Consider the following 72,089-nt stretch of genomic DNA (forward strand, 5'->3'; position numbering starts at 1 on the left):
CATTGCTCCTTATCCAGTTTATTTGCCCCTGCGGCTTTCATATATAGTACAAATTTCAGTTTGAACTTTTTTCAGAACCAACAATTTCCCTGATTCTCAGGGCTGGTGTGGGAGTTACTTGCAGTTACACAGGCTCTATAGCAGCCATTTTAGTGTTGCCTCTCTTACTGGGTCTTCCAGCTGTGGAACCAGGTATTATCTTTAGGAAGAGCAGACTGGTATAAAGATAAACCTTTTATTATGGACAAAACTATGGACAGAATAAGGTAACAAACTTTGTACTCCTCTATATAGAGCTTCAGCCTGAGACTGTCCTGTCCTGGGCTTCTTTGTTTCTGGTTCCAGCAGCAAGTGTGTCACAGGAAACTCAGGTTTCAAATACTATATAAGAGCACAGGAAGTGTGGCATCTCTACACTTCCTAGAGGACTTACTCTATAGCATATTAGAGAGATAAGGTGGGCAAGGGAACATCTTTTATTTAACCAATTTCTGTTGGTGAAAAAGACAAGCTTTTGAGCTTACACAGAACTCTTCTTCAAGTTTGGGAAAGGTACTCAGTGTCAAGGCTAAATACAAGGTGGAACAACTTGTTAAGCATAAGGAGTTAACACTGCAAGAAACCATTCAAAATTAAGCAGGCAGTTAACACTTCTTCAGGCATATGACAAAGGAGAGTTAGCAGTTACAGATTGTTGTCATGAGACATAAAACCAGCGTCTCTAGTCAGTCCATGATTTTTGGTGTCTAGCAGAGTTATGAATTTATGCTCCCAGGCTCATCTTTTGACGGTTTTGTGCAAGTTGCCTTGGAGAATGAGGACTGAGAGGTCAGATATGGAGTGATCATTCTGTAAAAAGTCTTCAACCCATGGATGATACAGTATTTTTGTCCTTTATAATTTGTCTGTGTGAGTTCATTCGAGAGTGTAGTGATTGTCTTGTTTGAATGTCAATAGGGCATTTGATGCACTGGATGAGGAATGCCACATATTGTGATAGGCCTGTGTAGGACCCAGGGATCTTGGAAGGTGTATTGTTTGTGGGGGGTGAGGTACTGATAATCATTAAAGATCCATGGGTCCTATACAGGCCTATCACAGCATGTGGTGTACCTCATCCGTGCACTAAAAGCCCCAGTAACGATTTATTTTTTATCAAAAACATTTTTTTGAAAATTAATTGAAAAGCATGAATATTGGCATGAATTTTTTTGGTGTGAAAAAACAATAGCAATTTTTTTTCTTCAAAAATAAGTCTCTTTTGTTATGAGGCCTGCAGGACAAACTCAGATATAATGAGTCAGGCTCCTGAGGTGAGAGAGGGGTGGGTAGGGTAAGAGATTGTACCATGTGAACTTTGATTGTATTTGATATGCTCTACTTTTTCAAGAAAATACTCTGGCCTGTGTTATGCAGGACTAGACGATCACAATGGTTCTTTCTGGCCTTATAATGTATGAATATATAAGATCTACCATCCATTTCCTCTTCATTTATATACTTTTAAATGCTTTGGGGTTTTTTGTAACTGTCACCTTTCTTGGTATATCATACACCGTAGCTATTTTAATGTAACATTAACGTCTTTTGTCTAATGTATAATTTCTATTATCTTTTGAAAATTAGCAAATAGATCATAGGTAAAATGATGAAATCTTAATTCAGCTTTACACTTAGAAAAACTCTCTAAATTGCCTTTCCTTTAATTAAAAAGGTTTTTTTTCCAGGCCATGAGCTTTGTTTTTTTTTTTTTTTTTAAATACTTTAATGGAGTCTAGCAGAGGATCTTGAACTTTTACTTAGGGTCAGACTAAAAGGGGTTTGATTTAAATAATAACAGAAGTTTCAGTGCATCTGTCAGGGAGATCTATATTTCTGGCAGTTATAGGCCACCTTTATTCTGTGTAATGATGAAGATTTGACTTTGTTTGATTTTTCTTTTTCAGCAAAATGAATGGTGCATCTTTTTTTAATTGTGATCCTCATCAACCATTTGGCTCAGTAATAGTATGCAAATTGAACTCTTTAAAAATTAATGCTAACATTTATTAAATAATGCATCATACAATAAGTTAATTTGAAATTCTAAATTGAACTCCCTGTCTGCTCATGACAGGTTCTCTCCCCCATCTTCATAAAACATCTTTATAGTCTTTCAGAATACCTTGAATGTGTTTCCAGGTTTTAGCAAATTGATCTCTGTTGAGCCTGTTGATAAGAAGAGTTTTCTGTGTTCTGCAGTTTTGAGTTGTGAGCTTCTGTTTCTGAATAACTTGTTTACATTTTTTTAATCTGAAAACTGAAAACATCAGAGGAAGTGTTAAAAGAAACTCTGCCACTTAGTGGTGTTAACTTAATCTGTTGAGAGACACACATCACATACAATGACATCTTGTGTACTATGAACCTGATCCTGGACCACTACAATTAATGTGGGAGGTTTGCCATTAGTTTTAGTGGACATAAGATCAACCCACATGAGTTCAGGCCTCATTTCTGCATGTAAAGAGATGAAAAGTTGGAAGACTTAGGTGCAGAGATGCAAAGCTGGGTGAATTTTTTTGGACTAATAGTCTATTACCCGAAAAATGCAATTTCAGTTGACCCAAAACTAGTCATGATTTTGACACAAATTCACCTAATAGTTACTGCCAGGAAAAAAATTATAGGGCTATATTCACAAAATGGAGGCATGGGGGTGGTACATGATTTGAACATGGGTCTCTCACATCCTAGGTGAGTGCATTCATTATATGGCTAAAAGCGATGGTGGGGGGACACTTTCTCCTCCTATCTGTTTTGTGAATCTAGCCCTTTAAAAATGCCTGGAAACAAAATGTTTTAGGTCAAACAACACATTTTGTTTGACACAAAATGGACTTTTTTGGTTTGCAGAATTTTTTTGACATTTTTTAATTCAGTTTAAGCTACTCAGATTTTTTTTCTGATATATAAACCAAAAAATCATTTATTTGCCTAGATACTTAGGTATGTCTATGAAAGCCTGAGTCATCTCAAAGCAGTGTACCGCCAATGGAGTTAATTGTTCTTTAAACTAGTGTGAGATCAGTATCAGGCCATAAAAGTAGACTACAATTTACACTGTTTACGGCACTGTTCATTTTGACAGAGCTGAGATGTGGTTGGGGTTTTCATAACTGTACATATACAAATGCAGTAGTAAATGTTAAACTTATCAATATACCTGTCTGACCTTCTACCTATGAGGGTTTTTTTATTTAGTATGTGCCTTACTCAGGCTGTCTTTTCTAGAAGGCGCTGTCTATTCATTTATTTGCTAGACATACCATAGACTAGTATAGTAATGTAAGCTGGTAAGGTGACTAAGGAGAAATAAACACAGAAATAGGGAGTAAGGTTTATTCAGCAGGAGGGAATTTTTTACAAACACAAATCAAGCAAAGTAACAAAATCTTCCCTAGGCCGGGGATCAGAAAAGCCCCAAGCATTCTCCTTTGTTCTGTCTTTCCAACAGTCCTCTTCATAGCCCTTCCCTTGAACAGTTGTGCAACAGTAAAATGTGTGCCAGGGACTATGTTGTGATTCTGCACCTTGTCACAAGTAAGCAATATTATCGTGTGTGTGTGTATAGATGTACATAGATGTGTCATTTTATATACTATTGCCACTATTCCTTTTTTGGTATGCTTGATGGAGTCCATTGAATTCTGACTATCATCTTTTGCTTCATGTGTTGTAAGAGTGTCCTCATGTTTGCATTTTCATAGAAGATGATACATAGACTCAAAGTGATTTAGGACAATAATTTTCCTGTTGAGTCTAAAATTTCCAAGTGATGTGACTTTGTCAATTTAGTATCAAGCAGTATTATTAATTATTAGTATCATTGTAACTCTATGACCCCTAATTGTAGACCAGGACTTCATTGTGCTAGGTAGTATACAAACTGCCCTGAAGAGTTTACAGTCTAAGAAATTCTCTGCACTGTTTTTTCTTTACTGAGGTCAACTTATAAGCCAAAAGGCCAATACGTAAGGCTGGACAAATTCAAGCTATCCGACGGTATGTCTGCACTACCCACTGGATCAGTGGACAGCAGTCGATCCAGCGGGGATCGATTTATCGTGTCTAATCTAGATGCGATAAATCGACCCCCGAGCCCTTGCCCGTCAACTCCTGTACTCCAGTGCCGCGAGAGGCACAAGCAGAGTCGACGGGGGAGCGGCAGCCGTCAACTCACCGCAGTGAAGACACCACAGTTGATCTAAGTATATTGTCTTCAGCTACATTATTCATGTAGTGGAAGTTGCGTAACTTAGATCGATTTCCCCCTCTCCCCCGCAGTGTAGACTAGGGCTATGTATGATAGACTGCTTTGTTAGCTCAAGTAATTTGGCAGATTTTGAAAAGAGAACATGACTGAATTACTGCTTAGCTCCTTTTTGGATAAACCAAATAAACTGAGGCCATGGCTACACTTGGAAATTTGCAGCGCTGCAGCAGGGTGTGAAAACACACCCTCTCCAGCGCTGCAAATTGTGGTGCTGCACGGCTCCCAGCGCTGTACGTTATTCCCCACAGGGAGGTGGAGTACGGACAGCGCTGGCGCTTTGAAGTGCAAGTGTAGCCATAGCCTCAGCTTCTTAAGTGTCTCACTATAAGGCAGGTTTCCAGACATTGAATCATTCTTGTAGCTTATTCATGAAGGTTTCTCAATTTATCAACATCCTTTTTGAAGCATGGACACAGGAATACACATTAGTCTCCATACTGCTGTGTGCAGTGGTACTTCCCTACCTCTCTTGATATTCATGTGTAAAGACTGGTGAAGAGGTGGTGTTTTGAATGATACCTATTTTAACTTTAGGCAAGGGTTTGATATTTTTGAGGCAAAATGAGGGGTAACGTTCACTTTCAGATTAGTATTAAGTGGTTCAAAATCTTTTGAGACTTTGGTTGGCAAAAGTCACATCAGATCAGCTCATCCGAAAATATTTCTGTTTGCTTTGTTTCTAATTTCTGTTGCAGAATACCGTCCCAAAAAAGGATGAGGGGCACTAACAGTTAGGGTGAGTAGATGAGAGACATGAAATATCGGGACGCCGGAGGGTGAGGGGGTGCCGGCAGAGCAATAAAAAAAAACAAAATGCTGGCAGCAGAGGAAAAAACAAAAGCAAAAAAAAACAAAACCAAGAGCCGCCGGAGCATAGGAAAAATTGGTGGGGGCTAAGCTCCCACTGGCAGCTCCACACCCCACCCTCCACACCAGCTCATCTTCGCTCTGCCTCCGCCTCCCCTGAGCTGGCTGCTGCGTCCTGCTTCTCCCCCCTCCGTCTAGCGCTTGCACTGCCATACAGCTGATTAGCTCAAGCCTGGGAGGGAGGGGTGAGGAGGAGAAATGCGGCGTGTTTGGGGAAGAGGCGGGGCCAGGGTGAGGATTTGGGGCAGGATCCATTAAGGCAGTGAGGGGTGGGGTTGAGAGGGCAGAGCCAGGGCAGGGATTTGGGGAAGGCTCCAATGGGGGAGGGAGGGGCGGAGTTGGGGCGGGGCCGGGGTGGACTTGGGGCAGGGGGGCACAAGCCCCTTCTGCCTGTGTGCCGGAGGGCAAAATATTGGGACAATTTGCATCCCGACCGAACATTGGTCAGGACGCGGGACAAACAAGTAAATATCGGGACAGTCCTGATAAAAGTGGGATGTCTGGTCACCCTACTAACAGTGCTTGAAGCAAACGTGGCCTATAATGGAAATAACTAGAATGTATTCCTCAGAAAAAGGCAACATTTTGCAGGGGTAATAGCTGGAAGCAAGGCAGGGAACCTAGTGATGGGAGGAGATTCAGCAAAGGAGAGTCCTGAGTTATACTGTAGGTGAAAATTATACAAAAGTTGGGTTTTTTTAGAGATTTATTTTGAGTTGAATTCTGACCCATAATTCAAGGTATAAAGAGGTGAAAATTTAAATGAACTATGATGGGTCTCCACTTGCTGGCCATGTTGGGGATTAGCTTCACCAGTCAGTACGTCTCACCTGCCATCACATCTGCTCTCTGACCCGCATCACTCCAGGGACCATGACATGCTCTTCATGATATGGCCCTACAGTCATGTCACCATATGTGCTCCCCCGTTCTGGGGGTTTAGTACAGTCATCCAACTGTCCAGTTACTTCCCCAGTGGTGCATGGGGGAACCTGGGCCCGCCCACTACTCCAGATCCCAACCCAGGGACCCTCTGAACCACAGTTACTTACTGCGTTCCTATACTTCAACTACCGCTGCATTTCCCTGGGTCACTTCCTCAGGGCCATAGCATCCTACTCAGTCCCAGTAGCCCATCTGGAGCTCCTTCTCTACTTCCCAGGTCCCTGCCTGTACTGCTCTGTCCAAGGTGCTACAGGGTTGCAGCCTACTAGGGACACACCATTTTCTCCTCAAGCTCCTGGAAGCCACTGACCCTGCTCCACCCTGCAGCTCTTCTTATACGGGCCTGCTGGGCCTGGATTGGCTGCTCCTCACAGCCTCTCTCCTACTGGCCACTTCCCACGCAGCCTCCCTAAGGCTCCATTAACCCTTCCAGGGCTGGAGCGGGTGACCACCCCACCACACAGACCAATAATTTAAGTGTTTTTACATCGGGAGGTATTTCTGCTGTTCCCCACTACATGTTTTGTTCACACAACTCTTAAATCATCCTTTATTCCTATGATTTTTTTTCACACATTTTTAAATGCTTGGCTATAAGGATTACAAATATAGAAAGTGTATCTGTGGTTTCTGAAGTCAGCTTCAAAATGAACTATTTTTCCAGTACTTGAATACAGCTATCAGTTCATTGTATTTTTGCATTAAGCCTTATGCTAATTTTATGCATATATGAGGCAGTATATGTTTGCATTGTTTGTCTTGTATCACATCCTTATGTTCCTTTCAGTCCAATGAGTAAGACTACAGATTGGGAATAGAATACATGTTTTTTGTTTATAAAGATAGGATGTTTACTGTGTTATCTTTGACCATAAAGCAGAAGTAAATTCTTCCTGTCAAACACAGCTATATGAATGTTTTATGTATGCTCCTTATTTTAAAAAGTTTCAATAAAATGTAATTAAAAAACTTGCCTCTTAGCCCACACTGTATATAGTACATATTGCCGATTTCTTTACAATACGCTGTATCATGAATAATACAATTGCACTAGCTATAATATGTGACTTCTTAGTATGAATATGAATTATGTCCAAGCAATGGTTTTCTATAGCTCTCTTTTATTAAGTTGCACAATTTGCTTTATTTTCCTCAGGGCACAGTTTGGGCTCAGTTACCACCTCTGATTTTTGTATGGATAATGAAATTTTTATAGTGGCAAAGTCTTCAAAATTAGGTGCTCAGGCAGTGATTGGTTTGGTATGAAGGATAGGGATATGCAATTTTGCACATGCATTAGCACCATGTAACTTATACACACAAATACCCAGGTATGGACATGACCATGATTCCAATTGAGCATTTACTTTTTTCCTACACATGGTGTATATCTGTAGTTTCATCTGGATATTGTATTCTTCACTTTGCAGCAACTCCTTCCCTCCTTCCTCCACGGCTGCTTAGGATGAAATCAGAATTTGGTAGGCTGTTTAGGGAGTTCACAGCCTTCTCCGTGTCCAAATTCAAGTCACAGCACAATTACCCTCATCTTTACCCAGGTAAATAGTATTCTGCAAAGACATTAAGATCCCATGATCCTTTTTTGTAGCGCAAGTTGTTTTGCCTAGGTTCCTCAGATGAAATGGTTTCTTCCCCCACTATGTGCTCTGTACTGGCCTACTACCTGACTGCCATCCTTAACACCAGAGCATTCCAGTGTTACTGTATGTGTGGATATACAGTTTATAAAGCTTCAGGATGAAAAGTACCATATAGATTTAAAGTGTTAAAATGGCCTTTTTTAAGCCATTTCACCTCTGCCATAATGACCTCAAATGTGTAACTGTGCTTTCCAATTTTTTCTTTCCTTCTGGGGGTATCAAATTCAACTACTGCCGTGTTGCATTGCTTTATTCGCAGCTATCTGAGTCATTCTCCCAAGATCCCCCAAAAATTTGACCCATCCTGATTTCCAAGGTGAAATACTTGATTAGTAAGATACCTAACTATTTATGTCTTCTAAGCTGGAACTAGATCAGAAGACCTGTGAACCATGAATCTAAGTAGTTCCTCTTTACATGGTTATATAATAATCTTCAAGCACATAACACTATTTTTGTCAGCATTTTTGTACAACAAATTGATCTTTGAAATCCAGGGGAAATTTGGGCCTAAATATTGATGGCATAATATGAGCCCAAGGGAACTGTATGGATAGATGTGTCCTAAAATGGTAAATGGTACCAACTTAGTGTATCCCTGCTGGTGCTATGTCTGGTTCTTCTGTTCTGTTACTATAATCCATTTCTATAGGGGGTAAAAGCGTTGTTTCATCCCTCCCCAAGAGTAATGTCAAAATTTCTGTGGCATACACATTGCCAAATAGCTATCAGCTATTGATCTGAAGCCAGGTTTCTTTTCCAACCAAAGTTTAAATGATCTGGAATGGCAAAGCAGCATTGATTACACAGTGTATTTTACTGTTCAATATCCAAATTAATATTAGCTAAATGTGAACAACAATTCAAGAGTATAGGGTCACTTTATTAACAGAAAACATCAATCCTTTGTATAATTCAATTAAAAAACATCAATAAACATCTAATTTCAAAAGTCATGAGTATACCAATATACCATATCCGACAGACAGAAACGCTCAGCAACCACTGAATCATTGCCTGTTTTAATAAGTATTCAGAAATTATACTGAGACTTCAAAAGAAATTGTAAGGAATTGTTAGCAGGTTTATTAATGTTTTATGTTTTATTAAAAGTTTGGGTGTACATTTCACAATGAGCAACATCAAAAATCAGACTTTCTGCCTGTAATTTTGCTTCCTCCTGTCTTTCTGCCTTTGGGATTCGCTCTTTTCCTTTCATCAGCTGCCATTTTCAGCAGCATGCAGTAATTTCATGGCTCATTGCAAGCGCTGAAAACCTTTGAAACCACAAATGCTAACCTACCTGGCCTGCAGCCATTTAGGAAGAGATTAATTTAGCAAACAGAAGCAAAACACTTTCTACTTCTAGCCTGTGCATAATTTCACTTCTATCTATATTTATTTTACAGTGAGCAGCGTAATGACAATTTCAGTAATTGCAACTCTGTAAAAATTTGCCTACCTAGCTTATCGCACTATCACAAGACTGTGAGTCAGTCAGATTAGAAAAAGTACAGCATGTGAAACTGCACTGGTTGCCTTCCAAAAAATATGTGCCTTATATAAAACTTAAATAATGCTTTGCACTTATTTGTTCACTTATCTACAGGACAATGGATTCTCCATGATATTTGGATGCGATGTGTGTGCCTTTTTAATGCACTGTGATTTATGGGTGCTGTTCTAATACAAAAAGATCAGCATGCTAGTAGACTGCAAGTGCCTGCCCATTTCTGCAGACTGAGTTACAAATGGCTGTTATGGTGCTGCAATTTGAACAGAATTGAAAATCCATCTGGGGCAAATTTAAGCTATCACGCTTGGCCTGAATTCAAAGTCTAAATTAGCCCACAAATTGTTAGCTTAAAAAAAAAGTTCAAATTGTTGTATTGTTTGTAATCTAACCAAATAGTCAAAATATGTGAATTAACCTACACACTTTTCTCCTAATCAATTTTTTGTTACTGGTGGTCAAAAATTTCAACCCTGGTAGCCTAAAGTTAGGATCCTAAATCTGTTTTTAGGCACTGAAGTAAAAATGCCTGATTTCCCCCCCCCTACAGTGCTGAGAGCTACACTCCTACTGACTTGAGTGACAATTAGCGACTCTCAGCACCTTTAACAAATCAAATGCTAGAAATATATAGAAATATTTTAACCTTAAGCTTTCATGTCATGTCTTTGTATCTATTAAAAAAAAAGCAGCAGCAAGTTATGCGGATTTATTGAACATCTCTGATTATGGAGCATTTTCATATACACACAAATGAAAGGGTCTGTTTATCTCTCTCTAGTCTGCCCTGGTAGCCAGTACGGTGGTAACATATGCTAAGAGGAACCACTGTGATATCTTCAGCTCATGACTTCTGTAGTGCAATCCTGGCACTGATGGTTGAGTTGAGAAATGCAGAGGCTGTTCTCCAGCAATCAGTGCACCAGGCTTAGGTTGGGAAGAAGTAGATAGTCATTTTTCCAAAAAATGGCATTTGGATGACCTTGAATGACCTTGCATTATGAAATTGTTACTCCATATCACTGGAGCATGGCTTGGACTAAAGTGGTGCTTCCTGACATTAAGGGTTGCAAGAAGATTGTTGCCAATGATTGGAGGGGTGGCTGAATCAAAAAAGAGAGAAAAAATGGTGCTTAGCTATGAAGATAAAATGTTTCTAATTATACATCTTTTCAACTTTTTTACATCACTAGTTACGAAACAAAGAGCAACTGAGCATCATTCTTATTCGTTGCTTGCTTTATACCAATTCAGATACTTTAATACCAGGGAAAGGAACATGTACAACATTAAACTTGTTTATGCAGTGTTTTTATAATAGCTAATTCACTTAAGCATACAGATACACAGACGGCAGTGGGATGACTGGCCAACCCACACAGATGTACACCTACAATCTGGCATCCCATAACATTCATAAAATATGTCAGCACAGCCTGGATTCCTTCCATGGTTTATGTTAAACTATTGGTGCTCATAGCATACAAGCAAAATATTTCTTATTGTTAAAATTTGTGTCCCTAGTAAATAAATATAAAAACTTAATGCATTCCCTCTAAATGTTCAAGCCATGAGCAGCAATATTCAAGCAATATGCACTGTTTGCACTTCTAGTAACAGAGGAGAAATGAACAAGAAAAAATTATTTTTAGAGCTGCTTATCATACATACTGTTTTTCCTTTAAGCAAGTGACAGTATTTGGGATGCTGTGTTTTAATAACATTTTCCTTTAAATTGTGATGCACCAAATACGTACTAAAAATTCAATCTTAATTTAGATCTAGAATGTTGCTGGTACTGTGATGGTGGAAACGATCAGAGTTGGGGTCCTGAGTACATAGATAGGTCCCAGGTGGTGCTGTTAATACTGCTAGCCACACTGAAAGGTGGAGGATAGTCCTCCCTCTCCTTTGCACCAGTCCATGCAGCTGGCTGGGTGCAGAGAGAACATACTGCACTCCCTTTAGGGTTGGCACAGCTTTTATTCAGTAGAAATGTGCCCAAACAAAAACCCTGGATCTGAACATCCCTTCAGTCTGGGGTGTTGGCATCTAGATGTACATTTTACAGCTTGCATCCAACTCTGATATTTAGTAATTGCAGTATCAAGTGTTTAAAAATATAGGTTTGAAAAGTATGTCACTGATATGTCAGTAATCTAGCTGCTATGTAGTAAAATGTACTTGCTGCCTTCTCCTTTAATGAGAGTAATATTCCCCATTAATACATGTCCGAGCATTTCAGTAATACCAAAACATGACACAGACCAAGCAAGGAAATGCACTATGAAAACTATACTGTCTTGATCCTTCAGTGCAACTTGGTGTTACATATGTCTAACACTCATTGAAGTCAATGAGTTCTGTGTGCAGAAGCACTGCAGAATCAAGCTAGATTTTTAAAGCCATCTTTTCCCCCTTGATTCCCAGAAAATGCACATTGAGATAACGGAAATGCATGGATGGACCGAGAGCAATATATGACCGTTAATACACGAACTGTATCTACTCTAGTTATTGTAGCACATGCAATATGTATGTAAAATCACACATTGCTTGGATAGCACTGAATTATCTTCAGGCTGCTACCATGTAATTAAGTATTATAAACTTTTAGGAACCCAGTTCTGGAAAGCATCCTTGTTCAGGAGAGCATTTATGAACGTGTTTAACTTCAGAACTGGGACTCAGAGCAGATATTATTATATGATATGTGTAGTCAAAAAGTTAACAGATGGGCAAAATAACTTTTTTACTCTTTTTTTTTTAAATAACCCAAACTTTAAGATAGATTACACTTTGTTATAGGCCAATCAGTTGCCCAGTTTCATTGAAGTTGTTTTTCTGCTACATAGTGCAGAACATTGTCATAAACAGGTAAATCACTATTTTTCATTAATTACTGAGTCATTTAACAATAGCCAAAACAATTATTTTAAAAAAATTAAAGGAAAACTCTTCATTGCTGAAACCTTGCCTGTCGAGTTCCAGCCAGGAGAAAATTTATTAAAATGAAATTATAAACTTATAATAAAAAAACAGGATTTATAATGGAAACACTGATACAACCTTAACTATAAGCATGTGAATGGTGCTGCTATTATTTACTATGGTAACATTATAAAAGACTACACTGTTTGGGCCATTATCCCTACAGTTCTCTTTTCAGCACAAATCATTATATTTATTATCTGTCTTCTTGTATGGAGGGTCATGAGAAAGGCCAACCAAAAGCTGAAGATGCCTGCTTTTCAGAAGGAAATTGGACCTATTTCTAATTCTTTTTCTTTATCAAATACAAGGGAGCACAGACTTTTTGTGAAAAATTGTTTCATGTAAGATAAAAGTACAGATTATTGGTGAGAAAATGACATACTCTTTCCGACATCTTGCAGATTCTTGAGAGTTACTGCCAGTTTTTCAAAGAGATTTTTACCTTTCTTACCCAGAAAATTTATTTCCTTACAGACTTTGAGCAGCAGGTGCTAGAGCTTTGAGTATTTATTTGGGAATATAGTGTATAATTTAGATATCAATGACTCAGATGTATGTCTTAGACTTTTATAGAATGAATATCATACATAGTATCAGACAAAATGGATGTTTTTGGAAATACTGATCATTGTTTCTTTGTTTCTTCTTTTTATTTCTTTCCACACTTTTCCCCCCCTTTCCCTGTGAGGCTGAAAACACATTATCAACCTCTCCATCATTCCTTTCTCATTGCAACTGGTTGTATATTAGGAAAAACTTTTTCACTAGTAGGGTGGTGAAGAACTGGAATGGGTTACCTAGGGAGGTAGTGGAATCTCCTTCCTTAGAGGTTTTTAAGGTCAGGCTTGACAAAGCTCTGGCTGGGATGATTTAGTTAGGTTTGGTCCTGCTTTGAGCAGGGGGTTGGACTAGATGACCTCCTGAGGTCCCTTCCAACCCTGAGATTCTATGATTCTATATATATATATATATATATATATATATATATATATATATAAATCTTTATTTCAACAAGATTATTCAGAGATTTTTGTGAGTGTGGTCTAGCAGTTAGAGCACCTGTGGATGTGGACTGGGAGGCGAGATTCCTTGGTTATATTCCCCACTTTACAACTGTGATTTGCTGTGTGGCCTTGTGCCAATTATTTGACCTCTTTCTGTGACTCAGTTTCTAGCTATAAAATGGGTATAACAGTAGCTACCTCATAGATGTTGGGTGAGACTTGATTAATGTTTGGAAAGCTCAAAAAGCATTAAACCAATTATTAGCCTGATTTCTAGTAGTGCTGAACCCCACAAATCCCAGCTGAAGTCGTTGGGAGTGCAGTTACTCAGTATCTCTGCAAATGAGGCCATGTATACTTATGTCTAGACAAGAGAGAAGCCTCCATCCATTTCCCACTCTGTCCCTAAGAAAATTGACCACATTGTAATAGGTTGCTCGATTGTCATGCAGCCCTAAGCCATCCAGTGTAGCTATTTAAAGAAAAGAAAAAAATCACAGACTAGGCACAGCGTGTGGCATAGGAATGTAAAACTTTTCTGTGGCCAGTGTTGTGCCTTCTACTCCAGCTGAATACTGCAGTCATGTGAGGTCATGCTAGTACTCAGCATCCCACAGTTCAATTTTGTACTGAAGTAAAAGTCCAGTGTGTGTGGTGTAAGTCTCCCCTTTTTTCCAAAGCAGCTACTGTACATAAACTTCTGTATGATGTAGCACAACAGGATTATTCTGTATTTGAAGCAACTTTGCAGTTTGTTCTGTTTTCCTAAGTTGAGATGTAATTTATTAAAAGTATGTTTTAGAACTATGATAAGTCATTATTAATACCAATGGTACAATAGTGTTACCAGCTTGACAACTTTGCTTAAGTCAGTAAATATTTTTGGCATTGTAAACATTGCCCAGTGTAGCTACTATTAATACAAAGTAGGCAAACTGATTGACAAATATGTTTAGTGATACAGGGCCCTGGGAGCCTATAGAACAGTAGCTTCCTGATAACTGGCAGAAGGCTCTAACTTGATTGCTAATAGTTAGGTAAATTAAAAAATAATCCTATGACAGGTTTGATGAAACAGTGTTTCTGGGGTTTTTAGACTGCACTGCCAATTTACAAGCGCCAGTTCTGCATCAGAAAACTATGTCCAAATTTGGAAAGGATAGTGCTGCTTTAACAGAGTGATGCATCAAAAGTCATGCAGCCTAATGATTTTATGATTTGATGATTACACATTACAGTTAAAAATTGCTTTATTTATTAAGAAGGAAGACCTTTTATTGTAGACTACCTATTGTTATCTCAAAGTATGTCAATAATATGTGCTTCAAAAGAATGGATAGGAAATGTTTGTCAGTAGACAATGAAGCCAAATAGATTGTTTATGACAGTATGGGGAATACATTTCTTGGCAAGATTTTGAAGTGTAGTCATGAGGGTCATTCTTGTGTCTGCTTTTGCTGACATTCATCATAACTGAACATCTAGGTTGTAAAATATGTAGTGTTTTTCACCAAGTGATTCTCTAGGTAGAGCATATTGTGTTTGTATTGGACTTTGATGGCATAGTCATAAAAGATAGCATGGTCAAATACAGCATGTGCTGCTGCAGTTCCTATTTTAATAATCCATAATTTTCCTGAATTACTCATTACAATTTATAATTTATTACTAAAGTTTCATTTGCTTCTTTGTTAGGAACATTTTCCTAAGTAATATGCTTAGATATTTTTATTTTGCTATATTCATGATATTTACTTATTTCCAAAATCACAGTGCTAAAAATTGGAGTTAATTCACTGATTCTTTAACAAATATCAAAAGCATAGTTTTGTCATTTTAAAATCACGTAAGTATTAATAGTTGCATTTGAATTTGGCTTTATCTGCATCTTCTTTGGCACATCTGCTAAGTTGTTGTCTTAATTTATTTATTTCACAAAGTCACAAATATAAAAATCAAACAAGGCAAACCATGTAGCAGATATGATCAAGGAGTATTACTGCTTTGAGGCGTACAAGTATTTAGTGGTATATCTAGCTTCATAAAAATAATGTATTTCATATCAGTTTGTTGTGCATATTAATATACTGTTAGTAGGATAAGGGTCACCATTTCCAGAAATTCCACTTTCTACAAGGCCTAAAAAGATTGGTGAGCAAAGATGGAGAAGCAAAAGCTTAACTGTATCCAGCACTCTATACATTGTTATTACAACCAAGCACTCAGGGCCTTACAACCAGTGACCAAAAATAATTTATGCATATTCACAATGACTTTAAGCATTGCAGATGGAGGAGAATATTTTGTTAATTGTTGAAGGTATTGATGGCATCGCATTTCTAGGACTCACAAAGGACTCTCCCCTGTCTCCTTGATTTACTAGCTTAAAAGGCTGTGCCACTTAACCCTTTGCACTTCCTAGTAACCATTTAATGGAATGCTGCTGTTTGTCTTTTGACTAGTCACACCCTCTCTGCTTCAGGACACCCTGGTGTTGCTCCATTTCAAGGGGCCTCTGCAGCATTGAGCTCCGATGCACAGGAGTTGCATAGCCCTTGTGAAGCCTCTTGCACAATAGATATATTCTGGTTCCACTGCTAAGGGAGCATTTGTACTCACAGAAGCATGGGCAGGATTTCCTCCTATATGAGTAAATATATTGTATTGCATCTGATTCTGTTTCCCTGTATATTGTGTAATTATTTACATCAGTGCAAAGTGGGTGTAAAATTTATAATTCTGATCTGGTGGCATTCACACTTATTTTGCACTCACTGGTGGAAATGACTATACATGGAGCAGGATAACAGAGAATCAGGCCTGTTTAGTATTTTTTTAATTATTTGAAATTTTGTCAGTATGCCACATCCTGTATATTTGAATGACATGCACTCTCAGCTCAGATTTTGAAAAGAGCCCACCTCACACACTTGGGGAAAATTTGGCCATTTACTTAGGTGGTGTAATAGGAGCTGTTGAGGGTTGACCTCTGAAAAATTTGGTCCATATAGCTCAGTTACAGGCTGAGTAGCACTGGTGAAGTGAGGTACCACCCCAGTTATTATTACAGCCGTGTAATGTGTAGCCAGTGGCCCCTTTCCCCAGGGGTGTCTTCCTGATGAGAGGGTTACGTGGGATGCCCTCCCACGGACATCCCTTCTGGGGCTGGTTTTACTTACACTCTGTGTGCTCCTTGTGTGGGTAAACTAGAATGTCTAACTATGACAACTTTCATCTTTTTTTCTTATCTCCAGATTTATCATTTTACCATCTAGCACCAGTAACGTCCACTACAGATGGATAACTCAAACAATTATTATTAATAATTAAAACTTGGGACTTGCAATAGCATCTTTCGTGTGAGACTCTCTAGGTGCTTTACAAACTTGAATTAATTAAGCCTCAACACCACAAATAGGCAGCCGCTATTATACCCATGTCAAAGATGGGTAAACCAGAGGCAAAACTATACAGCAGGGCAGTGATAGAGCTGAAACTAGAACCCTAGAACTTTGATTTCCAGGGTAAAATGCAAGTGAGTCATAAGCTGGTGTAACTTAGACTCCCATATACCTACCAATATTTAAGTGAATTTAAGGGAGTCTAAGGTGGTGTTACTTACAGAGTAAAGAGCAAGAAGAGGGTGTAAAGAGATTTATGTTAAAGTAAGGAGTGGCAATTTTAACACTTATATTCCCACACTCCCCTTTCCTGGGCTCTTGATATATATGTCATATGAGTTTAGGGCTAGATGGAGTCACAATTCCTTCTCTGCTTAACTCACTCATTTATAGGGTGCACAATACTTTCTCTCCCCGCACCCAGTACTGAATCTGTACTGCTGGCCTATGCACTGAGGGCTAGAATCCTAGCTCTCCCCACTCTCCAGCCCTTCCGCATGCATTATCCAGAGTACAGGGAATGTGGTCCACACCAGACCCAGACCTAAGATGCAGGTAGGATTTACACAGCAATACAGGGGGTGAAGGGTCCTTTCTCCCCATAGCGGCCATACAGTCTAACCCTTAGATTCCTTGCTCCGAAGGACATACCTTGATAATGTTGATTAGATTAGAGGAACCCTAAATTAATACAGTACAGACATGGGAAAGCTGTAAATTACAACAACATAGACCCTCTCTATGCTTATTTTACCTTCACATATCAGTTTGGCCACATGTCTCCTGGCCCTCGCTCCCTATCAATATGCATTTGCAGTATTGCCATTTTAAACATGTTCAGGGGAAAGGAGTCTCTATAAGAAAGCAAAGATTTATGTGTAAATGAGAGAAACTGGAATCCAATCACAATACTTATCATTAAATGATATAACTTAGAGTTGATGGTAAAGTTAATACAATGAATTGAATCAGGATTTTAAATTCATTTGGATTTCCTAACTAATATTGGTTCTAATACAATGCAGGAGAAACAAATATATCTTTGAATGAATCTCTGAATAAATAAATCCTCAATTCTATTTGGTTAAACTGGAAAAAAAGGCTTTCCGGACACTTACTGATCCACGTATATTTTTAAAAAATCAGCAGTTCTCAACTTGGAAATTCATTATATTAGCTAGAAATGTGGTAATAGTAAAATATCTAAAATATCTGCAGATTAAAAATATTTTGAGATATTTAAATCATCAGCTTTCACTGATATGTACTTCAACTGAAATCAAGCAACATTTAGATCAGATACCTAGTATCCAATCTGAAATAAATGCTATTGAAATTTCTCCTGTTCTCCTTTGTAACTTTGCCAGTGCCTCACATGGTATTGTGCATCAAGATGGATTATAGCATGATGTTGCACAAACAACAGAATTATATCATGACTTATCAGTAATAAATTCATTTGGATCTGCCACCAGCTATCAATTTTGATGAAAAGTGTATCTGATTCCTTTTAATTAGAGAGGATGAAAGCAGAGCAAACTGGTCAGTGCCCACAGTGTTTGAAAACCAATGAAAACCACAATCTGTGGCAGCCTGCTAAAGTATTCAGGGATTACTTAGCACGTCTAGTCACAAGGTTTCTCTATGAAATTTGACAGGACCCTCCAGTGCCTCTTCAGTGGAATAAGCAATAACTGATATAATCTCAGTATCACATGTAACCCTAAGCATGTGGTTTGCAGGTGTGTGGAGACTGAAAGGCATCTAGTTCTCCAGCTTTTATTTTCTAAACAAGGTGCAGGGATTTATTCATCTCTTGCTTAGCCCATTCTTACAGAGATGCAACTAAATTGACTTAAGTGGAGTAGATCCGGATTTACAGCCGTGCATGTGAGAGGAGAATCAAACTTATAGGGACAGATCTTCAGCAGGTGAAAATTGATATAGCTCTGACATCAAAAGAACAATATGAATTACACCAATTGATGTCCTGGCCCATAGTGTTCACATACATGTTACAATCTCTTGAGCAAAGCTATAACCTTAATTGTACAAGTTAGCAAGAAATATTCTTTGGTTATCCCTGGAAAATATTCTGTTCCCATTTTTCTCTCTCCTTGGTTTGTTAAGAGGCCATTTATTTTCTTCCATCATTTTCCTTTATTTCAAATTTGCATTTCAGCTGCATGTTACATTTATCACAATTTTCCATCAGAGTTAGGAAAGACTTTTTAAAAAAGTCTCTTACATTTTCTAATACCCTGATCTTCACATTTTCTTCCAGCCTTTCCCTGCTGCAAGGCAATAATTGTTGTTGCATTCTGTAAAATAATTATATTATTCTACCAATACAGCCAGATACTTTGTGTCCTATTCTTTTACTGGCCTAAAGGTGACTTTCATTTTCATCTCGACTTTACTCTGGACCTGTTTGGAGGCTCAGTCAGTGAAATAAAATTGCTTTGCAATTATTTCTACTTAGAGATATATGACAGCTAGAATTTTTATGTTAATTAATCTTTGTTTTCTTTTAATATTGTGTGACTGCCTATCATAAATTGCTTTGCAATCCTGCTTTAATACATTCTATAAATTATTGCGGTTTCTCTCAACACCTACCATGACTTGCAAATAGTTAAGTTTGCAAGGATTTGTATTGTTTGCCCTAATAATAGGAGATATACCAGTCTCCTAGAACTAGAAGGGACCTTGAAAGGTCATCAAGTCCAGCCCCCTGCCTTCACTAGCAGGACCACTTTTTGCCCCAGATCCCTAAGTGGCCCCCTCAAGGATTGAACTCACAATTCTGGGTTTAGCAGGCTAATGCTCAAACCACTGAGCTATCCCTCCCCAGACTCTAGTGTGTCTGTATTTCAGTGGGAATGGTTTGAGTCTCTAGCAATAATTGTCATCAAAAAGAATAAACCACAACTCCTTCAATACTTTGTCATATTATAGTCTTGTTATAAATTTGATTCTATAAAGCTAAATTAGCACACATTAAACAATAATACCAAATGGACTGAGGCTGAAAAGAACAAACAAGGCATTACATTTCTTCTTGTTTTGCTGTCTCATAGTGAAAGTAGGAAGCAGTGTTTCCTCACCTGCATACCCAGTTAAAGGCCATCTGTTTCCTGTTTAAATGTGATATCTTACATGGTTTTTCCAAAAACCCGACACATTAATCAGCACAGTGCCAGTAAACATTAAGGGCCGAATCCTGCTGGCCTTATGCAAGTAGAAGATTGCTCCAACATGTGAGTAACCTGAGCAGGGTTTAGTCCTAACTATGAATTAAGAACTATAATTTCACTAAAATTTCAGTTCTTGTACTGTACGATTTTTAGTTTTCTAATCTTATGCTAGGCTGATTACTACAAACCCATTGCAACAGCCTGAAGTCCCTTGTGTTACAATAGATTACAGTACTAGGTGATGATTTGATCAATGATAATTATATTAGCAAGGTTCTGATGCCCAGCACTGTATCTGAGCACCCCTAGGAATGTTATACATTTTACATAGATTTAGAGATTGGGGGTCAAATCTAAGCCTAATATAATACCACTGATTTGATGGAGGTGACCAGTGATTAATTTTGTCCAAGTTCCCTACTTTCATATTTGTTTGATGCTTTTATGGTTGAGGCTTCGAGGTGATCTTCGGTGTTCAGGTACTCCCCTGAGGGACTACTCAGTGCCATAAATTCTAGTGTCATGGGTGCCATAACCCTGGATACATCTCCCTGAATGACAAGACTCAATTTGTGAGGAAGTTCTGTTGCTAAAATAACATAACCAGAGTTATCAGAAAAATATGTTTTTATTTTAAATAAGAAATGTTAATTAATGAACTTAACAAGTAAGAAATAAAAGTAAAATTAAGTGAGAACTACCCACCCTGTGCACTGAATGAGTCAGAGGTTCTGAGTTAAAAATAGTACGTGATCATGTAATTAAAGACTGCATCATAATGCATGCACACAAGGGGGCCAAATTAAGGTTGCACAGGCAATATTGACCCTACTCCCAGTCCAGTGTCGTCTCCTCCTCCCCACTCCCAGTGCCTTCCCTCTCCCACCCCAGATCCCTGTCTGAGCTGTCTTTCCTGTCCCTCTACTGGTTCCCAGTCCTATTTTCCCATCCCTGTTCCTCAATCTGCCCCAAATTATTTCCTCAATCTCACTGGACCCACCTCTACTCTTTGCCTTCCTTCAGTCCCCAGTTCTCTCTGTCCTCCCTCTGAGGCCAGTTGTTCTTGCGCACCTCTAATTTCTGCCTCTCCTGTATGTACTCTCCTCTGTCCTTGCCCAGCATACTCCCCTCTCTTTTTTCCCCCGCTACGTCTTTCACCCTTGTTCTCTCTTCCCCGAGCTTCTAATTGTCCCAGAACCAGTTTTCATTTTCTCCCTCCAGGGCTTCCACAAGGTCAGCTCCCTCTGATGCCCCTTTTGGATTTAGAGGTCATTGGCCAGTCAGTGACCCAAATAGAGCAGGAAGGGGGGAGAGAGAGAGATTTCTGCTCGCTGAGAGTATGGATTGCTGAAAGGAGACACAGTGCAGATATGGGTAAACACAGCTCCTGTATGCTGCCTACTGGCTAATCTGGCTATCGGAGGAGTGGGGCAAGAACACTCGCTGGTGGAGGGGGGAGAAGGAGCAGGGAATAGTATCAGTACTATAGTAAGTTTCTTTTTGTTCTTTCATGCAATTGTTTTGGCTGTCAAAGCAGCTTGACTGAACCCTCTATACTTATTGTTAGAAAGTTCTAAAAGTTGTCTTATCCAGAGCACAATTTGAGATCCAGAGGTTATATAGGAACTGAGAGCAAAATTAATTCTCTCCATAACCCAGAATAAAGTTGTTATAATTTGATGTGCATGTCTATCATGGCTGCATGTTTTTTTTTTTCTGGAGCAATTCCAGCAGGTACTTTTTGAGAGACCATTTAAGTTTCTGGGATCTTTAAAATGTAGTTACACCAGATCCTTTTCATGACATTACAGTGTTGTCTGTAGACACAGGGACTATGTGGAAAGTCAGGCCCATGTTTAACTTTTTTATTTAAAAGAATTCATAATGGGGTTTTTCATTCTTCAAGTTTTGCTTTCATAGTGCAAAATGAAGTTCTGGCACTCCAGGGTATATGTTAGCTTAGGGATAATGTTTGGGGCAGAGAAGTATAGAAGGCAAAGAAATAGCTTTTGTGGGTGATTAAATGCTGAAGTGAAGCTGAGGTGTTTGATAACCACAGAAGCCATTTATTGTGTGTATACTCCAGTGCCATGAACATTATTCCTATTATACAACAAGACAAAGGAAGATTCAACAAACCATAACGAGAAAAGAATGAGGGTTTTTTTGTTGTTGTGTTTTGCTTGATGGAAGATTGAAAGTTCTGTGCTGCTGCATTCTCATATTTTTCCATTCATGTCCCTTTTGGGTGAAGAGTAACGCCATGCTAGGGCATGGCCTACACAGGAAAGTAATGTGTTTGGCAAATAAATTATCAATAAATATTTCAGTGTCTTTTCTGAATGGATAACATTAGATTTTTCTAGGCTATGGCTGGGGAAAATCATTCTCTTGCTTTGTAACACCTCATAATTACACACATTGATAGTGGAAGACACAGGGCCATAACACTTAGAGTTACTGTATCCTGTTATCGAACAACAATGCTCATTGTTTCACACTTTATTGCTCAGAAAGATCACATTAGTCTTGTTCATAATAGGTATTTTATTCTATTTTGTTAAGTTATGGGAAATATGTTCCAGAATAAAAATGTCAATTTAAAAAAAATATTTAGCACATCTACAGTAATATGCATCTTCAACATACTCTGTAAATGTTCATTAGTCCTCATAGACACAGCTAGTGTTGATTAAATATTGCAAAAACAATGTTAATAAACATTAGTTAAAATTGCGAGTGGCTGTTTGGTTCTACTTGATGCATGCTCCTTTTTTTTTTTTGCTTCAATTGACGAGAACAGGTTTTTGCTGTTCGGGGGGGCCAACTCAAGGCCTATGCCTCACTTCAAAATCCCATTTTAACTCTATTTTGAGTGGGATTAAGGTATAGTGTAGGGCTTGTCCTGGCCGTTTGTGCATCGATGAAGTTCACACTACATGAACACCCATATGAATGTCAACAAGGGGTTTAATGCAAAAAAAAAAAGCATATCTGCAATTAGCTTTCATTATTTAGTATCTATTATTTTTCTGTTTAAAACTTTTTATTCATTAAGTGAGCAGAAACAATGCCATATGACTTAGGTGACCAATCACTCACTCCAAACAATGTATAATCGAAGGATATCATTTGCAAACAACCCAGTGGCTGATAATGTGTGTGTACATTGTTCATTAAACAATTATGAACAAGGAATAAGTTGGTAAAATTCAGTCTCTGTGCAAATTATTTGTCAATTGATAAAAAAGCGCTTCATTTGTCAAATGATGTATACACAACAAATAATTCAACCAGCTTTAGTCACAACAACTCTGTTAGGTGTATAAATATTGTTATCCCCATTTTACAGATGGAAAACTGAGGCATGGAAAGGTTAAGTTCTTGTATCAATGGCAGAACATGATTTAAATGCATAGTGGGTTAAAAGAAAAAAACAACAATTATTGCACTATGACTTTATTGCAGTGTCTGTAGAATTCCCTAATAGGAGATTGCAAATTCTATGATACATTTAACTACTACTGGCAAAAAATACAAATGTTGAATGGCACCTACTTCTTAACCTTCTCGATGCTCATTCTTTCAGGCCATGCAGCCTCTAAAAATTAAAAATAAGTCACTAAAACATTATATTATTCTTGGCCTCCCATTTTTGTGTGTATACAGGTGAGAATTAAGTGCTTATGAAGGGTGCTGGATTGACAACCCTAGGCCCTCCATACAACAGATAGAGCCTGTTCCAGTTATCCACAAATCAGCAGCAGTGTAAGCATCACCATGCTGTCCCACCAAAGTGTCTCAATGCTGACCTCACTTTAGGGGTGACCAGTTAGTTCAGGTTTCATGTCCACTCCAAATTTAACTTCTCCGCTGAAACAACTACCTTTTGTTTTGATGCTGTGGATGTACCTGGGGCCTCTGGAGCTTAAAGCATGAGACTCTACCACATGAGGTAAAAGCCAAGTGGCTGTTAGCTAAGGCTGTAGAGCAAACTCATTTTATCTTTCTCTCTAAGTGGTCTTGGTGCCACTAGAGGGGACAGAACACCACACTCACGAGGTGTGTGGGTTACATACTTCCCCTAGCTGCAGAAGCGTGTCCCGAGCTTCAGCAACTTCCCAGCTGAAATCCTGAACGAGTCCCCACTTGTAACAAGGACAGAGACCCTGGTCGTCAGCGGGTGGGATCGAACCGCGTATCTTTCAAACTTAGTGCATGAGCCTCTACTGCATGAGCTAAAAGCCAACTGGCTGTTAGCTAAGACTGTAGAGTATACTCATTTTTTCTCTTTCTCTCTATTTAAGTGGTCTCAGTGCCACTAGATGGGACAGAACACCATACCCAGGAGGTGTGTGGGTTACATGGACACTTTCTCACTGGCAACTGGACTGAGGCCATTGGACTCATTTCAGCCAGATGATTCTCAGCTGATTAAAAATGTTCACTGGCTATCAACCTATGAGCTGTCACCATCGGATTGTACTATATTTTACACACTGCCACATGTGGCTTTACAGCTTGGTGCCTTCTTCTGTGACACTCTAAACCAGGGATTGGCAACCTTTGGCACACGGCCCATCAGGGAAAGCTGCTGGCGGGCTGGGATGGTTTGTTTACCTGCAGCGTCCGCAGGTTTGGCCGATCTCAGCTCCCACTGTCTGTGAGTTGCCTTTCCGGGCCAATGAGGGCTGTGAGAAGCAGCATGGGCCGAGGGATGTGCTGGCCACTTCCCGCAGCCCCCATTGGCCTGGAGTGGTGAACCACAGCCAGTGGGAGCTGCAATCATCCGAACCTGCAGACACAGCAGGTAAACAAACAGTCCCGGCCTCCCAGCGGCTTTCCCTGATGGGCCATGGGCCAAAGAGTTTAGAGCAGGGATCTGCAACAACACCCTAATCAACACATTTTTTCATTCTGATGACTGATTACTCTAAGTAGCCTGGAAATGGCTAACAGTTGTTCAAAATGAAGGCACTCTCTCATTGCTATACTTGACCATATTTCATATTATTTACAGTTTCTAAACATTTTATACATTCATTTTAAATGATAGCTGCTACTGGGTTGTTTCTGTAAAGTAAAAATGAACTAATGGAAAGTTTCTTTTCATATATAATACAAGCCTGGACAAAAATGGTTTTGGACTGTCTGATTTGCAGTTGTTTTTCAGTTATAAATGTCCATATGAATTATAGGACAATATTTCTGCTCTTGAATAGAATGTGGATTCAGCTTTCTTTGTGGCATACAGCACTAATGTTGTGCATATTGAAATGACAAAGTTCTACTCATTCTAAATTATCTTGCATGACTGTAGTATAAGGAAAAGGACTATTCTACTCAGATGTATCATTTAGAGCTGTTTTCGTTCTCCTATGATGTGACCTAATTTTTTAAAAAACAAAACTGGGAGTTGTGCTCTCCTTTTGTTTTACGCAGCAGATGTTAATGCCATTATCTACTTAATTTGAAAGCTGCAGTGATTTCCACTCTGTTTCTTCCTTTGAGTGTCATTGCTGTATAAAAAATGTTGTGCAGTGTAGCATAGGTCATTCCAAGTTACACCCAAAATGCTGGCCTGACCTTAGAAATAATAATCTTGTCCTTAAATGCATATGAAAGTGGCTGGCTGTAGCACCAGTATGCAGTTAAGAATGTACAGAATAACAGAACAACAAAAGTGTGGTTATTTTCAGAAAAATAGCATTGTGAAAATACCATTGAGGGCCAAATTTTGCCCAGACTTAAATCCTTTTCATGTAAGTTGCATTGCATTGGGGCATAAATCAAGACAGAATTTGGCCCTTATAGTTTAATATTTATTCTCTGTTAATTATTTCAATAAAAAACCTGTAAACTGAGCAAGTTAATGTTAAAATAAATTATGCCTGTCAGCATTGCAAGCTCAGAATGATACTTTTAAACTGAGATGTATTCTTTCTGGTTCATACATCACCAACAATAATAAAGATTCTGGAATCAGAACTTAGCTGGCAATGTTGTTGATGATGCATGAGATGGGGCAGAACACAGCTCGTCCCACAGCTACATTGACTGCAATTCTGACTCTCTTTAAAGTAATGTTGTCACTAAACATTTGTCACCTGAAAGATGGCATATGGCTCATCAGCATCTGCTATTAACAAATACTGTATCTCCAAACTTTTGACCTGTAGGTAGGGTGACCAGATGTCAGGACTGTCCCGATATTTAACCCTTTGTCCCACGTCCCGATCAATGTACAATCAGGATGCCATTTGTCCTGATATTCAGGAAAGGAGGCGAGCGGGAGGGAGGTGCTGACTCCATGGGTGCTCCAGGATTGGAGCATCCACGGGGAAAAATTGCAGCCAAGCTCCCCACTCTTCACCTCCTTCTCTTCCCCTCCCCCCAGCACACCGCGTCCCCACTCCTCCCCCCATCCCAGTGCTTCCTGCCGCCTAACAGCTGTTTGGCAGCACTTAGTGCTTTCCAGGAGGGAGCGGGGAGGAGCAGCAACATGGCACACTCAGGGAAGGAGGTGGAGAAGAGGCAGGGCAGGGGTGGGGACTTGGGGGAAGGGGTGGAATGGGGGCGGAGCAAGGGTGGATGCTTGGGCGGGAAGAGGCAGGGAGTGAGTGAGCACCCACCCAGCAGAGGGGAAGTCGGTGCCGTAGGGGCAAGTGGTGGGCGGGGAGGGTGAGGAGGCAAGCAAGTGTCGGGTTGGGGGGTGAGGAGGCAAGCGGTGGGTGGGGGACTGAGGAGGGACGCAGCAAGCCAGCAGGGGGCTGGGAGGATGAGGAAGGGTGTGGGAGGGCGAGCGGGGAGGGGGTGGGACCTGGGCCAGAGTGGGGGCGGAGCCTGGGAGAAGCGGAGGTGGACTGTGGGCAGGGCTGATGGCACCCCAATGTGTCCCAATATTTTAGTGTTGTGCTCTGGTCACCCTGCCTGTAGGTCAAAGCAAACAATTCAAGGGTGAGATATTCCAGTGAAGTTGTGACGCTGTACCCCATAAGTCTTCATGGGAATATGCTTATGAATATATATATGATATACGGTAACTAGAATATGTTTTATGCTACATATGTCATGTAACATATCTATGTAAAGCTTATGACTGAATACATTCCTCCTATTTGTATGCATGTATCATTTTTGTACTTGAAGTTAGGAATATTGGCTGTATACTTGCTTGATTTCTTTTGAGAAAGGAATGTGCGAATTAAATGCCCAATCAAGAACCACTTAAACCAACAAGGAATCCTGTGGCACCTTATAGACTAACAGACGTTTTGGAGCATGAACTTTCGTGGGTGAATACCCACTTCGTCGGTTGCATCCAACGAAGTGGGTATTCACCCACGAAAGCTCATGCTCCAAAACGTCTGTTAGTCTATAAGATGCCACAGGATTCTTTGCTGCTTTTACAGATCCAGACTAACATGGCTACCCCTCTGATACTTAAACAAACAATGAACTTGAAGATGACAATCCACATCAGAACCTTCCCAGGAATGTGGCTTGACTGGTAAGAAACTCCATCATGCATGGACATTTGACTTGCCCATGTGACTCCAAAACTCCATCTTGGAGCTGGACTTTGCATAGGAGAGAGAAGGAGGTCTCCCCCCACAAGAGAGAGTCTATTTAAGCCTGTGGAAGACCCCTCCATTTTGTCTTCAGCTGGCTAAAGAGAGAGCCTCTCCACCCCCAAGGATACCTGAAAGAAACTGGAACAAAGCACAGTAACTAGAGGGGGTGTGAGTGATTGCTGGACCCAGACTAGAAGGAAACTAGTCTGTAAAAGGAAGCTTACTGTACTTAGTTTTCTTAGACATAGACGTGCGTGTTTTATTTTATTTTACTTGGTAATTCACTTTGTTCTGTCTGTTACTACTTGGAACCACTTAAATCCTACTTTCTGTGGGATAATAAAATCACTTTTTACTTATTAATTAACCCAGAATATGTATTAATACCTGGGGTGGGGGAAACAGCAGTGCACATCTCTCTATCAGTGTTATGGAGGGCGAACAATTTATGAGTTTACCCTGTATAAAGCTTATACAGGGTAAAACAGATTTATTTGGGATTTGGACCCCATTGGGAGTTGGGCATCTGAGTGTTAAAGACAGGAACACGTCTGTAAGTTGCTTTCAGTTAAGTCTGAAGCTTTGGGGCACGTGGTTCAGACCCTGGGTCTGTGTTGGAGCAGACTGGCATGTCTGGCTCAACAGGACAGAGTGCTGGAGTCCTAAGCTGCCAGGGCAGGAAAGCAGGAGCAGAAGTAGTCTTGGCACATCAGTTTGCAGTTACTATGATCCAACCTGTCACAGTATCTTATAATATTGTTTTTACAAAGAAAGTTTGCTCAGGTATCATCTTGATAAAGAAAAAAATAGTAAGACTACTGTACACACTCTTTACTAGAGAGGCCTCTGAACTGCATTGGGAGTGTTCGAGGAGAAGATCCTGTGTGCTGCAATCTAACCTTAGAGACTACAGCTCCCATAATGCCTTGGGGAAAGAGTGACAGACTTTCTCTGCCAGGCAGTGCAGGGAAAGCGGGGTGAACTCCATTTTGGGGAAAGGAGTGAGATTGCTGCTGAGAGCTTGCAGGTGCTTTGATAAAGCAGGGGGCCTCAGAGGCTGTTGGTGGCTTCACTGGAGCTGGGGCAGAGACTATTGCTGTGTCTAGATCTGACTGAAGTGGACCTGCAGTGAAGGAACTGTGAGCAACCCCCACTCTTGTTTTGGAAAGTACTTGCGAGGGAAAGGGCATGGCAGAGAGACTGAGTCTGAGGAGAGGCAGAGTGATCTTCCCACCAAGCCAGGACCCAGAGCTGCTGACATTTGGTGGGGCCAGCTCCAATCGTCAGAGGGGTTGTGCCGCTTGTTGCCTTGGCGGGACTGATACACAGAACCAACAGCTGTCTCCAGCTGCAGATCTTCAAGTGTGCACACACAAGCAAGTGTCTAGGACTCTGAAATCCAGAGGAGTGTACATTTTGGGGTTGGGTAAATGGTGGCAATGTAAATGCTAGTTACATAAGTTTCATTTATTACTGTATATTATATTTGTTAATTGATTTTATTTGCCTGCCCCTGTGGATTTAAATTAGTAGTGACATTTAATCGTAGTCTGTTATACCCTGTTTCTTTAAGTTGTTAAGTAAAGGAGTGTTAGCTCTAATTTAAGTATATTGGATGTATATTATTTATAATTGGTATTTGAGTTAGACCCATGCCACAGGTTTATTATTAGTATTATTACTATTTGAAGGGGTTTATTCCTAGAGGTTCCCAAGGGCACCCTTGAGTGGGTACAGGGGCGAGCCAGGTGGAGGCACTGCCAACTTTAAATTCCTTTAGGAGTAAAGGGACTGCAGCAGAGGGGTGGATAGAGGATTTCCACCTATCCAACATCACCACTCGGGTACTCAGGATCTCCTTGAATGTCAACATCATCAGGCACACAGGTGAGTGTTGCCTGCTCCCGAGTAATGCAGGGAGGAAAGGGGGTGGGGTTGCACTACTAATAATAACTTTTAATGTATAGCCTTCTCAAAAGCTCTGCACATTTTAGTAAATGAAAACTAAAACATAATTTTACAAAATGAGGCATCACGTCAAACACATTGCAGCATGGTAGCCAGTATAATGCAGCTTGCAACACCACTATAACAGTGCTTGCAACACCAACAACAATTGAAAAAAGTACATAATTGTCGTGAACCTCAGCTTCAAAGATGTCACAGATGAATTTTTCCCAAGTGATGGAGAGAGACAATTATGAGTTATGAGCCCAAAGTTATGGGCTTGTGATAGATAAGGCCTTTCTTCCTGCCAAGAAGTTGGAGTAATTGATGTAACTGATGGGGAAGGAAGAAAGTGTAAGTTACACGCATTTACACTGGCTTGGGAGCTGGGAACCAAGACCCATAAGTCTGTGTTGCTGTTCTGTGTTGCTGTTCCTGTTTCTTAGTATTCCTGATGTCTTCCAGAAGTCCCTGCTCCCTGCCCCCCTAGTGCACATCAAAACATTTCAAAAATGCAAAAAAGGGAATCTACTTCCACATTTAAAATTTTTTGTTGTACTTGAGTTGAGGTTTAGAATACATAGAAGTAAATTAAAGGGGAAAAATACAAGAACATTGTAGTTGTAAGCAAAACAGTCATTAGAAACTCTGGATATTCAGAGTTAAGGCTGCATTTAAAAAAATCCCAAACATTTGAAAGTATGGCAAGGCACAGTTGAGGCACCAAAACAACCTTCACTCTGCTCCTGTAATGATGCCCTGAAAAAAACCAGAAGATCTGAGTTAAACTTTTCCATCAACAGGAAGAAGTTGAATATCTTTAGTGAACACACAAACTAGAATAACTGTACAGCTATAATCCTGAATCCAGGCTTCTTGGCGACTGTACAGAGTCCACAGACAAGGATATACTTTGTAAATTCCCGATTAGACTGAACTCTTCTCTGAAATGCCATCATGTTGCTCATATGGTCAGCAAATAACGAGCCAGTGTATCTATATTTGCAATCCACCTAGGCTCAGTTTATACCAGTTTATGCCTTTATGCCAGTTACATGTAAGTAGCAAAGATTAATACGATGATAAAGTATTGGAGATATGTGCAAAACCCATGTTCTTTTGTGCACATTCACATTTTCAAACTGTAAGTACAGAATTTTCATAGTAAATAGAACTGCAGCCGTAGACTGCAGACTTCCTAAGTGTTATGGAAAGAAATGAAGAGGAGAGGGGGAAATGCCCTGGGTACTGTCACTGTACTAGGACACTGAGTTTACAAAATTTAAGACTGGATGTTTTAAAGTCACAAAAAAGACCTTGATCCAAAACCAAACCATCTTAAAAAGTAAGCATACAAGACACAAAGAAGGGAAAGTGGGAGGATGCCTTTTTCATGAGAGGAGTTAATCTTGTTTTGATGGAGAAGCTAAAAAAATATTTAACCAAAGCGTCTATTTTGTTTAAAACAAGCCAGTTAACTGTTTATGCTTTACATAAAATTTTACAGTATGGTGCTTTTTCTTTCAAGACCATGCAGAACAACAGATGCTCAAGTCAATGAGATAAATAGTGAAGTCACATCGCTGGTCTGTTTGTGATGAGTTAGTATTAATGATGTAATTATTTAAGGAGAAAAAAATAGTGAGGAAAGAAATGCTATGTCATTTATTTATATCATGCATTTGCATGTAGAATTATGTGTAGGAAGAGCTCCTTATTGGCCCGTTTTAATACACAACTTGTTGATATGGTTAGAAAAATTTTAGCGTGCCAAATATATTTATCAATATTGCATTAAGGGCCATTACCTCCACAGCAAGTACCAGGTAGAACTTGGCAAATAGATACATCTTACTTTGAAGACAGACCTGAAGAACAGCTCTGTGTAGCTCGAAAGCTTGTCTCTTTCACCAAGAGAAGTTGGTCCAATAAAAGACATTACCTCACCCACCTTGTCTCTTGAAGACAAAGAATATTTAGTATTAGTTGACTTTTATTCAAGATATATTGAGCTAAGGCCGCTACAAGATACATTGCATGAAATACTTACTATAAAGAATCACTATCTCCACAAGACATATTTGAATCAAGTGTTTTCTGGTAGTGGTTCACAACATACTAGTAGAAAATTCAAAGCTTTTGGGGAGCTTTTGGAGTTCGAGCAGGTATATAGAGTTTAAGTGCCAAAGTCAAATTGGGGTAGTGGAATGAATTGCTCATATTGCTTAAAAATATAATAGAGGGGGAGGAGGAGATAACCAGAATTTTATATCTGTAAGACTATATTATATATATGATATATTGTTACACCTTTTGATCCAAACATTTAGCTAATATTTGGAGTCTTGCAGGTTGTTTTCCAGTAGGAGAAATTGATGATGATATCAGGTCCTATTTATTTACAAAGAATGTACACTAAGTCCTATTTCCCTGAACACAGTAGGACTCAAACAACAGGAGACAGTTTCTTTATGCACAGGTCGAAGCCTCTTTCCGACGAGCATTCTGCCCATTCTCTTGGCTTTCTCTCAGGGTTATGCTGCAAGTGCTTCTCTTCTCTACTTGGCTCTTTTGCTCTTTTCCCTACCTGGTCTCTGACTACTTCTGGGTGCTTCTGGTAGAAGACATACACACACTCATACAGTTTCACCAAACAATTCACAGCCCTCTGCGTTTGCCTGTGCAGCTCAGCTTTTGACCATCCTTGTATATGGCCGGTATTTTGGGTGGTGGCTGCTATTGTTTCAGTGGTCTGACTCCAAAAAAGAGCTTAACTGCTTTTTACATTTATCCTGAATGAAGAGCATATGTCACACCCACCAGCTTCAACAAAATTTTACCCAAACTTCATCATAACAATATGTTTCTTATAGTTATACTATGATAATTCATAGTTAAGTGGCAATGCCCCGTTTGCAATTGATTATTTATTTTAGAATTATTAGAGTTATCTTCAAAGGTGAGCTATAAAAAATAAAGCAATTAGCATGTACTGTTTGTATTCTGGCAGTACCCACAGTGTGATAGGTGCTGTCTATACAGAAAGACATAATCTCTGCCCCAAGAAGTACACCATGATTATGTGGTCAATTTGTTGTGACAAAGTAGAACTGTAACTTGAAAGGCAATGTTTTATTATCATTATTTATAAGTGCTTTGTGTAGTAGTAACAATGCTACTTTGCTTGTTGTGTAACACAAATGCTGCATCATAAAGAAGAAACCATCATGGGTGCCGCTATCAAAATGCAGCAGTATCAAGAGAAGCAAGACAAGTCATCCCCTTCCCCAGTGAAACATTCTGGACTGACCAGGACCCGAGCACCTTTGAATTGTACCATATCCTTACACTTGAGACTAACTCTCACTGTTTGTCAGTTTATATGGAAAATGTAGACTCCCTTTCTATTTCTGGTGTACCAGATTCTTCCCTCTCCTTTCTAAACGTAAACCAGCAAAAAAGAATGTATACATAAAGCATATCTTTTTTTATGCATTAGCCCTTCTGAGGGCAACATTGTGACATGATTTAAGTTTACACTGTAGTTTCCTTTCATTCCAACTTTGTAATTTTATTAGAATTTGATTATGAATGTTTTAATGGTACTAACGTATTTTACAGCATACCTCATTGTTTGTAAGAGATAAGCAAATTTACTGTGACATTATATTAGCAGGGACTTTGTCCTTGTCACAGAAGAGGAAGATGGGAAAGAAGTATTTGCAATGGCTTCAGCAACTTTCTCTGACCTGAAAACAGATATATTGAAATTAGTTTGTTGGACATAAGTTAATTATCAAGTTTCATCATATGAATTTGCTTCAAAGAGGAAAGGCAGTGTGATGGCTCATTACTGCAGTGTTTCTTGCATGAGTTCATTGATGCCCTGCTCTATTGTACCATGAGCTGCAGTCTGAACCTGAGACTTTAATTCATGATGGTACTACAGTGCAGTTCATTTCAGGATTTCTGTTGTAATATTGTGCTGAAGGTCTTTTCCATTGCAGAGTGGCTCTAGAGGAGGGTATACAAATCCAGAACTTAAGGGGCCTACATTATTTTTAACTTGAGATCAGTGGGTGTGAAAAAACGTGTACATTTTGTAATCTCACTTTTCACAGCAAGTGAGTGTGTGTCTTGTACAGGAGCACTGCAAAATCATTACATAGAGAAGGATAAAATAGCAAACTCAGATAAAGGATTAAATAAAAATAAGTGAGAAAATAAAACAGCAGGCTCTTTGCTAACAAAATAAATCAAATCATCAGTAAAACTAATAGGTTATTTGGTTAAATTTCTTATAGGAGGGGAGATACATATCTGAAAGCTGCCGAGCTCTTTTTTTTTTTTTTAAGGCCTTCCTAGAAATTTGCAGGTGATGAGAGAAACCTTCATTCTGATAAAGAATAGGCCAACTTACTGATTGGAGAAAATTACATGAAGTTTTTTAATCAAAGTCTCTGTGGTCTACTGTCTGATTTTCTAGGCCAGATGTCAAATGTTTTTCACTGATGTCGATGTTGAAGTAATCACTAAGTCAATTCCAAGAATGAGTAAGTGAGACTGTAATAACATTTCATTTCAGTATTACATATGCTTTTTTCCCAGCTACGAACAAAGTATCAGGACCCCTCTGATTCAATATAATTACACAAACTATTACTTTGAAATTTGCAAGGCAGTTTTATGTGTGGTCAGTTGCTCCATACATATATATATAGGAGGTTTCAGAACAAAATGCAAAAACACATTTACAAAGTTTTTATGTATTTAAACATTTACATTTAATTTAAAACATAATTACATTTTAGTATTTAATCTATTTTATGAAGTTTATCTTTGCTACTAGAGTATTAACCAGTAATTTAAAAAGGCAAAAATTCACCAGAAAAAGAGACGTTGGTCTGCACGTTAAAAATGTAGAGAGAGAGCTTGCTTGATGGATGATATACCTTTGAGTGAGCTTAGCTGATCATGGAGGGACTATGGCATTGAATCAAAATAACATTTTATTATTTTTGATTTAGACTATTATTGGAATTTGTCATAAACACATAGTATTGGACTTGTGGAGCTAGCCTTGGACTCACTGAATTACATTTTCTATAGCTGCCTGAAAAGGAGAGCAGTAGTTCAGTATTAAACAGAGGTTTGTTTCAGAGGTAAAGACTTTGCCTAGAACCAAGCAAATCCATTGTAAAGTTGTGTGCAGTGCACACAGCTATAGCAAGGGAACAGTTTACTGTATGTGTAACTTAGACACACAAACATTTTGAAAACAAAAACCAAAACAAAAAACAGTATTAAGGTTGCAAAGTCAAGCAGTCAGAAGTTAGGAAATGCCAGAAGTAAGGTTGCTCTTGCAACTTTAATTCAGTCTGCTTCTAAATATGCATTATAATAGCCTTTAATTACATGATCACATACCTGGGAATCTCAAGTTACATTCCAGGCTTTGGAGAGGAGTGTTCTGTACTGGTTAGAGACACTTCTGCCTGATCCCCCCCACACCCCAGCTTGATCCTTTCTGTCCTGACCTTTCAAACCTGTCTCTTTTCCACCCCTGGCACCTTGGCCCAGTTCCATGCTCCTCACCTATCCAGTCCCAGTCTATGCACTGCTGGCTTCTCATCCAAGTTCTAGTCTCTTTGTCCAGCCAGTCCTAGCCTTCCATATTCATCGTTCTAGTCCCAGTCTCCTTCCAACTCCCAGTTCTCTTCCACTCTTGCTCAGCCAGTACCAGTTCTATCCCTCATGGCTCCACATCTAATCTTTTGTTCTCCTTCCCCTTCCTGGACTCCAAATGGGTTGCTTTCTGTTCAAATTCCCTATATCCACTGGTGCCCAGTCCCAGTCTCCATTCCCAGGCTGCTTGTCCAATCCACAGCTCCCACACCCAGTTCCTTGTCCCAGTCTCTTTGCCCACCCAGTCCAAGTGCTCCTTCTGCACCCAGCTTCCCATCAGATCTGTCTTGTCCCCATCTATCTCCATTCCCTTTTCTAACTGGTCATATTTCTTGCCCAGCCAGCCCTAGTCTTCCCACACCCAAACTCACAGTTTTCTTCTCCCCCACCCCCCTTCAGCTAGCTGTACACAGCAGCCCAGAGAAGGAATTTCAGGGAAAGTCCAGCTCAGACCTGGGCTGGGGCATGCTGAGTTAAACTCTAAGTCTCTATTGAGGATGTGCCAACTGGAATTATTCAAAGGATTATTATTTTGGCCAGATTTGGGTGGATTTTCATGAAGATGGCAAAGGGCACATCCCTGACACAAATGCCAACCCCTACCAGATTTTAAGTCCCTGCTCCAAAGTATGGAGGTGCTAGACCTTTTCACAGAAAAAGCCACCAGAATTTTTTAACATTAGAAGCAACTTATTTTTCCCATTCTCAGAAATGACTGAACTATTTTGGTGAAATTTTCCAGAAAAAAAAATCAGTTTGAGGCATAAAGCCAGCATTGAAAATTTCAGCTCATAAATAGTTAAAGTTTGGCAAAGTGAGAAGCAACTTAAAACAGGGCCTCATTATGGAAATGTTGGGCAACCTTAATAATGGGGGTCATACCAATGCATGAATCCTTGCACAGTCATGGATGCTCATTTAAATTAGTGGACTCTGCAGTGAACACAGGTCACATGGTCGAGCCAAAAGTGCAAATGAAAAATTTATCCAAGTGAAATTAGTCAGAAAAGTTTGGCTGGAAATGATAAATCAAGCTTTGTTATGACATTTTTAGTATTTCTATGTTATTTAGTAGTTTAGTACTTTTAGTATTTTTTCTGATTAAGGTATTGGACTAAGACTCAGAAGTCCTGGGTTTAGGTCTCAGCTCTTCCACACAGACTTATTGGGTGTGACTGCATTTAGTTTCTCCATGCCTCCGTTTCCCTCCTGCTCACCCACCCCCCAAAATGGGGATAATAATACGTTCCCATCTCACAGAGTGTTGAGAGGATGAATACATTAATGTTTCTGAGGTACTCAGATAGCTATGGGTGCCACAGATGAACCTGGAGGGATAGATAGATTTCACGTGGTATTTTGGCGTTGCCATTTATGGCTAAAACCGGAAAGTGAAAAGGAGTGAAAATGAAACGCAAAAAACAACAACAAAAAAACTCAAAACTATTTCAAACATACAATTTGTGTTCATAATTGCAGTAATTGCACGCACAAATGCACACACAGTTTTGCAGATAAGATCTCAAGCCTTTACCTTTATGATTTTGGCCCTAAATTAACAATATATATAATCAAGATGACTCTTTGAGACTGAAACAACTGGGAGAATTTAGCAGCACTAAGTCCATAACTTCACATGCTGCACAACATGAGTGAAATCCTGGTCCCACTAAAGTCAGTGGCAAAGCTCCCATTGACTTTGGTAGGGCTGGGATTTCACCCTAAATGTGTTGACATCTTTATTTATCAATAAATAAGGAAGATCATAAGGAAGATCAGAAAAGATTCTCTCAGAAATATGATACACTCAGTTGTCCATCATTTTGGAATCAAATCAGTGTCAGCATTCTGGAGATAGTGTAGAAAATGAAACCTAATATACCTCTTTCAATAATGTTAACTAGCTCTGAACAAGTAATTAACAACGAATAATTTTGTAGACACACTCTGCCTCCCTATTTGTTCAAGGGAGACTTGTGAATAAATGTTGATTTTTCTGAAATCCATTTGTTGTTCAAAATTATTTATTGAAGTTTCTGCTAATTTTGTTTCCTCTGTGGCTTGCTATGTGAGCTGTTTTGCTTAGCTGTGATAGGTCACATGAGGGACAGGCATTGTTTCTTATTCTCTAGTTGGATGCATGTGACTCTAGTTACAAGAATTCTGATGTGAGTGTTCTTGGAAAGTGAATTTAAAATGTGCCGTCTGCAACGTTTTGAGAGTGTGAGTTTAAAATGTGCTTTCGGAAACATTTGTGGTAGTAAAATTCAGTCTCAGGAATGTTTGCAGAAAGAAAATTCCAGTGAGCCTGAACACAGCCCTAAACCAATTTTTAAACCAATTTTGTAATAAATATTTGTGGAAATATTTTTACTGTACTTGGCCAGCTCTGATGTTAACAATATTTTGGTGCTTACTCTCTAGGGAAATGGCAAAATTAATTAAATAAACAAAATTCCACAATAGATTTCATTTTGTTAAGAAATTAGTATTCCAATAATATGGAAAAATGATTCAGTCTAAAGGAACATTGTGACATAGTCAACTATGTCAAGGTATAGTTGGAAAGCTGGAAAATAAGAACGTTATTGATGGAAATGTCATGAGGTGACTTGTCAGAAAGGCACTATAATTTTCTGGTAGGGAAATATACAAATATATTAATGATTAGCTAAATAACATACATGTACAGATTTTTAAAAAAATAGTAAGACAAAGTCCTGACAATCTAATAATAGAAGTTGTTCACGTACAAGAGATTATGGAGAAGATAGGAATATTTCTTGGGAGGAGTGGACATTTGAATGATACTTGGTCAAAAATAAAGCAGGGATATAGGTTGGTGGTTGCTGATATGGTGATTGTGTCTTTGAGAATGAAGACAAAGAGGTTGATCTTGATGTGGTAAAAGGCAGGAATGTAGTGAAATGATTGGATGACGGGTCAGATGAGATTAGACCCAAGCAAAGAATGATGACCAGTAGCAACATTTTGTTGAGACTGAAGTGAGAAGAGATGGGGAGTCAAAGTGGAGGAGGTGCACTTATAAAGGTATGTTCCTAAATATATATTAGGAGCTTTTGATATGGTTGTATACACAGCAACCAGCAAGAAGAGGAAAGAGTGCCGATCTTCTCAAGAGCAAAAGAAAAATACCTGTCCTGCCCCAATGGGAATGCTGTCAGTTCTGGTGGGAGGAGCTAACAGTTGGGCTGTATTAGTGAAATAAGGTATAAAAGGGAGTATTGGCTTGTGGGAGAGGCCTCTGGGCCATAGAAGGAACAGACTCTGAGCTGCCACAGGACAGTACAGAGGAATGGAGACCTGGTATTTCCTTTTACTTGGATTCATGAGGCTGTTGATGCAATGTTCTCTTGGGTATTTTGTGTGGAATAACTACTCCCTGGATTATGAAATAAAAGCCTCCTTATTGCTAATGGTTGTGTCTCAACCTGCTTTGTGAGCCCCAGTTGGCTGGACATTGCATTCTTCTTGGGGCTGCCACAAAGACAGATTGTTGGTGTTATCTTTAAGACCACTTTTTCATCTGTTACCATTGCTGCACAGATGTTTAATGTTGCTTTTGAAAGCTCTTTATGTTCCATTGTGTTCCAAAAGGCAAATTTTTATTCGACTATCTTAACTCCCATACTTCATTTCAAAGTGGATTCTTAACTTCCACAAGCTTCCAAAGCTCGTTTGACACAGTATCTGTTGACCATCCCAATGGCATTGTGTAGCTTGCATTAAGTAAGATAAATGGTTTCTTTAAAAGTTGAAGGGTGGACTAGGAGAAGAAGCTTGAGCATGGTCCCGCCTTTTCCTCAGTTTTTTCCCTAGACCTCCCCCACTGCAACTTGAGACCATTATTCCTTGTTCTGTCATCTGCCATCACTGAGAACAGCCTAGCGCCATCCTCTTTGGAAACCCCACTTCAGGTAGTTGAAGGCTGCTATCAAATCCCTTGTCACTCTTCTCTGCAGACTAAATAATCCCAGTTCCCTCAGCCTCTCCTCATAAACCATGTGCCCCAGCTCCCTAATAATTGTGTTGCCCTCTGCTGGACTCTCTCCAACTTGTCCACATCCTTTCTGTAGTGGGGGGCGCAAAACTGGATGCAGTATTCCAGATGTGGCATCACCAGTGCTGAACAGAGGAGAATAATCACTTCCCTCGATCTGCTGGCAATGCTCCTACTAATGCAACCCAATATGCCATTAGCCTTCTTGGCAACAGGGGCACACTGTTGATTCATATCCAGCTTCTTGTCCACTGTAATCCCCAGGTCCTTTTCTGCAGAACTACTATTTAACCAGTCGGTCCCCAATGCATGGGAGTTTTCCATCCTAAGTGTAAGACTCTGCACTTGTTTGATTGAACCTCATCAGATTTCTTTTGACCCAATCCTCCAATTTGTCTAGGTCACTCTGGACCCTATCCCTACCCTCCAGCATATCTACCTCTCCCCCCCATCTTAGTGTCATCCACAAACTTGCTGAGGGTGCAATTCATCCCATCATCTACATCATTAATGAAGATGTTGAACAAAACTGGCCCCAGGGCTAACCTCTGGGGCACTCCGCTTGATACTGGCTGCCAACTAGACATCCCTGCCCATTGATCAGAGTTTCCTGATGGTGTTTGAAAGGATGGCTGAAAACACAGAATTCTGCCCTTGGGATGTCATGGGGGAGATACTGTTCATGTGTAATACCTTCCCAGTTCCATTGGGTTGGAAGAGAGTAGACCTCCATATTTGATGGACAGTCATCCATTAAAGACCTTAAAGGGACCATGGTCCTCTTATACTGCATGGTCAGTGGACACCTCTAAAACAAACAGTCCACCAGTATGCTTAAAATTAGACGTTGACATTGTCTCCCACTACCAAATCCCAGGCCATTGGGAAAGTGGGAGAGGAGAAGGATCTCCCATGGGCCTCTAAGCAAACCCCAATACAAATCATATGTATTTGGTGGGGAAATGCCAGTCTGAAAATTGGCTTTGCCCCTATTTGTGAGGATTGGTCAGCAGATTGTAGAGCTGTCTTACACCTCTTACATCCTCTTAATCATGGACCAGGAAACAAGTACAAACCCCATATGATCTTTAGGAAATGAATAGAATAGTATAAACAGGTCTGCAGGCAATCTTTGAACTTCCTGCTAGGCAGGCAGAATAGTAAAGGTGGCTTCACTCCAAAATTATCACAACAGAGACCACACAGATGGGGAGATAAAAGTTCTCTGTATAAGCTCCAGACAATACACACCATTTTATTCAGAATCTTAAGGATTCAGAAGTAAGCCACCTGCATTCTGATGACATCACAGAAATAAAGGACAGGGCCTGATTGCTTGATGGTGCTCTTTTATTATCATATATCAGGTGTCACCTGCAATTTCATGCCTCAGGCAGTAAGACAGAATCCATCTGTCATCTACCAATGAATCTCAGTGAAATTTCTTTCTTTCTTTTTTTTTTTTTTTAAAGAGCCTGCTAGACTGGTGAAGCTGACATAAGAAGGCCCAAATATTAAGAAAATATTTGAAAACTGGTAAGGAATAAAACCAAGCTATTTCATGGAAATAAACTGATGCTTAATTTATAATGTTGGCATCTTAAGCTCCATGAAGAAGAGCCTCTACTTCATTAAACTTAATTCCTGTAAATTGGAGGTATGTTTGGACATATTCTGCTGTTAGTGTAAAACCTCACACTGGTGTAAATCAGGAGTAACCTCATTCAAGTCAATAGATTTACAGTGGTGTAAAACTGGTATGGGGAGACAATGAGGCCTGTTGAATGTAGTCATAGATGCACTGCCTTTACATGTTGGGGAATTCAGGGTGTTCCACCTAGAGCTGTGACAGTCCATATGACCCACATTGGAATCACTCTTCATCCTGGGGGTGAACTCTATGGGTGCAAGGGGAGTGGATCTGCTACTACACTCTTTGTGGAGTGTAGCTTATTATTTGCTGTGACAAACCTGTCCTGTAGGCCGGAGCTGGAGGGCAAATAGTGATATGATCCTACCACTTTGCCACCCCTTTGCACTATTGGGCACCCTTGGAGAGTAGAGAGGGAACAGATCTGGCTAGCCTTCATGCAAAGAGGGAAAAGGCTGCCATTGCCCCCACATTCACTGAACAACCACGTAAGGGCAAGGAAAAATTTGCCTCACAGATCAAAGGCCATAGTCTGCCACATTTACCCATCTTGAGTAGTACCATGAGGCATAGTAGTAACCAGTAGTACCACTACTCTATGAATAGATAATTTCAGTGGGACTATTTGCCAAATTGAGTACTACTCAGTGTAAGTAAGGGCCCACTTCTGCTGCTCTAAATATTATCTCGTACTTATATTTTATAGGCTCATAGCAATGTAGAGCTGGAAAGGACCTTGAGAGATCATCTAGTCCAGTGGCTCTCAACCTTTCCAGAATACTGTACCCCTTTCAGGAGTCTGATTTGTTTTGCATACCCCCAAGTTACACCTCCCTTAAATACTACTTGCTTACACAATCAGACATAAAGATACAAAAGTGTCACAGCACATTAATACTAAAAATTTGCTTTCTTTCTCATTTTACCATATAATTATAAAATAAATCAACTGGAATATAAATATTGTACTTACATTTCAGTGTATAGTATATAGAGCAGTATAAACAAGTCATTGTCTATGAAATTTTAGTTTGTACTGACTTTGCTAGTGCCTTTTATGTAGCCTGTTGTAAAACTAACAGATATCTAAAAAAGTTGATGTACCCCTCTTGGAAGACCTCTGCATACCCCCAGGGGTACACATACCCCTGGCTGAGAACCACTGATCTACTCTAACCCCCTGCACTGAGGTAGAACCAAATAAACCTAGACCATCCCTGACAGATGTTTGTCCAAACTGTTCTTAGAAACCACTAATGACAGATATTCCAGAACCTCCCCCTTGGAAGCCTATTCCAGAGCTCACCTACTCTTATAGTTAGAACGATTTTTCTAATATCTAACTTAATAGGTTAAGCCCATTCATTCTTGTCCTACCTTCAGTGGACATGGAGAACAATTGATCAATGTTCTCTTTATAACATCCCTTAACATATTTGAAGACTTTTATCTGGTTCCACTCTCAGTCTTCTTTTTTCCAGATTAAGTATGCACAGTTTTTTTTAATCTTTCTTCATAGGTCAAGTTTTCTAAACCTTTTATCTACTTTGTTGCTCTCCTCTGGAATCTCTCCGATTTGTCCACATCTTTCTTAAAGTATGATGCCCAGAATTGGATACAATACTCCAAGTGAGGCCTCACCAGTGCCAACCAGAGTGGGACAATTACCTTGTGTGTCTAACATACAATACTTCTGTTAATGTATCCAGAATGTTATTAGCCTTTTCACAACTGCACATATTGTCAACTCATATTCAATTCACGATCCTCTATAATCCCCAGATCCTTTTACAGCAGTTCTACCACCTATTCACTTGTTCCCCATTTTGTAGTTGTGCATTTGATTTTTTCCCTCCTCAGTGAAGTACTTTGCTCTTGTCTTTATTGAATTTCATCTTGTTAATTTCAGACCAATTCTTCTATTTGTCAAGGTCATTTTGAATTCTAATCCTGTCCTCCAAACAGCTGTAACCCTCCCAGGATGGAGTCATCCACAGTTTTTATAATCATTCTCTCCACTCCATTATCCAAATCATTAATGGAAATATAAATAGTACCGGGCCCAGGACTGACCCTTGTGGGACCCCACTATATATGCCTTCCCAGCTTGACAGCAAACCATTGATAACTACCCTTTGAGTATGGTCTTTCAAATAGTTGTATACCCACCTTATAGTAATTTAATTTAGACCACATTTCCCTAGTTTGTCTTTGCAATTATCATGTGGGACTGTGTAAAGAGCCTTACTAAAATCAAGATATGCCACATCTACTTCTTCCCCTAAACACTACGCCAGTACCCTGTCAAAGAAGGAAATTAGGTTGGTATGACATGATTTGTTCTTTATAAATCCATGCTGGCTATTTCTTATAACTCTAATATCTGTTAGGTGCTTACAAATTGATTGTTTAATCCTTTGATACTTGGAAAGATACTGGAACAAAGTTAGGCTGAATGGTCTATAATTCCCTGGGTCCTCTTTGTTTAGTTTTTTAAAGATAGGTACTATGTTTGCCCTTCTCCAGTCCTCTGGGACCTCACCCATCCTCCAGGAGTTCCCGAAGATAATTGCTAACGGTTCTGAGATTATTTCAGCTAATTCCTTAAGTACCTTTGGATTAATTTCATCAGGCCTTGCCAAGTTGAATACATCTAACTTATTTAAATGTTCTTTAACCTGTTCTTTACCTATTTTGGCTTGCATTCCCTTCCCACTGTTTTCTCAGGAATTGAAATTAGAGGAGGTGTTCGAATTTACAGGGGGATTGTAAAACAACTAAATTGGCAACATGGAAATTGTAACTAGTTAACCACTGGGAGGGGGAAGGAGGAGTTGGGGGGCGGAGTCTAGGGAAATCCTCCTTCTGCCTTGTTGTTAATATTAATTGTGTTGAGTATCTGGTCGTTGTTAACCTTTTTAGTGAAGACCGAAGCAAAATAGGCACTAAACACTTCAGCCTTTGTGATGTCATCAGTTATTACCTCTCTTTTACAGCAGGATGTTGTACTGTGACATGTCATGTCTCATTATGACATGGTATTATACACCAAAATAATAAAAATGTGTTGGAAATGTTGTGATTTCTCCCAAGTTACTGACAGTATTTGTTTTCATGCACAATGAAGTAAAATGATATCACTAATAACAAGGTACAAAATTTATGTTAGCTTCTATTACTGAAATGGGGCTATTTTAAGTTACTGCAAAGGACATGCCTTTACAATAGCCTTGATTCTGTAAGAAACATTAAGTCTCCTTTAAATTCAATTACTATGAAAGGGTTTCCAAGTCTTGCTTTTTACTGATTGGATTTGAACTTTTTACTGGCCATATATGAGAACTGTCTGAACTGCTAGCAGACAGGGGCTCCAGGGCAGCAGTAAAAGACAGATTTTCTACAAGTAAATTAACATAAGTCAAGGGCCAAATACCACATTCCTGTTGATGTTCTGAGTTTGGCAATGAGTGTAAGGGGGTAAAAAAACAACAACAAAACCCACCAGACTGAAACTGTTAGCATTTCAGAGACAAACAGATGCAAAGATTCTGAAAATTAAAGGAATGGGAATCCAGGCTTTCCCACTGGAGACCACTGTTTTTAGTACCATGTTCCTTTGTCTCTAACTCAAGGTATGTCTACACTACAGTGGCACAGCTACAGTGCTGCAACTGTGCTGTGGTCATGCTGTAGCATAGACATTTCCTACATTCCTACATCAACAGAAGGGGTTTTACCATCAATGTAGGTAATCTACTTCTCCGAGAGGTGGCAGCTAGTTTGACAGAATAATTCTTCCGCTGACCTACCTGCATCTACAGTGGGGGATAGGTTGACCTAACTATGTTGCACAGGGTGTGAAATTTTTCACAGCCCTGAGCAATGTAGCCAGGTAGACTTAAGTTTTAGGTGTAGAATAGGCCCTAGAAACCCTGTAAATGCCAACGTTTAGCATGCAGTGTAGTTCTACCTTTGTCAGTCCCAGGGTATTAGAGAGATTTGAAGAAGAGCTCTGTGTGGCTCGAAAGCTTTTCTCTCTCACCAACAGAAGTTGGTCCAATGGAAGATATTATCTCACCTACGTTTTCTCTAATGTTTATCATGGTATTTTCCTAACTGGCAAACATTGTCACCCTATGATCTGATTAACTGTGTGGGCTGCTGAAAATGCACCCAGTCCTGGGCCTTTCACCAGAGTAATCAGTATAGCCAGTAGTGTTTGCGGGCTCAAGCCCTATGAAACAGTTAATTCTAGCTTTTTTAAGAGTGGCACTGTCAAAGAAACCCACTAGATTGTGACTTAGACTATGTGTCTGTGCACAGAAGTTGGAACCTCCTCCTGATATCCCTGGGTTGGCACCTTGCCTGCTTACTCAAACCCTGGAGCAAGTGGGCAGGGAATTGGTGATCCTGCAAATCACTGACCATCACAGCTAAGCCAGTAGAGGGGATATATTTATTTGATGTTAGTATAGGTCAGCAGCAAATTTCTATGTCCTTCAAGCAAGGAGGAAGCAGCATGGGATTGTGCCTAGAAAGATGTCTCTAAGGCCCCTTGGTTCTACTCCCAGGATTGTGAAGCTTCTCCCTTGCTCAGGGCTCTGCTCTGCCAACTCCATGCTCACCTGTGAAGGAAGATGAGTCACAGCCCCACTCTCCCTCCCTGCCCTTAATGCTAGATGTGGTATAGGTAGAGGGTGCAGGGTGTAACCTCATGCTCCCTTATGCCCCTAAACTGAAGCATATGGCCAGTGACAGTCTAACTCTTTACCAAAAAATACCATATTTTGTTAAAACTTTCTATCAAAAATTGCCCCTTTTCAAGTGAAAATAAACCTATTTCTAAGCAAAAAGGGGTACCTTCCAAGTTGAAACTGGTTTTGACATTAAAGCTTTTGCATGTTTGAAATTCATTGTTTTACATATTTTTGGTGAAAAATGATTATTTCATCAAATTTGTCAAAACAGGGAAAATGTGATGGGTACAAAACTACTCAGAATGAAATGGTGAAAATTGTTGTGTATAATTTCACAAACGTTGTCATGTTGTGAGCATTATACAATGCTGATGAAATTAGCTCATATACAGTACCAATCTTCAGTTACCATCAAATCCATTGTGCTCCTCATTCTAGCCAGTGCCACTCCTAAGCAAAAACAATGGAAACAACTTATTTTCAGAGCCCTGCATAGACTCAGTATCACATAGGCCAGCTTGAGGAGCAGGGGGACTGGTGTCAGAGGCAGTTTAAACCTGATCTTCCCATTAGCAGTGGACCTAAAGAGGCAATTCATGGCTTGATCTTTTCTTGTAGTAGTGGGACCAGAGCCAGGGACAGCAAGCATAGCCCAATCTCCGCCTCTAGCAGCATGAGACCCTGCAAATTGGAAGGCAAGTTCTGATTCCATCTCTTTTTCAATCTCTGCAGTAGCAGAGCACAATAGGATTATGCATAAACTGTGACTAATTTGTATTTTTTTTTAATTTCTTGGTACACAGTGAGAGATATTGTTTTCAGTAGATATTTAGTATTTGGAGGTCATACACAAGATATTAGTTTCAAAATATATCAAATTTAGGGTCTAACCTCTTTAATAATAACAACTGTCTTTTAAGGGAGGCATCATTATCTAGTGATCAAATTAGGAGACAGAGAGTCAGGAGGCCTGTATTCCATTCCCTATTGCAACTAGTTACTGGGTAACCTTGGGCAAGTCACTTAATCTCCCTATGTCTCAATTAATGGAAATTAATGACGCTAAGAAGTACAAAGTGTTATCTCTTTTATATCCCAAAGGGAAGTCTGTTGATATATGTATTGACTTGTTAACACTAGAAGTTGGTAACATCTAAAAGTGGCTATTTGATATTGGCACTCTGAATCAGTTTAGAGCAGAAGGTAAAGATGATAATGTATCTGATACAGCTGAGGTTAGGCACTGTCTACCCTGAACAGATTCCTCTGCTTCTTAATCAACAGGTAAAAATGTTTGGACTAAGGATTTCATTCTTAATAAGCTACACAGCAAAAGAAACTTTAAAAACTTTGTTGATCAGAAATGCAAATTCTCATCTGTTCCTTTTTTAATTAACTTTTTAATTTTCGAACACAAAGATAGTGTTGATGATGACTGGTAAGCTTGGGCTGAGAGATGTACTGATCAAATGCTGTTCTTTGGAAATCTGCAGAGAAATGAATCTCAGGGAACAAATGAAATGATAATGGGATTTCAGTTCATCAGAGTTCAGTTCCACAAAATAAATTCAGTTTCACAGATTGTTTCTTAAATGCCTTTTTCTGTAATGCACAAAACTGATTCATGACTCAGATGGTAGTTGAAATTATTATTGTTATTAATACTATTATTATTGTTGTTATTATTTCATATTATCATTACAGAAAGGCCCCAGTCAGAATCAGGACCCCATTGTGCTAAGCACACACATGAAGACACTGTTCCTGCCCCAATGATATTAGAGCCTCATAAAATAAAGAGTGTGAGATAGGGATACCATGAAACATACTGTAGCCTTAAGAGTATCTGAATGGAGGAAGTGAGAGCAGATTATGTTAAAATGCAGCAATTCATGAAGACTCTATTACCATTTCCTCCTATGGCTGCATTCAAGGGCTTGTCTACACTGCCACTTACAGTGCTGAAACTTTCCTTGCTCAGAGGTGTGAAAAACCGCCACCCTGAGCGATGCAAGTTTCAGCGCTGTAAAGTGGCAGTGTAGATAGTGCTACAGTGCTGGGAGCCGCTCTCCCAGAGCTGGTAGCTATTCCCCTCATGGAGGTGGGTTTTTTACAGCGCTGGCAGAGCTCTCTCCCAGAACTGGAGCCACAACTACACAGCCACTTTAACGTTGGCTGCGTAGACATACCCAAATTAAATGTAGCCATAGGAGGAAATGGTAATAGTGTCTTCATGAATCAGTTCAGACAGATATTTCGTGTGTGGGATAAGGGATAGTGTGGAATTAGGTGGAGGTTCATTAATGAGAAATGCTGACAGATGGATAGACTAGGCTGGCATCATTGAACAGCAGAAGAAGCCAGGATGATGTGATAAGGGCTTGCTGCTGGAAGGAGCGCTGAGTGCCCTCTATTCCAGTTGATATAAGTGGGAGGGAAGTGTTCTCAGCACGGTGCAGGAACAAGCCCTGTGGAACTGGTAGATAGTAAGAGAGGCAGAGTTGAGAAGTGTCTTGGAGGTGAGGACAAAAACGTGCTGAAACAAGGCAAGCCAACAGAGGGAATCAAAGGGGGAGCAGGAGTTATGAGTAAGAAAAATGGTTTTAGCAGTTGAATTTTGAATAGACTGGATGGGAGTGATGAGAAACAGAAATTACTGAAGACTTGTCTAGATGAATATTTTTAATGGGCCTGGTTAATGTGATTTCTCATTTCAGTGCAGAAACCATTTAAAGCTATTGAAAATAAAAATAACCCTGTTTTTCCAATTGGCAGAACACTGTGAACACACAGGGCCGATTCTCATTTACAGCACTTTACACCACTCTAACAATGTTGACCCCAATTGTAAGGCCTCTTTATGTAGCCAGAGTGGTGTAAAAGGGCCTTAGTGTAAATGAGAATCTGGCCTATGGAATTTACAGTACTTTGAGTCTTAATATTGCCTCTCCTTTCTAATTTGTATCAGAATGGGAGTGAAGAAAAAAATTCCCAAAGATAAACTTTCTGATAGCTTTATAAACATTTGTTCATATAAATGATGTCTCTCCAAAGCTAAGAAGTATAATAATCTTCAGAAAGCATACCCTCATAAAGGTATGATTGGAACTGGCAGTGAAATGTTGTGACAAAAATTGTACACCTGTAGGGCTTTATGAGGAATCTTCCAGTGTATATGCTGTGACAGTCTATACTATTATGTTCATCACTTTTACAAAACTATGATAAATTTTGTACAAAGTCATAATCTGCTGAATATTATTGTCCTGGTAAAATGTGTGACAACATTCTATGTAATGTTACAAGATTCTACTGTATAAGATTGTTATAACATGCTCTGAGGTTAAGAAAAGCAGGTCCAAACCAGTTCCTCAGAGACAAAGGCACACTAGCATCCCCAGATAGGTACCAACAAAGTCATGTGGGCCTTGACTTAGTTAAGTGACCATTCTCCAGCAGAGGGAAGATGTGAACCATCACAGGGATGATTCAGACCTCACATCCCATAAGAGACACAAGAGACTATTTGTCACCTGCACCACAGCGGGGGGTAATCCTCAAAGAGGGGAGAGTAGAGTGGTATAAGAATGAGAAACTGTGGCCTCCAAATTACCACTGTCTCTCCCCATTTCTATTCATGGCACCTACCACGCTTGAAAGACAAAGAAAGCATCATTGAACTGAGGGAAGTGTGGTCTTGACTGGAAGGCTTTTCAACCAGTACAGACTACTGTAAGATTATGGTGAGAGAAACCTTTTTGTTTTTAAATTCACTTAGCTTGCTAAGTTAGGTATTAGCTTGTGTTTTACCCTTTCATTTTCTTTTGTAACCAGTCTTGACTTTTATGCATCATTTTCTGTAATCACTTAAAATCTATCTTTCTGTAGATAATAACCTTATCTTATTGTTTATCTTAACCAGTGTGTTTGGTTAAAGAGTGTGGGAAAGTCCAGCTGGGATAATAGGGCTGATTCATATCATTTTCTTTTGATGAAATGACGAACTTTCTCTGAGCTTGTTCTGTTCAGAAGTACAGGACGCACATTTCTGCAGGACAAGACTGGGACTGGGAGTTTGCTGGTGTTGCCCTGTATGTAATTCATGTAATGCTGGCAGAGCATTCATATAATGTAGCTGGGAGTGATTTTTGCCTGCTAGAGGCTGTGTGTGAACAGGCCAGGAGTGGATGTTCTGACAGCAAAGAGGTGTAAAAGGCACTCCAGATTGGAGAATTGAGGGGACACAGCTCTTCAACAGTCCACATTGTACCCTGGGGAATGGCACACATGCCTTATGACTTAGGTTGCTGCAGGGTCAATAAGATCCTCTGGAGTTGCTTGGGTAAGTGTACTCTGATTGCTTAGCCTATACTACAATAATTAGATGTACAAAGGAAGCGCACAAATTAGTGGATTACAGTAGTTCATTTTAATGTTTTGTTACTAGTTTTTATTTGGCCAACGATGGAAATGCTTGTTTTTCCATTTTACTCTTCCATCTTTAAGTGTTGGATACACTTTTTCTTTTTATGCAAGGAAAATAAGAGGACAAAAGGATTAATTGAAAAAAATAATGAATTGAGGAAAGTGCTGCCTGACAGAAGAATATATCATGGGAAAGTATGTAGGGGGTTTGTGCTTGTGTGTGTATTCATAGACTCATAGAAACATAGAGCTGAAAGGGACCTCAAGAGGTCAGGTAGTCCCCCCCCCATGCTGAGGCAGGACCAAATAGACCTAGACCATCGCTGACAGGTATTTCTTAAAAACCTCCAATGATGACGATTCCACAACCTCTAGATGCCTATTCCAGTGCTTAACTATTCTTATAGTTAGAAAGTTTTTCCTAATACCTAACCTAAATCTCCCTTGCTGCAGATTAAATCTGTTATCTCTTGTGCTACCTTCCATGGACACGGAAAACAATTGATCACCATCCTCTTCATAACAGCCCTTACCATATTTTAAGGTCCCCTCTCAGTCTTCTTTTCTCAAGACTAAACATGTCCAGGTTTTTTAACTTTTCTTTATAGATTAGGTTTTCTAAACCTTTTATCTTTTTTTGTTGGTCTCCTCTGGACTCTCTCCAATTTGTCCACATTTTTCTTAAAGTGTGGCACCCAGAACTGGACACTGTACTACACCTGAGGTGTCACCAGTGCTGAGTAGAGCAGGACAATTACCTACTGTCTTATATACGACAATTACCTACTGTCTTATATACAACACTCCTGTTAATACACCTTAGAATAATATTAGCCTTTTTCACAATTGCATCATGATGTTGACACATATTCAATTTGTGATCCACTATAATACCCAGAGCCCTTTCCAGCAGTACTACCACCTAGGCAGTTGTTCTCCATTTTGAAATTGTGCATTCGGGCATTTTTTTCCCTTCCTAAGTGAGGTACTTTGCACTTGTCTTTATTTAATTTCATCTTGTTGATTTCAGACCAGTTCTCTTATTTGTCAAGGTCATTTTGAACTCTAATCCTATCCTCAAAAATGTTTGCAATCCCTACCAGTTTGGTGTCATCCACAGATATTATAAGCGTATTCTCCACTCCATTCTCCAAATCATTAATGAAAACATTGAATAGTACCGGATCCAGGACTGACCCCTGTAGGATCCCACTAGCAGGGGTGGCTCTAGACATTTTGCCACCCCAAGCACGCCTGCGGAAGGTCCACCGAAGCCACAGGACCAGTGGACCCTCTGCAGGCAAGCCACTGCAGGCTTGCCGCCCCAGGCACGCGCTTGGAGCACTGGTGCCTGGAGCCGCCCCTGCCCACTAGATAAGCCCTCTCAGTTTGACAGCAAAGCACTGATAACCACTCTTTGAATATGATCTTTCAACAAATTGTAGTTTCATCTAGACCACATTTCCCTCGTTTGCTTATGAGAATATCTTGGGGGACTGTGGCATATGTGGGATATATATATATGTGGCATATATATCTTGTGTGTGTGTATGTGTGTAGAGTCATATAGATGCGTGTGGTATACGTATGTATCCTACTAGTAAGCCATTAACGAGAAATAAACAGTATCAAAAAGTCAACATGTAGTGTACCAAACTGCACAATTAATAGACTTTATTCCTTAGAAGCAAAAGACCTGAATAATCATGGTACCTCATTACCTTTTTCTCAGCAACACAGAGCCTCTACAAAGTCTGACATTCTTGCAAAGCTATTCCACTTCTGAACCTGGCTCAAGAAAACGGAGGGGTTCTATCTTAATACAGACAATGTATTACATGCAGAAATTAAACCAAGCAATGGGTGGTCGATGGAGGGGGTGAATAGATAATGATTTTAAAAAAGCAAACTAGCAGTGGTTACATTTTCTGTGGTAGACATAATTGATATGTTTGTTTTCTGTGATTCACACATTATTTTAAGTTTCTGTGGGTGAATTTTATTACAAAATGTTCTGCATTTTTAAATACCATTTAATTATGGTTTGTTTCCTTAGGGATTATATCACCATGAGATTTTAATTTGGTATATACCCTAAAGGGCAGCATATTTTCAATTATGAAATATTTCCTCCAGAAACAATAACGGTTTAATGATTTATTGCAGGATCTTATTATAAGGTGCCTCATATAAGTGAAAGCTGAAATGCAATTGGCTTAACAGTATAGTATAGGCAGCACTATAATGCATGTGAACTGAGCATATGTGCCTTTTGCACAAAAATTATATTTATATACTTTCATCCTTTGCATAATACTTCAATTATTATATCTTGAAAAACTAACTTGGAAAGCTGAGAGCTATGAAACATTTACATTATTATCTCTTCAAAAAGTTCATTTTTGGACAAGTATCATTTGGATAGGGATTAACTTAATCAGAGATTTTGAATCTTCTTTACTTTAATTTTTAATCTCTTTTTAAAAATATGTCTGAATCTTAAAAAGGCCTAAACCTGTAGTCACAAAGCACTGCTTCAAAAAAGGGGAAAAAAAGAAAAAAGAAAAAAGAAAGTTTTTAAAGCAGCCACCAGCTGTAAGAGAGATAGTGCAAGCAGCAGATTTGTGACAGAGTGGAGCATGAAACCCATCAGCTGATGAGTGAAAATCCCTGGTTTCTAATTAATCGAGGTACACAGGCCAAGGGATGAAGAGGATCAGGGAAATGAAATCAGGAAAAAGATACCATCAGTCATTTCTGCGGCCCATTGTCATACTTCAGAATCTGCTGTAATGAATCACTCAGGCATTCCACAGATACATTCAAATGGTGAAGAAAATTCATTGTCCAGTGAAGAGTGTTTGATAAAAATCTTTCTTTTCCCCCCTCTTTGTCAGAAGCCTATGATCAGAAAAGGAAATCCAGACAGCACAACAGGTGTGCTTTTGCAAGCCTGGTGAAATCTGCAAATGAACTGAGGTACTAAAGAATTTTTTTGTACTAAAATTTCTCCAAAATGAAAAAAAAGTATCTTGTAATAGAAGACAGTGGTAAAATGTACTGAAAAAAGCTAAAGATTAAGGGGATAAAAGGTATAAACGTTCTTCCGGTTGGGAAGCTCCTGTCCCTATAAAATCTTCTTATATGAAAAATGTGAGCAAATATTTTTATAAAATATATTTGCAGAGTTTAACATTTCCAGACATGGACGTCTGCTTTGAAGAGCTATTAATCCACAGGCTAGCTCTAATTTAAGAGAGTATTATACTGTACCTTTCAAACTTGACTGGAAAAAAAATTACCTACCTAAAAGAGAGCAGTTTTGTTTCCTGCTCAGATTTCCTGGTGTTTTTCACAAAATACTAGGGAAGTACATACCCCTGAGTATTGGGTTTCTATGAGAATGTCTCTCTATAAGTTCTATTTAAAGGTCCCAGAATTCAGGACTGAATTGCACTGAAATTCTTTAAGGATTTCATACCTTCTTTGTTTTAAAAAATATCGAGAACATTTTCCCTAGTATCTCACAAATGACACTGAATGCGAATTTTGCCTGCGGCCCAACTTTTTGAACCTGAACAATTCCTTTAGGCAGCTCAAAGTAGTGTGTGCCATTAGGTGACACCAGGAGATAATTGTTTTTAAATAATCAGGTGCTGTACTGAGACATATAAGGATGGCTGATTCATTTTAAATTTAATTACCATAATATAGGGTTTCGCTGTCTATAATATCAATCACCAAGACACTTTATAGTTGATAATATTAAAATCGCAACAATAATGAGAATTCTACTTCATGATGAAAATAATTTTAATCATGGATAGATTACAAATCCATTTACTTTTACGTTTACTGAGAATTCTATTCTCTAACTCCTATTGTGAAAGATGTTAAAACTTGTTTTCAGGAAATGTAAAAGATTATAGAAGTATACTGTCCATGTAAAGTTTCTAGCACAACACAGTGACCAAGAACCTGTCTAACAACTGGAACTGTGAAAGATGAGGCTTATAATATTCTTATTGGCTCTGGATGAATAAGTTTCTTCTTGTGCACATCCAGTTACACGATTAAGGCCTAAAATTGTAAGTTATTTGGGACATGGACCATGGCATCTTGTATGGTTGTACTGTATCTTGCACTGTCAGATTGAGACTGATTGGAAACTCTGGGTGCCACCTCAGTAGAAGTGTTAATAGTTATTTGAAAGGGAGTGTAGTGTAGTGTAGTGGCTAGGAAACAAGACTGATACTCAGTAGAGTATCCGACGAAGTGGGTATTCACCCACGAAAGCTCATGCTCCAAAACGTCTGTTAGTCTATAAGGTGCCACAGGATTCTTTGCTGCTTTTACAGATCCAGACTAACACGGCTACCCATCTGATACTCAGTAGAGCTGAGTTCTATTTCTGGTTCTACCAGTGACTTCAGACACATCACAGGATGACTAAGAACTGCCACTGTGTTGTGGCTGTGGAAAAAGGCTACTACAGTCCTAGGATGCATCAGGTGAGGTATTTCCAGTAGAGCTAGAGAAGTGTTGCTAGCATTATACAAGGCACTGGTGAGACCTCATCTGGAATACTCTATGCTGTTCTGGTCTTCTGTGTTTAAGAAAGTTGAATCCAAACTGGAACAGATGCAGAGAAGGGCTGGGATGATCAGATGAATGAAGAACCTACCTTATGAGAGCAGACTTAAGAGGTTTGGCTTGTTTAACCTAACCAAATGAAGGCTGAGGGGAATATGATTGCTCTTGGTAAATATATCAGAGGGATAAATCCCAGGGAGGGAGAGGAGTTAATTAAGTTAAGGGCCAGTGCTGGCACAAGAACAAATCGCTATCAACAGGCCATCAATAAGTTTAGGCTTGAAATTAGACAAAGGTTTCTAACCATCAGAGGAGTGAAGTTCTGGATCAGTCTTCCAAGAGGAGCAGTGGGGTCAAAAAACATAACTGGCTTCAAGACTGAGCTGGATAAGTTTATGGAGGAGATGGTATGATGAGATTGCCTGCAATGGCATTTAGCCCATCTGTGACTACTAATAGCAAATATCTCCAACAGCCAGAGACAGGACACTAGATGGGGAGGGCTCTGCGTTATTACAGAGAATTCTTTCCCAGGTGTCTTGCTGGTGGGTCTCCTCAACATGCTCAGCCTCTAACTGATCACCATATTTGGGAGTGGGAAGGAATTTTCTCCACAGATCAGATTGGCAGAGTCCCTGAGGAGTTTTCACCTTCCTCTGCAGCATAGGGCACTTGCTCGTTTTAATTACAGTAAATGGGGATTTGCTGTAACTTGAAGTCTTTAAATCATGATTTGAGGACTTCAGTAACTCAGCCAGAGGTTATGGGTCTATTACAGGAGAGGGTGGGTGAGGTTCTGTGGCCTGCAATTTGCAAGAGGTCAGAGTAGATGATTATATGGTCCCTTCTGACCTTAAAGTCTATGAGTTCACTTCTCTGTGCCTCTCCTTCCCAACTTACCCTTTGACTGTTAAGACCGTAAGCAAACAATTAGTCATATTATTTGTTTATAATTCCTGGCACAATGGGGCCCCTCTTGTGGTTGGGCCTTTAGGCACTACTGTACTATAAATAACAGTAATAATAGAGTGGTAATGGAATATGGAACCTGATCTGGATCTGGCACAGGTTTAATAGTGTCCAACAATCATTGCAATCTAGTGGCCTGACTGAATGAATTGAGGTCTCAAACCACTTCCTAGTCGATTTGAAACAAAACAAAAAACACACACTACAAATGGTCGTAACTGGCATCTTTCCTTGCAGTGTCAAAAGGAAGATCACAGATTGAATGGGCATGGGAACTGATCAGCCTTCTCACCTTGGAGGTGGTCCTTCCAGGTGAAGTAGCATGCACTGCTACTGTCCCCGTTCAGTGGATAAAGTACATCAATATATAGGTGTCAATCCATTACCTTTTGTGAAATTCATTCCAATTTTAATAAAAGCAAACAACAAACAAGCTGCTAAAGCAATTTATTATAAAGAGTTTTAGCAAGGAACTCCTCTTCTGCTAAAACAAATAGCAGGATTTTTCATCATGCCGAGTCATATCTTAAAACAGAACACATATATAAAACATATATATATGCACACATACGTATTATAACTCTATTGATATATTAATATAATAGCATTAGTTAAGAGCTCAACAGAGTTATTCTGGATTTGCACGAATGTATCTGAGAGCAGAATTGTGGACAGTTTCTTGTCTCAAAAATATCTGTTTTGTCTGTGCCTTCTTTTTCTTAAAGAAACTGATGAAAACTTAATACTGATTTGTCATGTATAACTGTGCAGTGGAATCAGATTTCTCTTTCCAGTTTCATCACTATTTCCAAACGAGGATTTTAAAAGATTGGAAAAAAATTAAAAACTTAGTAGAGAATCAGTTTTTATCATCAAAGTCAGCAGGAGCTCTCTTACTAGTGTGCAAACTGCACCCCGCACTGGTCCCCTGCTTTGGAGGAACTCTATGAATAAATTAAATTTCTAGAGACTGCCAGCTTTGTAATCCTGGCCTACTGCTCTTGGTAAAACAGCTCTCCCTCCCTAGTTGCATAATTTTAGTCATTTTAGGGTTTCATTTTCTTCATTTTATTTTTCTTGCAGACCAATGAATTGGGGGGGGGGGGAGAGGCCAGGGCCTCAGAAACCCCAAGCTATGCCTCATGATCAGCAGTAGGTAAAAAATAGTTAGACGTAAAAACAGAAAGATATATTTGTAATGCATTCTGCTTATGGAGCATCACTGTATAATAGGTGTCTGCATCCTAACAGGCAAAGATAATATCAATACCATCAGTAAATTGGATAATACAAATGGAGGATCAATCTATTTTTGTCAATAAATTAGGTTTCTACTTTTTATTACAGTGTCTTTGCATGCTTTTTGCAGAAATGTTACTACTGAATCATATTAAGCAATCAAACTTTAATCTAAACAATGAAACATCATATTTTTTTTTTACTTTGGGTTTAAAAATGCATGAAAATGGAAAAAGAAAAATTATAGGGAACATGATCTTTGTGGGCAAAAGTGAAAACATCACTACCAACAAAACCTTCCTAAGCAGCCTGTTTGGGAACTGGAAAGACCATTTGGAAAGATTTCATCAAAGTGATTTTCTGCAGATATCGCACAGGTGATCAGGATAAAACCCCACAGCTTCAGCACTTCAAATATTTATCATATAAATGTTTGCCTGAATCATGATAAGGGTGAGGTTTGGGACTTATGGACACTGAGATAGGATGTCACCTGAGACATCCATCTGATTCTGATTGCAGACAGAAAGGAAATGCCTTGTAGAGGCCAGGAGAGAGAGGCAGGGGAAGGGGGAGTAAGGGATAGTAGGAATGGACAGCTCTTGTTCCCAGCTCTAATATCCCAGTGCAATTATTTTGTGGACATCCACTCCTTGCCTGCACAGGAGATAGGGCTATAAGTGTATGTTATTTTTTAATTACAAGGGGGTAGAAAAAATCCTGATGATGGGCTGGAAGGTGCCATTGCATTGTTATTTTTTTCTCTCCCTTCGTTTGCTGATTATGTGAGCTGGGCTCCTTTGCTAGCCGATGATAAGCAGAATTTCCATGTTCTCTGCATAATTAATCCATCTCTGCCTCTCTTCATGCCAACTCGCCCGTTATCGCCGGCACATGCCTGAATTGCAAAAGAATCCGCTCTTCAATTGGAACTTATTGATATTCTAAGGAAAAAAAAGAGAGAAGGGGAAAAAACTGAAAATCCTTAAGTTTAAGCCGCAGATTTTTAAATGGATTAATTTCGCTGCAATCGCAACCATCTAAGGCGGGAAGGCAGGCAGAGCAAATTGAAAGCATCTCCATGTTTGCAGAATTGGGTCCAGAATGCTGAAATGTACTGGCACAGCTCTCTTTTAAAGTCAGAAAATTACCATTCATTTACATCACATGAAATACTTTTTTATGCTAGAAATATTCAAGAGACGTTATTTAAATGCCTGCTAATGCTTGATAACATTTCTAACTTTCAACATTTTGCTAGACTTTGATATGACATGATAGGAATGCCTGCCAGTGAGGAATATTATATGTACTAGTAATCTCTTTTTATCACATATTTAGATTATATCATCCTCCTCTTAACTATCCTGAAGTAGTCTTTAAACAATGTATTTGGTGTCATAGGGTCTTATTTAGTATACTCATCTAAGCCAAAGTTAGTAGGGTATATTTAGACTTTGTCTACAATGGAATTTTTTTTAAGTGCCAATGCATCTTAAAAATATAAATGTTTATCTTTTTACACTTTTCACACCTGACTTCATAGAATTCACTTTACATTTAGAAATGTCGTGTCCATCTAATTTGTAACATATAGTTTTTGTTATTTTGATACAGTTTGTGTGGATCCTACTTACATTATAAGAGAACTCAGCTGTATTACACAGAAGGCTGGCATTACACTTTGAATATCAAGAGCTAGCAGAAAGGATGCTACCCACTGCCTTCTCCCAAAATATTACCAGAACCTAAATATTCCACTCTTTTTGCTTCTTTAATACAAAAGTCACATTCCTCATTTCCTTGACCCCAGGAAGCAGCAGCATTCGGCAAGACTCAGAGATGGTTTTTTTAATGCCTCAGCTAAGCTACAACATATCTAGCATTCCATGTCCATATGCTAGAAATCAGCAATTTATGCTGTTGTAGAAGGTAATGTTGACATTCACAGTTAACAGAGGGGAGAAGAAGTTGCTACAATTGACATTGACTACAAATGGAAATTTAGCTGTTTTGAAATCTTTGTCATTATTAAACAGATCTGTTCCATTTTAAACATACTATAAGAATGAACTGCAAAAAAATGAGACACAGGCAGGCACATACTACAGCAAAAAAATGAAACAGCAAAACAATGATATTTGTGGAGACATCTGCTTCAGTTTCAAAACAATAATTTTAATAACTGATGGGCCATCTCAGCATAAAATACCAGCATTTGTGAGAAAATCTGTGTAGCTAATAAGTAACTAAAATGTCAGTATTCTATGTTGTTTTCAGGCAATAAGCGGAACCACAGAAAAATGGCTCAGTTACTATGTTAGTAATTTAAGAAAAACAGCAAAAGAGAACAAAGAATTTACTGTCGCTTTCAAATGACTGAGCATTATAAGGCATTGTTAAACTTGCAGATATTAGTGCTTACATTACAATATAGACAGTGTGGTTTTTACCAAATGGTGTTGTTTTAAAGACTTATTTTGGAGTGAATATCCTTATGTTCTCACATAGTTACAATAACTGCTTAGCTGAATACTTAAAACCAAATTAAAAAGAAATGATTTAAAAACTTGAAAATATAGATTTAGCAAATGCCTGTAAAATATGAATAAAACAATTTCAATTACTTTTCCCACATACATCTATCACCTAAATATGTAAATTAAAAGCTATAGTTTCAAAGTACCTGAGAATTAATTTCCAGGTGTGTAACACTTTCTGAGAACAGAATTTAGCTTTATTTTCTACCAAATGTTGAAATTCTAAATATAATACAGAGTGTATCTGAAGTGCATATAACTACAGCACTCCCTCATCTAGGGTGAAATCCTGGCTCCACTGAAGTCAATGGCAAAACTGAATTGACTCCGATAGTACCAGGATTTACCTATAAAATAGACATAGGACTTAATCCAGTTCACACTAAAGTAATTGTCTGAACTCTCATTTACTTTGCTGGAAGTAGGATTATTTTCATAAAAAGCTGAATTGTAAACTTAAAGCATTTGCATTATTATATACATATATAAAATCATTAGACACTAAAAACACATTATATTTATTAAACAATAGAATAAAGCACAGATAATTTTTAATTACAATTTACTTATTACCATGCTGGTTTTAGTGTGAAATACTTCTTGTGTATTTTCATTCTGTTGTGAAGACTTAAAAATGTAATAACATGCTATATTAGGAATTATTAAAATAGTTATAGACCAGTAAATATTCAATCAAATTTTACATATGAGGGTACTAGTAAAGAACACTGCATTTTAGTATCATGCTAATAGGACTTGTCACACAGAAAAACTAAGAAATTCTTCCATTGCTACAGAAAGAAAAAATCTTCCAATAATACTGCTGTTTATGGTTGGTATACACCAGTTGATGGAGTGAAAATGTGTAAGGAGTGAAAATGAAGACTGTTTCTTGGAGCAAGCAGAGGCTGCAGCTGATCTCCCAACCATAGGCTGCCACTTGTTCTAAATGAAACTGAAGACTTCTAGATTTCCTTCTGGTCTGTATTTATATTGATCTGACCATGCAGTTTCCCAAGAGATGGCCAGTGGTCTTCGACCATAAGCCACCAAATGCTCCTCCCCAGTACAGAAACCTAAAGCAGACACAAACTAAATGCTTGAAGTCTACCAGTCTAGATTTCACTGTCTTGAGTGAACACAATCCCAAAATACCTAACTAGAACACAAAGATCACCTTAATTTAATTGCCAATTGGCTTGCAGATATTCCCTGCAAGAAGTATCTTGAAAATTTCCAATAAATAAAATAACATAAGTAACTGCAATATCAACTTAAAGAATGATATAGGAAGGAAAACACATTACATTAGTAAAAACAAACATACATCAAGTAACCCAAGAAATTCAATAAATGATCATTCTGCTCCAGAAAGTAGGAAGGTATGTGCTATAGAATGAAAGGATAGCCAAACGGGCCTCTTCTGTAGCCTTTCTTAAGAGGGGAGATCCTCCCAGCTCCACAAGCCAATCTTAGGGCCCAGAGGGCAACCAACACAAAACTGGGCTAGGATTAGTTGATGGATGTGTGGGCACCAAGAATTCTCTCTGGGCAGTGACAACAAGAGCAAGATGGCCTCGCTGCCTTGAAATAGGGGAGCGGCCTGGCGGGATAGAATATTATCATCCATTTTATTTTCAGTCTGATTTACATCCCTATTTTATTACTTATGCAAAAAGGAGTCTCTCAAAATGTACCCCTTTAAACTACTTATGAGGAGTACCCCCTCTACTTATGGTGAGCAACTCTGAACATCATAAAACAATATTTTTGCCAATAGTTACCAAACATCTGTATGTGAAGTAACACAAATTTTCCCTAAATGCAGAAGGAAAAATAAATTGCAGATACTAGAGTGTGGTCAGTGTGACTTTTTTTAATGTTTAACATTGTATCACAATTATAGATCCCAGAAGCTTTCTTCCCTTTTTATAATCTGCAGTGAGAAGGAATAAAGTGTATCTAATTCTAAATCCCTTAGTTCTACCAAAGATAGCATATGTGGTCTATAAAGGACATTCAATGAATGCCAGAATTTCTCTTAAGGAGACGGAGGAGATGAGCACTAAAATGTTGAATTGACTTGGAAGGTACAACTGGTTTTCCGAACAAAAACTGGGACAAAACTACAAAGGCCTTGCCCAGACTGGAAATAAACTAGACCTCTCAGTGGTAGAATTTATAGTGTGGACAGGATGTAGGCATTTTTACCACAGGTGTCAGCTAATCCTACACACTAGTGGAGATGAACTGCTGCAGGAAAATACTTACAAATTTTCCCAGTTTAAATACATCCACAAATGGAGTTTTTTTGCATGAAAAAACCACAAACTCACACAATCTTTTGCAAATTTTTTGTGCAGAGAGGAAATGCATGATTTATTAGAACCAGAAAAGCTGTCTGCTTTATGTAGTCTCCTCAAAATTCTAGTATTTGTTGAGAGCCGAATACAAAAAAATAAGAAGCCACAATCCTTGACCGAAGGAACGATATAACTTGGCCATGAAAGAACAATTGAGAAATGTGAACAGTACATTAGCTGATAGAAGATTGAAGTGCATAAATCGTGCAGTGCTGGTTGAGGTGCTTTCCAGGGATTATTTCAAGGAAGAGCTTGAAGATGGAATGGGAGGTTGCTTGGCACATAAGAAGAGGGAGACCTTTCCACCCGTAAGGGGCAGCATGGAAGAAGACACCAAGATGATGACACAGATATCAAGAATGATTATGTCAGGTTTCTACTACCCTGAGGAAGGGAGATGGGCTCTGACAGGGTCACTGACTCTTTTGTGTAGGTGAAACCGATGAAGTGGCTATGGAAGGGTTCCTTGTAGATTCCACATTTGTGTCACTTTCTTGTTTGTTTACAGATATGTTTTAAAAATGAAACAAAAACCACTAAAGGAAAACTTTCCATTCAAGATTTGCTGAGAGGCAGAACAAAGAGTAGAGAGAGAGAAGGTAGAGCCACAGACCACTGTGGAATTGCCAAAATTTGACAAATCACAAATGGTCTCTCTGCATAGCTGAGAGTGCAAGAGGAGCCCAAACTGTCTGAATCTGAGGCATCTAATAAGCAGAAACAAAGTGATTTCAAAATATTAACACAGGAAAATCAAATTCTCCAAAGCTACTCGGAGCATTTCCTCTGGGTCATTGTAGCTCAAAACAAAAGTAAAGCTAAAGCCCTTACTCAGAACTGAACATATTTTTTATTTTTCCATTTGAAAGATGGGATTATTTCCTGCAGGCATTTGGAAGGAGAGTGTATGCAGGACCTTGGTTGCCAGTAAAAATTCCAATTTTGGAAGCCATTATCAGTCAGCATGAAAATGGGTCCAGTTCTATGGAAATTAGCTCATTACTATTATTTTTTTTGCTGGCAACTGCACAATTTGTACTTTTTGCATTTTGAAAAGCAGGACATGAATTGCAAAGAAAAAAATGAGTTAGTTAATTACTGAGGAATTCAAACCTATGCCTGGAATAACATACTCAGACATCCAGCTGAACCTCGGGCCATATGCTCTCCTAGATCCCCATGTGTAGCTCCAGCTCCTGTCAAACACAGAAGCACTGAGTAAAACAATTAGCATACAAAAATATTAGCTGTTGATATGTTGATACTTTAATGATCATGATTAATAGGTGAAATCTATCAGCATCACATAGTAAAAAGTGACTGCTGTAGAAAACAAGTTAAATATTCACTCTGAATTGTGATCATGTTTCATTCTCTTCACTTTGTTTTGTATAGGACTGACCAACAACTCCATTATTGTTTCTTTAACGGTGTGCTTACTTATGGAGATCTAACTTGTTACCTCATCAAAATACAGTATTTTTCAGCTACCGTATATCGAATATTTAATCGTTTAATTAAATAAATGAAGACAATGCTCTCCTTCTGATTGATCCTGAGGTGTGATACTTAGTGGAATAAAACATAAAGATGAATTAAATACAATGTAGTAAATTTTAATTGCGTAATTCCAAGGATAATAATATTGCTAAAAATATTATTCCCTCAAGAGCAAGATGTCATTTACCTTTAGCTCTAGCTTTCAGCTTGGTCCTACATAAACAGTCAGTTAGAATTTATTATAATGGTATTCTTTACTTATATTTTTCAAACACAGATCATCTAGATTAAAAAGTATGCACTTGTTTAACTAAATCACATTTATTTTACACTATATTCTTGTAACCTAAAATTTAGAAAAAACAGAAAGGCAAGTTGCCATGATGCTCAAGGCAACATCTTTGATGAAAAGGTTGTTGTGGTTCGATAGGGTACTATGAAATGACAGGTATGAGTGGCAATTTATCATGCTCACCCTTAAAAATTCAGTATATGCTTATGTGAGCATATTTGCAAACATATTTAATGTTTAAGCAACTCACCTTTGCGACTGTTAGCTAACCTAACAAAAACATAACATTCAATCTTAGATTTTAGGAATGTGATTTTTCACATTTGTGTGATCTTTACATTACCAATCATATATTGAAACTATTGAATTGTAAACATGTTGCAGTAATACTGGGCCATATTTTTAGAAAAGTTAGATACCTAATTTGGGCTCTCATTTTCTCTGATTTCATGAGCATATTTGTGTGCCTAACTTGCAGCTACAAATGATTACATCTTAGATCAGCAATTTAGCTTTGGCCACAATTAAGTTCATGTGCTAATTTAGCTAGTGACTTTATTCCTGCAAACAGCTCCATTCAGGTACAAGGGTTTGCCTGTGCAGAGCTCTTTTCAGGATTGTGTTCCAAATTATGCAAGTATTTTGCATACTCAGTTGTGCACCTAACTTGTTTGAAAATGTGTCCAACATCGGATATAAATTAGGAGTCTTACCTGAGAAAGGACTGCAGGGATGGGACCCAAAAATCCTGAGCAACTTTCATTGATTGTTTTTCTTTATATTTCCTTAAATCCTTATTTACACACCACACAGGTAGTGTACCCAATTTAAATAACAGAACAATAAACAGCTAAGGAATAATGCAGTTGGGCAAAGCAGAAACTCATGAGGCAGAAAATACTATACTGGCAAGCTTGCTGTTGTACACATTTTAAATTCCTCTAGTTTTATTGGAAAATAAAAAGTGCTTGATATACAAATACATTAAGCACTAGATTGTATGTGATTCAAGTACTTTGATTTATATACAAATGCTTTATGATTTGGGCTAATATTTTGTATGCAACTAGTCAACATTGTATTTGAAAAATAAGATTCTGAAAGATTAATATATTAGCTTTAAAATAGATATTTACATGTTTACCTCCTGTGTTCATTAAAGTATATATTTTCATACAAAAAATAGTAATGAAAAATTCTGTTTAAAACACAAATCCTAAGCAATTCATTTTCCATTTTAGCAGCAGAGTTTCAGTGATCACTGTGAGCTTTATTATTGCTTTATTTCCAGGAATTATTAGATCTTTCTTAAATTGTTCTGTTGCAAATGTTAAACATATGATATTTTATATTACAATATTTAATAGAAAGATGAAAATTGCAAGATAGTTTACAAGTGGAACTAGTATTACACTTCTTGTAACATCTTTCCATTAAAAAGTTAACAAGCTAGATTAATTGCTTCATGATAGATGGTCCTTTTAAAAACTTGTTATTTTCCATGCAGCATAACATAAATACCTTATAACATATCAGTATTAGTCTGTTTTGAAATATCTATTTTCTCCCCAAAAGTATAGAGTTAGATACACATGCTGCATTCCAATGCTCTATTTTATACCATAATAGCTTCGCAAATCAAGGAACTTTAAGGTACCAACACAAATGCATTTGCAGTATGTATGAAAAAAAACCCCAGACAGATTCTGAGAGCCCATTACCTTTATAATAAACTTGTAGATTGTAAAATATGTATATACAAATCACATTATAGTAATAACACATTTAGTCACTCAGATGCTATTTTGATGGGTACCAATATAGAAACTTTGATAGAAATCCATGAAATGAATGATCAAAATTTAAATATTATACAGATTTTCTAATTCTAGATGAAATTCGTACTGAAAACAATGATAGTTAGCATGTATTAATTTTCAAAACTATATATTTGTATTTAAAAATTAAAAGATGTAGTAGTATTGTGTAGATTTATATTCAGATGACCTAATTATTATTAACAACTAATTGTGAATATTAATTAGGTTATTCATCTGTTTCCCATCTATCTACACATATCTTTAAAAAAGTATATTAACATATCAGACTAAAAACCTGGCACAGAAATTATACTCAGCATGTTTTTGAAAATACATTTTACACTTAATATTTGTATAATTCAGGGAATATGTGAATTAAGGTAATTTTGCAGCAAATGTAATTAGGATATTATTCAGTTAGAATAGTTATTATTCTACATTCAGTTAGAAATAAGATTTTTGCAGCTGTTGGTTGCTAGTACTAGGAAGTTGTTGCCTCTTAAGACTGAAGCAAATCCTGATTAAGGAGACAAAAATGTCTTTTTACCTTGAACAGAAAATTATATTTTCACTTTTCTGCATCTACTTATGCAGATTGTCTAGATCTTTTGCATCCAGATGTCACCTCTATCTTGCATATGTGATGATGAAAATGGCCATCAGTTGATGACATCGAATGGACTTCATTAAAACCCTGATTCATCAAAAGCACTTAAGCAAGGGCCTGATTCATATTCTATTCTATATTGGTTCTTATAGCACGCTCATCATCATAGTATCTGAGCACCTTCCAGTCTTGTATTAAGCAACTTGACTGCACATTTGTCATGTTATTTGTTTTCAACCTCTCCCCACAAGGAAAAGCACATGCAGTAAAGTGTCTTGTTTTGATAAATTAAAAAAAAAACTATACATGTTACTATGTATTTATAGTAGAGACGGTCAAAGAAATGTGCCTTGAACTTGTAGCAGTGATATCTGTGATGATCCTTGTTTCCTGTGGGAATTCATTCCACAGTCTCAGGTTTAAAACAAACAAAAGGAAGTATTTTTTCACACAACACACAGTCAATCTGTGGAACTCCTTGCCAGAGGATGTTGTGAAGGCAAAGACTATAACAGGATTCAAAAAAGAATTAGATAAATTCATGGAGGATAGGTCCATCAATGGCTATTAGCCAGGATGGGCAGCGATGGTGTCCCTAGCCTCTGTTTGCCAGAAGCTGGGAATGGGTGACAAGGAATGGATCACTTGATGATTACCTATTCTGTTCATTCCCTCTAGGGCACCTGCCATTGGCCACTTCCAGAAGACAGGATACTGGTCCAGATGGACCTATGTTTTGACCCAGTATGGCCATTCTTATGTTCAGGCTGGCTCTCAAGAAATCACTGTCTCCCTTATTTTAGGGAGTTCTGTTGTGCCAGAAAAGTGTACTTGTCAACCATGATCTTCATACTGAAGCTTTATGTGGTCTTTTACATATCCCGGGTCCAAGCCCTGGAGTGCCTTGAAGTTAAAGACTGAGGCCTTAAAGCTGATTAGAAATCCTATGGGAAGCCAGCGTAGAGTGGAGGACACATCTGATGTGCTCACAGTAGCCTGAGTTGTGAAGAGGAACCCTGCAACTTCTGTACTAGTTGAGGTTTCTTAAACACTGAAAGTTTCATGTCCAAGTATACTGCATTGCTATATAGGAACCAAGAGGAAACAAGGGCATGAATAACTGAGGCCAGGTCATCATCTGCCAGGATGGGACAAAGTCTCCTAGCCAACCGGAGATGATAGAAAGCATTACTCATGAATGCTGCTATGTGAGAGCTTAGCATCTGTGAGGAATCCAAGAGTACTCCTAAACAATGGACTGAATTGACCAATTGTGGGTGTGGACCTTAAAATAAAGGAGATTCCACCATGGCTGGAAACCCTTCAAAATGCTTTCCTGTGCCCACCAGCATCACTGTGTCTCACTCAAATTCAACTCGAGCCAGCTATTCTTAAAAAATTCTATTGAAAACTCATTGAAGCCAATGACAACATGCCCATTGACTTGTGGGGATTTTGGATCAGGCCTTACGTGCATAACTTTAAGCACATAAACAGTCTTATAGACTTCAGTGGTATTAGTCACATGCTGGAAGTTATGCACATGCTTTGCTAGATAACTAAGGTCCAAATGATCAGCATGTTGCAAGATTGAGTCGTAAGTTCTATGCTAGATCAGGATCTAAGTATTCACTGAAGTCCATTGAAGGAGCGCTGGATTCTCTTGAGCTAACTGCCCAAATTAGCTGTGGACATTATTAAAACAGTAAGAAGAATTATAATATTAAAAATGTACACCATGTAGAAAAAAGGTAGTTAGTGCACCATTTGGTGATTTCCTGGAGGCATGCAGTTAGAAACACTGATCTGGAAGTTAAGTAATATAATTGACACATGGTTCATTTTCTGATCCTCCTGTATTAGGCTGGTGGAGTGTTAAGGCAGAGAAATTTAGCCTTAATTCTCTATCCATGACGGCTTCTGTAGGAAGTATCAGTATCATGTGCCAGCAATGCCCCTCTGCCACGTACATTGGCCAAACCAGACAGTCTCTACGCAAAAGAATAAATGGACACAAATCAGACATCAAGAATTATAACATTCAAAAACGCATCGGAGAACACCTCCATCTCCCTGGACACTCAATAACAGACTTAAAAGTGGCAATTCTTCAACAAAAAAACTTTAAAAACAGACTCCAAAGAGAAACTGGAGAACTGGAATTAATTTGCAAACTGGACACCATCAAATTAGGCTTGAATAAAGACTGGGAGTGCATGGGTCACTACAAAAACTAATTTCCCCATACTAATTTCCCCTACTGTTACTCACACCTTCTTGTCAATTGTTTGAAATGGGCTACCCTGTTTACATTGGCCTCATTACCACTACAAAAGTGATTTTTCCTCCCTTCATATTCTACTGTTGAGAATAGCCCACTTCCACTTTAATTGAATTGTCACATTAGCACTGACCCCCTATCTTTTCATGTACTGTGTATATATACCTGCCTACTGTATTTTCCACTCCATGCATCTGATGAAGTGGGTTTTAGCTCACGAAAGCTTATGCCCAAATACATGTATTAGTTTCTAAGGTGCCACAAGTACTTCTAATTGTTTTTGCAGAAAAACAAAGATATTTTCATGGCCTGCATGAGTTTCCTACTGAATAGCTTGGCCTAATACTGGACAGAAGCCATTTCCAATACCTTACATGGCAAATAAGACTATGCAGCATTTCTGCTTGATAAAGCTCTTGTTAAAATAGAAGTTCTCTGTTTGAGAAGTTGTCCTTCTTCCATGAGAGAATACTTAAATAGAATTCTTGGAAAAGACAGAAGTAAACAACAAAGTATATTTTATAGTACACAATATTTCATAAACTATGGAATTTGTTAAAATAAATGGTATTTTGAATAATATAACTTCTAAAATTTTGAAGCATTACATAATTTGCATCTTGGATTTATCATTAATAAATATATAAATCATAAATCATTTATTCATACAGTGTAATGTAGCAGTTTATTACATACTGTGTGAATTTTGTAATCAGGGAATCCCCTGATGAAAAAATAGCACAATATTAATTACCAGCACCATCTGTGCTAAACAATAGGGAAAACAATATTTTAATACAATGACTTCATGCATGTCAGTTATCTTCAACATTAAACACTGCAGTTTTGTTGATGTAGTTTACCTGTCTACTCATTTAAATAACTGATGTTCTTACAAAGGTTAAAACTATGAATAAATGAATTACAATGATATATAAGGAAATATAGTAATAGGTCCTACATGGATCTATTTCATTCATCAATTGTGTGTATATGCATAGATGTGTATACACACACACACTTACTGTGCCACCTGCCAAACAGACATGTTAGTTTGATGTAGCTTTGTTCAGGGTTTCTGTCTTTTTGAAGTTAAATGTACTGTAGTTATTGGATCCTCACAACAGAAATGTGAAAGCATTTGACTGTTGGAGAGAGATCATGTGTGATTATAAAATATTCTTCTTCGAGTGCTTGCACATGTCCATTCCATTGTAGGTGTGTGCAATCTTGTGCACAGCTGTTGGAGAATTTTTTCCCCTCAGCTGTACCTGTCAGGGTGGTCCGAGTACCCTCTGTCACCTCACACCACCGTATGCTGGTATAAAAGGCCAGAGCCACTCCTGATCCCCCGCAGTTCCTTCTTACCACCAGCAACAGTTGTTGAAACAATTCCAGACTTCTTGCAGCAAGTGCTTCCCTCACTCTTTTCTGTATATATCCTGTTGTTAGAAATTAGTTAGTTTTAGCTCATTTTTAATGCTAGGATTTTGTTTATTGTCTTTTTATTATTATTATTATTTATTTTTCAAAACCAGGATTAGTACTGGGACAGTGCCTCACTCCCTGGCTCAATCATGCCAGACTTGCGCTAACCCTCTGCCTGTTAGCAACCCACACTCGGGCTACTTAAAATGTTTGGGAGAACCTCACATTAGTAACAACTGTCATATTTCTAAAGGATGCACGTCCCGCTCAAAGAAAGACAAAGCAGTGAGGCTCAAGTGCTTACTTATGGAGGCAGCACTTTGCCATCCAGAGGAGTCATCACATGGAGAAAGCACCGCAAGTACATCAGCTTGCAGAGTACCCTTCCAGAGATATCTGTGGCTTCTTGGTCTCATTCACCAGTACTGAAGAAAAGATTTAGGTCTTGCTCAGGTTTGGTACCTTGATCAAGTGTGTCAGTAACAAAGCCAAGTGCAGGCAGAGACTCTGCAAACCATTTGGGGGAGAGGTTCTCCCTGGAGCACATCACCTAAGAAGAGGGTATCGCTCCCTCTGAAACCTGTGCCAGGTCCATTGAGGCTGTCCCCTGAAAGATCTTTGTGGAGCCATCAGATAGTGCCGCTCACAATCACCCCAGAGGCATACATAGCTGCCACGGACCTTCTTAGCCTCTCAGAACTGGTATCACTGGCAGTACAAGGTTACCAATACCTGCAGATCCAACCTCACCACATCAAGAGCCTGCGGTACTGTTACCTTCCAAGCATTCGCAAAAGCTAGTTCAGTTGAGAGGCAACTCAACAATGGTATCCCCGATACAACCATCCCCGGGCTCGGGCTACATCTCTCCATTCCCAACTGGTTCTGCCCCTCCATTGTCAGAAGTATCAGACATTTCTTCAGACTTAGAGTTGAGGTCATCTGTATCCCATCTAGAACAGGGAACATACTCCCACTCCCCCATCAGGGTCTGGTGGACCATTGGCCATGCAGCAACCTCAGCATTGGCCTCCTTCTAAGGATCAAGAGCCAGGGCAAGGATGTGTCCCAGACCCATATCAGTTGGCTGTTCTGGAAACAGTGCAGCATCCCCCCTCCAGCTAGGACTTAGCCTTCACACTCATTCACGGTCTTCAAGAGCACTGTGGGGGCATTGGCACCAAGGGCATTATTCACCAGTTCCCAGTACCAATGTTGGTACTGACCAGCCAGAAGTCACTCAGGTAGCTTCTTCACTGCAAGACATAGATCAGTCACCACCTCAAAAGCCTGTGACATCCTCTTCCTCATCACCAGATAAGGCTGCTGAGCTGGAAAGTGATTCACCACTACCAAAGGATCACAGAGTTCACTAAGAGCTTTTGAGAAGGATGGTCTTTGTGCTCGACATTAAGGGAGAGGAGGCATGTGAAAGGTCTCACAAGTTGGTGGACATTGTGGTATCAATGGCCTCTGCCAGCGTGGCTCTGCCAATTAATGAAGCCACTATGGACCAGTTAAAGCACTTTGGCAGACACCCCCCTCCTTGCCTTCCCCAGCAAAATAAGCTAATAGGAGGTGTACTGTGTCCCCTCTAAGATATATTACCACTGTTACTCTCAACCTCCTCTGGATTCCCTTGTAGTGGCAGTTGCCAATGAGTGGGAGAGAAAAGCCTCAATGCCAAAAGGCAAAAATTCAAAGAGGCTGGATCTGTTTGGTTGCAAACTTTATTCCTCAGGAAGTCTGTGACTCAGGATTGCAACCCATCAGGCAGTCCTGAGTTGCCATGACTTCACTCTCTGAGAAAACATTATGAAATTTAGAGAGAAGTTACCAGAAGACTGTAGGCAGGAGTTTACAATAATGGTGAAAGAGGAAGTAAGCTGGTCATCAGCACTTCTTTCCAGGACAGTTAGTGCAGATTCAGATGCTTGAACCATGGCATCAGCTATTACTATGAGAGCGTGTTTGAGGTTCAAGTCATCTGGGTTACGTCAGAGGTCCAGCAGACCATTTTGAAGGTCCCTGGTTTTCAGAAAAAACAGATAAAAGATTTCTGGGCAACACTAAAATCTCTTAGAATCTATAATCCAGTAAAGGAAACAGTTTTGTCCATAGCAGCCATACAGGCACCAAGTTTTTGCTCCCTGATCCCAAGATCCTCCCAGGGGAAAGGGCGTGGGGTTATAGGAGGTGTGCTCCACTGCCCTCCTCTTTAGCATCAGTGAGCTCATCCCATCCAGACACCTCATTCAAACAGCCATTTTGATGGGTAGGTCCAGGGCAGTATAACAGTTATAATTCCATCATTTCCCAACCTTTTGTTTACCAATCACTTATCTCACTTCCTAAGTGCCTGGGTCCAGTAACATTGGATCGGTGGCTCTTAAGCATGCTGGAACTGGGATATACCCTCCAGTTCATTTCAATCCCTCTTCCCCAGCCCCCCTTTCCTGTCCCTCTTCACAAGATTGTCCTTCAACAGGAGGTCCAGTCTCTTCTTCAGACAGAAGCCATAGAGGAAGTCCCATTGTGCCTCAGGAGGAAAGACTTCTAG

General features: G+C 39.0%; 3 long non-coding RNA genes across 4 annotated transcripts; all 3 read left to right on the top strand.

Moving 5' to 3' along the window:
* Nucleotides 1-25,905: 25,905 nt before the first annotated feature.
* LOC120398509 lies at nt 25,906-32,731 on the top strand. The gene is made up of 3 exons (XR_005594487.1): nt 25,906-25,977; nt 29,252-29,358; nt 32,635-32,731. It is a non-coding gene; the product is annotated as an uncharacterized LOC120398509 (long non-coding RNA).
* A 1,220-nt stretch (nt 32,732-33,951) lies between these two features.
* LOC120398510 lies at nt 33,952-46,222 on the top strand. The gene is made up of 3 exons (XR_005594488.1): nt 33,952-33,971; nt 40,597-40,660; nt 46,091-46,222. It is a non-coding gene; the product is annotated as an uncharacterized LOC120398510 (long non-coding RNA).
* A 2,326-nt stretch (nt 46,223-48,548) lies between these two features.
* LOC120398508 lies at nt 48,549-55,975 on the top strand. Of its 2 annotated transcripts, none has more exons than XR_005594485.1 (4): nt 48,549-49,215; nt 52,795-52,876; nt 54,256-54,408; nt 55,697-55,975. It is a non-coding gene; the product is annotated as an uncharacterized LOC120398508 (long non-coding RNA). The 2 variants fall into 2 exon arrangements; XR_005594486.1 differs by lacking the exon at nt 55,697-55,975 and adding an exon at nt 54,515-54,570.
* Nucleotides 55,976-72,089: the final 16,114 nt, after the last annotated feature.

The sequence above is a fragment of the Mauremys reevesii genome, linkage group 2 (genome assembly GCF_016161935.1).
Source record: "Mauremys reevesii isolate NIE-2019 linkage group 2, ASM1616193v1, whole genome shotgun sequence".
Classification (NCBI taxonomy): Eukaryota; Metazoa; Chordata; order Testudines; family Geoemydidae; genus Mauremys; species Mauremys reevesii.